Source organism: Sminthopsis crassicaudata, chromosome 3 (genome assembly GCF_048593235.1).
Source record: "Sminthopsis crassicaudata isolate SCR6 chromosome 3, ASM4859323v1, whole genome shotgun sequence".
Lineage (NCBI taxonomy): Eukaryota > Metazoa > Chordata > Mammalia > Dasyuromorphia > Dasyuridae > Sminthopsis > Sminthopsis crassicaudata.
In genome coordinates this window covers 468,031,942-468,104,030 of record NC_133619.1, presented here as the reverse complement: position 1 = coordinate 468,104,030, position 72,089 = coordinate 468,031,942, and the positions used below count along the sequence as shown (strand labels likewise).

The 72,089-nt window shown below is 33.8% G+C and overlaps 1 long non-coding RNA gene and 1 pseudogene across 1 annotated transcript; both read left to right on the top strand.

The window, feature by feature from the left end:
• The first annotated feature begins 21,701 nt into the window (after nucleotides 1-21,701).
• Nucleotides 21,702-36,354, top strand: LOC141559691 (uncharacterized). Its single transcript, XR_012487526.1, has 3 exons — nucleotides 21,702-21,781; nucleotides 22,949-23,018; nucleotides 36,243-36,354. It is a non-coding gene; the product is annotated as an uncharacterized LOC141559691 (long non-coding RNA).
• Nucleotides 36,355-43,232: 6,878 nt separating this feature from the next.
• On the top strand, nucleotides 43,233-45,154 carry LOC141562992 (5-formyltetrahydrofolate cyclo-ligase pseudogene; annotated as a pseudogene).
• The last annotated feature ends 26,935 nt before the right edge of the window (nucleotides 45,155-72,089 follow it).

The window sequence follows — 72,089 nt, the reverse complement described above, 5'->3', positions numbered from 1 at the left end:
TTTTTTTTTTTCTCTCCTTTTCCCTTTTTCTGACATTAACCCCTTTCCATTTCTACTTCTTATTTATGTTATATCTGTAAAATCAAATTATACAGATGGTATTTATGTACATCCATAACAGAAATACCGTTATCAAGAGTTCCTTTTACCTTTTTCTGCTTCTCTTGAGTCCTATGGCTGAAGATCAAATTTTTTGTTTAGATCTGTTTTTTTTCCTTAGAAACAAATGGAATTCATCTATTTCATTAAATCTTCTTTCATAGAAGAAAATGCTCAGCTTAGCTGTGTAGTTTATTCTTAGCTGCGTTCCAAGTTCTTTTGTCTTTTGGAATATCAGATTCCAGGCCCTTTGATCCTTTAATGTGGAGGCAGCCAGATCTTGAGTGAATTTTTAAAAAATATTCATGATATTACCTACAGGCAGATAGATGGTGAAGTAGCTAGAAAGTTTTTTTCCTAGAATCAGAAAGGCCTAATTTGAAATTTGATCCCAGACATCAACTAATAGTATGATCCTAGCTATTAGAATTCTTACAAAGTGCTAAGTCAGTGGAATTGATAGAGACAATGGTTGTTTAACAGGGTACTTAACAGTTCTCTAGATGTACTTAGTACTTACTACAGTTCCACAAGATTCACATCTTTAAGAGAGCATATATAAGCTAGGAGCTTTAACCAAGATTGACTTTGAGAGATTCACAAGCCAGAGATGACAGTCGGGCCGAACTGAGGAAGACAGAGAAGTGGTGGCAGGCTGTCCTGTGGAGAACACTGAAACCAAGATCCAGAATGCCTCCAAAAAACTAGCAAAGCCCCAAGTGAAGGAGATAAGATTTCGGAAGAGACAACAAAGGATATGGACTTTTAACTCCTGAGTGAATTTGGGATGATTACTCATCCCAAAACGAAGGCTGCCTTCAGAAGGCCCCCAAGAAACCTGCTCCCAGAGAAAATTATACTTTAGAGAAGAGAACATTACATCAAACCAAGTTATTTAACTGCTTCTTCTTCAGTTCCTTAACTATAAAATGGGTTAATAACAACACCTATTCTCTCAGGATTGTTGTAAGAACTAGGTATTTGTAAAGTCTGTAGCACATAGAAGTCACTAAATAAATGCTTATTCTCTTCCTCTCTCTTATATTCAGTATTCCATGTTCACAATTTTCTACCTTTGCAAAGAATCAGAAAGGTATGTTTTCCCATATCTCTTCTCTGGGGCCAAGTTTGATTATTATAATTGCAAAAAATTCAGCTTCAATTGGTTCTTTTTTTTAAATAATTATTTCCATTTATATTGATATATTCATTATGATATAAATAATTTTCCTAATTCTTTTTACTTTGTGTGAGATCAAATATATGATCTTTTTTTATTTGAAACATTAATATTTCCTAAAATATAGTGATATTACATTTATAATAACCTCTGCTAAGGTACTAGCTGGACACAAAGACCCTGGGATTTATAGTTGTGAAGAGATGAAAATAATGAGAGAATAGCCCTCGGACAAAAAGACAATGGCCATGTAGATGACAAAGGAGGGAAGAAAATGGGTAAAAATAATGGAGAGGTTGGTGGTCTTCCCATGGTAGTAACACATGTTAGAGCAATGTCATATCTGCACTTCATAAGAGTTGACTTTTAAATAGATACATGAAGAGATGGCATTTTGTTTGTTTTAAATCATGGTAGCTTACTCTAGCAACAGGAATTGTGAAAAAAATTGGATGGTCTCTACCTTGTAGAATTGCTTATTTAACATATATTGGATTACTTGCTGTCTAAGGGAGAGGATGAGGTGAAAAGAGGGAGAAAAAAAATCGAACACAAGGCTTTGCAAGGATGAATGTTAGAAACTATCTATGCATGGATTTTGAAAATAAAAAAGTTAATTAAAAAACTGTGCATACTCTTTGATCCAGCAGTGGCACTACCAGGTCTGTATTGCAAGGAAATTATAAAAGAGGGAAAAAAGACCCACATATGCAAAAATGTGCTGGTAACAAAGAATAGGAAAATGAGATGTCCATCAGTTGGTGGATATTTGAATAACTTGTGGTTTATGAAGTTAATGGAATATTATTGTTCTATAAAAATGATGAACAAGCTTATTTTAGAAAGGTCTGGAAAGATTTACACGCATTGATGCTGAGTGAAATAAACAGAACCAGAAATACATTGTACACAGTAACAGGAATGTGCAATTATCAAACTAGTTTTTTTTTTTTAGTGATTCAGTCAACCAAGAAAATCCCAATAAACTTTGGATAGAAAACACCATCTGCATACAGAAAGAGAACTATGGAGATTGAAAGTAAATCAACACATGGTATGTTCACTTCTTTCTTCTGTTTTTTTTTTTCTCACCAGTGTTTTTTTCCCCCTTTTGTTTTGATTTTTCTCTCTCAACATGATTCATAAAGAAATGTGTATTTTCAAAGTAGTATAGATTTATAACCACAAAAAATAAATTAACAAAAAGATAGTTATCCTTACTGTGCCTTTTTGACAATACTATCAATAACTAATCCAAAAGTTTGTGTATACTCTGGTAGATACTGGTACTAATTCTATACTTCTCTAAATTCTAATTTGGGCATGTTAAGAATTTGGATTGAACTCATTTCAAAGAAAAGAAATTTGTGATGTTCTGCATTATTTTGAGCTAGAGAATAAGTACCAAATTGCCTAAGGAGAAACATAAACTGTGGGGAGTTTCTATGGGCAATTAACTTTTGGCAAAACCATTCCTACCACCATTTTAAAGCATCTTTTCTGAAGAGAGAAATGACATGATATCCAAAGATATTAGTCTAAAAGGCTAAGGAACTTTTTTTCCAAATTGCTGGAATAAATACATCATGCATGCAGTATGAGTAGAATTGCTCTTACAAACACAGACATCTGCTGTGTATAGGGATGCATTGGTATGAAACTCAAAAAACAAACAATACAAATGAAATGTGTAATAAATGCTTTTAGGCAGAAATGGTCATACACTCTAAAATGCCTTTCATTTATAATGTAAGTTATGTAAGTTACTGTGAAGTACTATGGCATATCCAAAATTTTGATTTTTAATTGTTACAATTGTTCTTCTAGGGGCATCTAAATGGCACAACAGATAGAGTGCTGGCCCTGGAATCAGGAGGGCCTGAGTTCCAATCTAGCCTTAAACACTTAATATTTTCTAGTTATATGACCCTTGGCAAGTCACCTAACAGCAATTGCTTCATGAAAAAAAGATATAAAAAATAAATAAAATGAATATCCTTTAAAAAAAAATAATACTAAGTATCCCACATAAATTGTGTGTCCTCATTCCAATTCACATTCAAACTCAAATTTTTAGGGATGCCCCTGAAAAGTTGTGGTGTTCTAATGTTATTGGCTCAAACTGCTATTCCAGCATGTTCCCTCCAATATCATTTTGTAAATTAATATTTCTACCACAAAATACCATTGATTACCATGTTATTTCTTCTCAATATCAATTAATTTTGATGAACTTTTATAAAGTGTTATTTATTGACAAGTTATAATGAGAAGTATGAATACATCTATTTGAACCAGCCATATTCTTACTTCTATCACCTCTGTCTTTAGAGATACTTCTTTAAAATTAAAATGGCCACCACAAAGTATTTTACTCATTAATCTAATGCCATACATAGTGTGACCTAACCAATGAACAAATTCCCTTCTTGCTTGCCAGATATAGGCCTTCAGTTGCAGGACAGAATCATCACTTGACTTAAGCAAACATTTCTGTAGTGTAACAAATGACTGCTGGATCTTCTGACCTTTCAAAGCTAACAAGGTCATTCTATCTCTAATCCTCTTTTCCCTATGAACAAGAAAGCAGGATCAGAAGGAATGCTGGTGACATATGTTCCAGGTTACAAAGTTCCCTGGAAGGGTGGAGAATCTGGGGCCCCTATTAAGAGAATGAGTTGCTTAATTCACCAGAAAAGAGAAATTAATTAAAGAGTTAATGCTCTTTGTATGAACACTTACGCAAAATGAAGTCATATCTGTAAAACACTTTACAAACTTTTTAAATAAACCTTAAAACCTAAAAAACTTTAAAGCTAGCTATTATGATAGCTTGATGGCTAACGATAAAGCTTTTTTTACCCTTTGGTAAAGACTATCTGTGCATACTCTGAAAAGGAGAATAGGTTCCTCCATTCCAGCCATCAAACACTTTGAGGAGCAGGTTAGGTCCCTAACAAATTGCCTCAGAATTGAGAACACAATGGTAGTACCCCAATTACATTTATATTTACAAAATATTTTCTTTTTCAAAAGGTTTCTCATATATTATTTTAGTAGAAGGAAAAAAGAATAGTAAATAGAGTACTGGATTCAGAATCAAAGTTCATATTCCATCTGGGATAGTTGTTTGATCCTGAGCAAGTCACTTAAAGATTTTGTATCTCAGATACAAATTAACTAAGATGCTACTTTTCTGATATCATTGGCCCTCTTCAAGAATGAAGGATGATCAACAATAACAATGATAAGACAAAAATACAAGGACAAGAAAACTAAAATAATAATGATGATGATGTTGGTAATAATGAGAAAAACAATAGCTTTGATTCCGTTTAATGCTAAAAATAGCACTGACATAAGTGTTTAAATATTTACAAAGTGCTTTACATATGTTAACTAATTTGCTTCTTGCCCATTAAATCTAAACATTAAGCATGAATGTGCTGTGAAGCTTCATTGGTGGAGGAAGTAGTTGATGATACTATATTTAGTGAATGATGATATAATAGTGTGAAAAGTTTAATGTTGAGTATACTTTATGGGATCACAGATTTACAGCAGAAAGGGATTTCAGAAGCCACTTAGTGCAACCTCTCATTTTATTGAGGAAGAAACTGAAGTCCATGAAGTGAAATGGCTTAAAATTAAATGAGATCACACAAAAGGTCCAAAGCATGAGGTGAGTCAGTCTCCTTACTCCAGAGTACATTCTAGCAATGGGAATAAAACAATTTAAAATGTCTAGATTATGGGCAGATTTTTGGAGCATCATGCTATTCTTTGCAATCAAAGTTTTGTAGAATCATTTTTCTCATCATGCATGAAAAAATAGACATCACAATGCTCAAAGAAAAAAAATCATTATCCTTAGTACAATAAAATCTAAAGGCTACCACTATTTGTTGAGTATTTTTCTTTGCCAAGATTAGTTACTGGATGCCAGAAGCACAGACAGTATGCTTGGCATACTAGAGCATCTGGCTACAACTTTTGTGTTGGGGGTTGGGGGTGAAGCTGGTTCAGAAATTTTTTGGAGATTTAAATTTTTGAATATCCTTGTCAGTCAATGTAGATAGTGAAGAACATTGTGCACTGAATCACACTAATTGCCTTAATTGCTTTGTAATTATCAAGAAGACATCATTGTTTTCTTACAGGCATGGTACTATGGGCTTGCCCAGAAATTTTAGCCCCTTAGTGCTTAGCAACTATTAGGTAACTTTCTGCAGAGTGAATATGGATCACTTATTTAGAAAGGGTGGTAAGGTGCTAGATATAATGCTGGACTTGGGGTTAGAAAAGAACTGGATTTGGACTTTACCTACCAGACTGATGGGTAATAATAGGGAAGCCATATAAGCATGAACCTCTGTTTCCCCATTTATAGTTAGAACTACCTCATAAAGTTATTTTATGGATAAAATGAGAAAATGAGTCTTCCCAAAGGATTGAGAATGGGTAGAAGGAGGGAGAAATTCTGGAACTGAAAATTATATTTTAAAATTAATAATGAATTTATATTTTGTACCTTTTGTACCTTTAATACTCCATGAGCTATATAAATGTCACTACTATTAGAAATCAAATCATAATTTTAGCTGAATGACAACCTGGGAATAACTTGAAAACAACCATTTAACTGAACTAGAATCTACATTGTGCAAAAAGACCATTGGCTTAGGGTGCCACTGTAGTGCAGGTGAGGAAATATATACATCTCTAGAATGTACCTTTTCTACTCCCACCACTGACCCCACTATCCACTGACCATTATGTATAAAAAAGGACTATAGAGGATTGGCTTTCCCCTTCCTAATTCAACCTCTCATCCTCCCCCAAACACACATACACACACACACACACACACACACACACACTTCTTAGGACCCTTTTCCATGCTCCATAGGTCCCTCATTCACTCAGTAATACTTCCTATCCTCCAAATGAGTACTCACTTAATATTCAATTTTCTCCAGGCATAATTTGGGCTAATTACTTCTCCATTATTCATTATTTAGGTAGACAAACAATAATTTAATTTAATTATACTAGCTGTTATTGTACATAGAATTCTCCAATGTCAGACAAATGGAAACTAATCTGTATAGTGTTAGAAGACCATTATGAAAACTGGAAATTCCTATTTCTTACTTCTCTCTCCTTGACTTTAGCTACACAGAGATGATGATTCCCTTGATCTTGCCATAATCCATGTGTTCTATTTCTAGTATTACTGACTGAGTTTCAATCCATTCCCTCTGAGTTTTCTTGTGTTCATCCAAATTTTGAAAATAATGTTCACTTTTCAGTGTTTATAATTATAAAAAAGTCTTTAGCTTCTGTATTCTAACTTTCTGCCCCTCTAGTCTCCATCTATGTTCTCCCATCATGCTATACTCCCAGAGAAGTTTTTATTTTTTATTTTGTAAGGGGGCAATTCATTTCTTGTCTATAGTTCTTTAAATTTTTTTTAACTTTTTGGGTGGAGGAAAGATGGCAGAGAGGACACACATTTCTTTCTGAGCTCTCCTACTACCCTCTGAAATTTAGCCTCTGAAATAGTGCTGGACTGGCAGAATCTACTAATATTGGGAGTGGAGAAAATTACCAGTAAAAAAATAATTCCAAATATCACCAGAAAAGGTCTGTTTTGATTGGGCACTGGAGGAGGCCAAGTGCAGGCAGGCAAGCACAGCACCAATCAAACTCCCAAGAAACCATTTTACTGACCTAGAAAAACATAACAACAAAATTAATCTGGAAGAAAAAAAGGTCAAGAATTTCAATGGAACTAATGAAAAAAAAAATCAAATGAAGGTGGCCTAATTGCACCACATCTGAAACTATATTATAAAGCAGCAGTCATCAAAACCATTTGGTACTGGCCAAGAAATAGACTAATTGATGAGTGAAATATGTTAGTTTCACTGGACAAAATAGTCAACAACTATAGCAATCTAGTGTTTGAGAAACCCAAAAATCTCAGCTTTGGGATAAGAATTCACTATTTGACAAATATTGCTGGGAAAATTGGAAACTAGTATGGCAGAAACTAGGCATTGACCCACACTTAACACTGTATACCAAGATAAGGTCAAAAGGGGTTCATGATCTAGGCATAAAGAATGAGAATATAAATAAATTAGAAGAACATAGGATATTTTACCTCTCAGACCTGTGGAGGAGGAAGGAATTTGTGACCAAAGAAGTACTAGAGATCATTACTGATCACAAAACAAATAATGTTGATTATATCACGTTAAAAAAGTTTTTGTACAAACAAAACTAATGCAGACAAGTTTAGAAAGGAAGCAATAAACTGGCAAAACATTTTTTACATTCAAAAGGTTCTGATTTCCAAATTATATAGAGAACTGACTCAAATTTATTAAAAAAATCAAGCCATTTTCCAACTGATAAATGGTCAAAGGATATAAACAGATAATTTTAAGATGAAGAAATTGAAACTATTTCTAGTGATATGAAAAGGTGCTTCAAATCACTATTGACCAGAGAAAAGCAAATTAAGACAACTCTGAGATACCACTACACACCTCTCAGATTGGCTAAGATGACAGCAAAAGATAATGATGAATGTTGGAGGGGACGTGGGAAAACTGGGACACTGAGACTTGTTGGTGGAACTATGAATGGATCCAGCCATTCTGGAGAGCAATCTGGAATTATGCCCAAAAAGTTATCAGACTGTGCATACCCTTTGATCCAGGAGTGTTACTGCTAGGTTTATATCCCAAAGAGATCTTAAAGAAGGGGAAAGGGACCTGTATGTGCCAAAATGTTTGTAGCATCCCTTTTTGTAGTGACAAGAAACTGGAAAATGAATGGAATCCCATGAGTTGGAGAATGGCTGAATAAATTTATGGTATATGAAAGAAATAATCAACAGGATGATTTCAGAGAGGCATGGAGAGACTTATTTGAATTGATGCTAAGTGAAATGAGTAGAACCAGGAGATTGTTGTACATGGCAGCAAGAAGACTATATGATGATCAACTCTAATGGATGTAGCTCTTTTCAACAATGAGATGATTCAAACTGGTTCCAATTGTTCAGTAAAGAAGAGAATCCGCTACACCCAGAGAGAGAACTATGGGAAATGAGTGTGGATCACAACATAGTATTTCCACTCTTTCTGTTATTGTTTGCTTGCATTTTTGTTTTCTTCTCAGTTTTTTTTTTGTTCAAGATAATTGTATAAATATGTATACATATATTGTTTTTAACATATATTTTAATATATTTAACATGTATTGGACTACCTGCCATCTAGGGGAGGGAGTGGGGGAAAGAGGGGGAAAGTTGGAACACAATGTTTTGCAATAGTCAGTGTTGAAAAATTACCCATGCATATGTTTTGTAAATAAAAAGCTATAATAATAAAAAATAAAATTCTTAACTTTCAGTTAAATTGTTTTCTGAAAGAACAGTGATGCTGGGTCTATGTTAAAGAAAGCCCTCTCCCTCATTTATGGCATCACTTTCAATCCCAAATCATGGTCTTTCTGATATTTTAAGTAGATCTCCAGAAAGAGCCAGGAACTCAGTCTGGTTTGCTGCTGGTAAATAATAATGAGACTTTTTTTCAACTTGGGAATATTTTTTTAAAGGAATGGAGGTCATATATAAAGGCAGATGTTAATTTTTTTTGTCTTGTGACTGATCTTGATGAATAAAACAGCAACTCATCTTTAAGGAAAAACAAAACAAATCAAAACAAAGATGGAGTGAAATCACATGTATCTTTTATAATATCTTATACCCATTTTGATATTATTTTAGTATGTGGTGTTAAGTGTGGGTCCATGCCTAGTTTCTGCCATACTAATTTCCAGTTTTCCCAACAGTTTTTGTCAAATAATGAATTCTTATCCCAAAAGTTGGGATCTTTGAGTTTGTCAAACACTAGATTGCTATTTTTATTCACTATCTTGTCCTGTGAACCTAACCTATTCCACTGATCAACTAGTCTATTTCTTAACCAATACCAAATGGTAGTGGAGACCGCTGCTTTATAATATAGTTCTAGATCAGGTTCAGCTAGGCCACCTTCATTTGATTTTTTTTTCATTACTTCCCTTGAAATTCTCAGTATTTTGTTCTTCCATATAAATTTTGTTGTTATTTTTTCTAGGTCATTAAAATAGTTTTTTGGGAGTCTGATTTGTATAGAACTAAATAAATAGATTAGTTTAGGGAGTATTGTCATCTTGATTATATTTGCTCACCCTATCCAAGAGCACTTAATGTCTTTCCAATTATTTAAATCTGACTGTATTTTTGTGGCAACTGTTTTGTAATTTTGCTCATATAATTCCTGACTTTCCTTTCATAAATATATTCCCAAATATTTTATACTATCGACTGTTATTTTGAATGGAATTTCTCTTTGTATCTCTTGCTGTTGAATTCTGTTGGTAATCTATAAAAATGCTGAGGATTTATGTGGATTTATTTTGTATCCTGCAACTTTGCTAAAGTTCTGAATTATTTCTAGTAGCTTTTTAGCAGAGTCTTTCGTAGAATTCACATTTAAATCCATCTGGTCCTGGGGATTTTTTCTTAGGGAGTTGGTTAATAGCTTGTTCTATTTCTTTTTCTGAAATGGGGCTATTTAGACTATTTGTTTCTTCCTCTGTTAATCTGGGCAAGCTATATTTTTGAAGGTATTCTTCCATTTCATTTAAGTTATCGAATTTATTGGCATAAAGTTGGGCAAAGTAGCTCCTGACTATTGTTCTAATTTCCTCTTCATTAGTGATGAGTTCTCCCTTTTCATTTTTAAGACTATCAATTTGCTTTTCCTCTTTCCTTTTTTAAATCAGATTTACTAAGGGTTTGTCTATTTTGTTGGTTTTTTCATAGAACCAACTCTTAGTTTTATTAATTAATTCAATAGTTTTTTTACTTTCAATTTTATTAATCTCACCTTTTATTTTTAGAATTTCAAGTTTCATGTTTGTCTGGGGGTTTTTTAATTTGTTCCTTTTCTAGCATTTTTAGTTGTAAGCCCAATTCGTTGAATTCTCTTTCTCTATTTTATGCAAGTAGGCCTGTAGAGATATAAAACTTCCCCTTATTACAGTTTTGGCTGTATCCCACACATTTTGGTGTGATGTCTCATTATTGTCATTTGTCATTTTCTTGGGTGAAGTTATTAATTATGTCTATAATTTGCTATTTCACCCAATCATCCTTTAGTATGAGATTATTTAATTTCCAATTATTTTTAGTCTATTTTCCCCTGGCTTTTTATTGAATATAATTTTCATTGCATTGTGGTCTGAAAAGGATGCATTTACTATTTCTGCCTTACTGCATTTGATTTTAAGGTTTTTATATCCTAGTATATGATCAATTTTGTATAAGTTCCATGAACTACTGAGAAGAAAGTGTACTGATTTCTGTCTCCATTTAGCTTTCGCCAAAGATTTATCATATCAAACTTTTCTAGTATTCTTTTTATCTCTTTGACTTCTTTCTTATTTATTTTGTGGTTTGTTTTATCTAATTCTGAGAGTGCAAAGTTGAGATCTCCCAATATTATAGTTTTGCTGTCTATTTCTTTTTGCAGCTCTCTTAATTTTTCTTTTAAGAATTTAGATGCTGCACCACTTGGTGTGTATATGTTTAATATTGATACTGCTTCATTATCTATGCTACCCTTTAGCAAGATATAATGCCCTTCCTTATCTCTTTTAATTAGATCACTTTTTGTTTTTGCTTGATCTGAGATGAGGATGGCTACCCCTGTTTTTTTGGCTTCACCTAAAGCATAATAGATTCTGCTCCACCCTTTTATTTTTATTTTGAATGTGTCACCCTGTTTCAGGTGTGTTTCCTGTAAACAACATATAGTAGGATTCTAGCTTTTAATCCAGTCTGCTAACTATTTCTTCTTTATGGGGGAGTTTACCCCATTCACATTTATGGTTAGAATGACTAATTCGATATTGCTTGTCATCCTGTTAACCTCTGCTTATGTTTTTCTCCTTTCCTTCCCTCTTACCCCCCTCCCTGGTATTAAACTTGTGAGCACCACTTGTTTTTCACAGCCCTCCCTTTTTAGTATCCCTCTCCCACCTTAAAGTGTCTCTTCCTATTTTCCCCCTTTTCCTCATAATTTCTGTATTCCCTTCCCCTTAGCTTACTCCTTCCCTCTCACTTTTCAATGAAGTGGAAGAAGTTTCACCATAAATCAAATATGTCTATTGATACACTCCATGTTCATCCCCCTCCTTTCTTTCTCTCAGATATAATAGGCTACCTTTGCCTCTTCATGAGATGTAGTACCACCACTTTACCCTTTTTTATGATATAATTTCCTTTCCACCTCTAGTTTCTAAGACAAATTATACCTGTGTTCTTTACATATCTTTATGGAAGAAATATAGTTCTCAAGATTTCTTTTTACCTTTTTAGAAATCTCTTGAGTTCTGTATTTGAAGATCAAACATTTTGTGTAGATTTGGTTTTTTCATCAAGAATAGATGGAATTCAGTTATTTTGTTAAATGTCCATCTTCTTCCCTGGAAAAGGATGCTCATTTTTACTGGGTAAGTTATTCTTGGCTGCATACCAAGTTCCTTAGCCTTTTGTAGTATCATATTCCAGGCTCTTTGTTCCTTTAATGGGGATGCTGCTAGATCCTGGGTTATCCTTATTGTGGCTCCTCCATATATGAATTGCTTTTTCTAACAGTTTCCAGTATTTTTCCTTCATCTTATGGTCCTTGAACTTGGCCAGTATGTTTCTTGGCGTTTTGATTTTAGGGTCCCTTTCAGTAGGTGACCGATGAATTTTTTCAATGTCTATTTTACCCTCTATTTCCAAAACATCTGGGCAGTTCTCTTTGATAATTTCCTGGAAAATAGTGTCCCAGAAACAGCAGAGATCACACCCCTTCCCCTCTGGTCTGAGCAGTGTAAGCTGCCTGCCTTGCTCTAGCTGCGTGCCCTTAGTCTGTGCCCAGTCTGTTCGTCCCCTCCCCTGAGCAAACACAGACCTTTTCTGGTGAATTTCAAGGATGTCTTCTGTTGGTGATTATTTGTGGGTTTTTTCCCCAGTCAAGCATTAATTCTGAGGCTTGTCATGAGGCTTGTATGAGAGAAAACATGGAGCTCAAGCAGCTGTCTGCCTCCACACCGCCATCTTGGCCCAGAAGTCCGAAAATATATTAATTAATAAAAGCATTGAAAAGCAACTCATTATTTCATTCTTTTCACTAGCTTTCTTTTGAACTTCTCAAACTCAACCTTTCATAGGCATTGGAGGCTTATGATGTCCCCTCCAAAAAAAGCCACTTCATTATTATTCCACTCACCTACCGCTCTTTTGAATACTCCTGTTGCTCTAAAATGCACCATCATTTTCCCAGTCATGAAATCTTGCAACCTTAGTGTTATCTTTGAATTCCTACTTGAATTCAACCCATATATTTTATTTGCCCCCAGTTCTTATCATTTCTGACATATCTCTCATCTCCTTCTCACCAAAGAGTTATCACCTGATACAAGAATAATGGGGGCAGATAGGTAGAATATTGAAAAGAGTAAAGCACCTAGAATCAGGGAGACAAGTTCAAATTTTACCTCAGATACACAATTTGTATGAGCCTGTGCAAGTCACTTAATATTTAGTGATAATAACACCTACTTTCCAAAATTGTTGTGAGGATAAAATGAGATACCTATGTGGCACTTTACAAACATTAAAGCCCTATACAAATGCTAGCTATAGTGTCATTATCATTATCATCCTTATCATCATTAATTACAAAGCCCTTCATCACCTCATGCCTTAGCTATTATTTAGAACCTTTTATTGGTCTTCCTGCCTCACTCCAATCCACCTTCCATTCAACTTCCAAAGTAATTTTCCTAAACAGTAAGTCAGACTGCCTTACTCAACAAACAGTGAGTCCTTATTATCTCCAGTATCAAATATGGAATCTATTGTTTGGCTTCAAATCCTCCACAAACTGGTTCCTTCTGCTCTAACAATCATTTTATTAGGTTTGGGCTAGATACAAGACTCTATCGTGGGAATTTCATTTTTTTTCCCAATTTGAGAAGAGAGGAAGTTAATACAAGATCAGACAATTGTAATAATTGTAGGATGTCTTGAGAAGCAAGAGAGTAGGACATGAAGAGAAGAAAAAAGGGAGGTGACAGGGTCTTCCTTCCCCTCATCTCCCAACACAGGAAGCAGCAGGCCTGACTCAAATGATGGGTAGCAGCATCTGAATTTTTTTTCCCTCAAACCAAAGATTCTAAGTAAAGGCATGAAGGTAAAAATTAAAGAAGAGAGTGGGAGGCACAAGCCTTGGTATTTGAAATTGCAGCCAACTGTGCAGGTGGCTGAATCACCGAGAGAAAACATGAACTGGCAGTCCCACCCACCCTCTGTCTCATTTTAGAGGGGTGAGATGGATACCTGAGCTAAAATTATATCTTGTTCTGGTCCCCATGACCAGCCATGCCTTTTTTGATCATTAGAGTAAATTTGAGCAAGAAAAAAGATTGCACAGGGGAAGCTGGAAATCACATACAAGTTTCCAAAGATCAAAGGAAGATAATTTTCTAATTATATCATATATTAGCTAAAACTCACAACTTAGTATTATTTGCAGAATCAGGAGGAAAAACATCAGTTCTACTTGTCATGGGTCTGGTCCTAAATATGTAAATTCCAGACAGAACCCAGATCTCCACAAAACCAAACTAGTAGGAAATCCAAACCAGTAGGAAATCCAAACCATGCTAATGTGTTTGAAATGATGAGTTAAAAGGTTTAACAATAACTTTGAAATGATTTGGATTGTTAATAATTTGATGCTGAGATAGCACGGATAGGAGTTGGCCAGTTTTCCCTATCCCCTTTTGAAAACAAAAACAAAAACAAAAGAAAAGAAAAAAACAAGCCTCTAACAAAAATGAGACCTGAAGCACCTGCCTCCCAAGTACTCTTTCATTTTATCAAGGCCATGCTGCTGCCTAGTACTTCCCACTCTAATCCACTATTATGTGAAATGTAATCTTTGTGCTGTCTCTTTCTCATCCTCTTCCCCTTCACTAGCTGCTTCCATTCACCATACCACCATCTTCCTTTGTACCACTTTGTGCTTATTGTCTCTGCCTTTTTGGACTTTTCCCCTCACACCTTCTGTGTCTAATTAAAATATAATTGCCAGTGTTTCCCACTGCCGATTGTGTTCTGTCCCTAATCAAAAACTGGGCAGGCCTGCCCAGATTTCATAATTTTATAAATTAATTATCAATGTGTACCCTTCCTGCTGGCATTTTATTCTGATAAAGATTATATTTAATTGCTCTAAATTTTATTTCTTATAGTGCCTTACTCTGTCCTTATAAGCCATAGTACCAACTCTTGTTTTAGGCACAAGGACTTAAAAGTCTCACAGTAGATGGTGACCTTTTCTAGGGGATCTCAAGCCCTCAGGCCAATTTAAGAGAGTTTTTGTGCTCTGACTGAGGATATAATCATGAATTCATGTTTTTCATAACTCTTTTTCAAGGCAGAATTACTAAGAACTTGGGACTTTAAAAAAAAATCACCCTCATCAGTCACCAGCCTAACAATGACCTCTACAGTTAGATTATTTTTTTAGTTTTACATCGTTCCTCCTCTGTTGATGCTTTTTGATGCTTCTCTCATGCCTTTTCACTGGCTGTCCTCCATGTTTGGTATGCCTTCAGCAATAGCTACTGCCTACTAGCTTCTCTGGCTTCTTTCAAAACTTGATCAAATCTTATATTCTCCAGAAGGTTTTTTTCCAGTCTTCTTCCCCCCAAGAAAAAGGGTGAAGCCTCTACCTTGAGATTATTTCCCTTGTATACTTAAATTTATGTGTACAATTATATTTTGGATGTTGTTTCTTTCATTAGAGCATCTACTCCTTTAGAGCAGGGATTGTTTTTGCCTTTCTTTGTATCTTTATAGCTTAGCACAGTGCCTAGAGCATAAATGCTTAATAAATTTTCATTGACTGACAATGGAAACTTACATTAATATGAGGATGAAATATAACTATTAAAAATAACTTAGAACCATAATTATATTGGATCCTTTTAAAGCAGTGTCCCTTTAATGGATATTATGTGCCCCTGTGAATCCCTTCCATAAGTTATTTGGTATCTTTCTATTTCCATAACTATTTCTACCGTGTTTCCCCGATAATAAGACACTGTCTTATTATTTTTTTGGGACTAAAAAACACCAGAGGGCTTATTTTCAGGGGAGGGCTTATTTTATCCTCCATCATGCCCCTTTTATCCTCCATCATGCCCATTTTAGCCTCCATCATGCCCCTTTTAGCCTCCATCATGCCCCCTGAGTGCTTATTTTATTCTCCATCGCTTACTGAACTTACCGAGTTTTTAGATGGTCCTGTCTCAGCTCTACTCCGGGGCGCTGCTCTCAGTAGCGCCAGCAAGCAAATCACCAGGGAAGAAGAGGATGACGCGCTCACTGCTGCAGCTCTGATTGGATGCAGCTCGGAGCGCGACGTGCGTTTCACCCGGGAGGGGAGGGCGGCGCTGCTTACTGAAGGTACTGCTACGCAGCATATAGCGCAGGGGATCACCATGATGACCGTTTTCATAGTAAGTTCGATAGGGCTTATTTTCAGGGGAGGGCTTATTTTAGCGGAATATTAAAGAGTATGTGGGTGTCTTATTTTCAGGATAGGTCTTATTATCGGGGAAACACGGTAAGTGATATGGGAGCAGTACAATCTCTATAGAGCTGAGTCAAGATAACTCAACTCATACTGTAGACCACAGTTGGGGAGTAGCTTCACAGTTTAAGAAAGTTGAAGGGAATGGCTAGGGTTCCAATTCTCAAAAGTGAAAGAACCAAATGTTGTGTGATATCTGAAGGCCATGGTAATTTCAATAGTCAGAGTAACTAGTATAAACAGATTAGAGACAATTAGCGTTTCTTCCAAAGAGGAATCCAAGTTAAAACCAAGAATGTAATCATGTTTAATAGAGTAAGTGGAAGGTAAGACATATCCTACCTTGCTTCAGAAAGCAAAGACTTAGTACCAAGTGAGCAACAGAGGATTGATATACATAAGGAGAATTCCAACCTGCAGTATTTACTAATATATGGGGATATAGATATAGTTATAAATATAGATATATTCATATATATATATACACACACAAACATATGTATATGTAAGTATTTCTTATGCCTTATTTATACGCTATTATTTTATGTCCATTGGTGTATTGCACAAGGAAGATGTCTGGAGTAGGGTCTAAAACAAAGATTGATTCTCTATGATTTATAGGGTCACTGATTAGAGTTAAAAGAGATCTTAGAGGTCATTGAGTTTAATTCTTTCATATCATAGAGGAGGAAACTGAGGCCCAGAAAGATTATGTCTTCCAGAATTCAATGAGTTCCTCAAATTATTCCTGTCAATGGTTAAAACTGCAACAGGTCTCAGAACACTGACCCCTCCTAAATGAGATCCATAAAAAAGTTCATTTCAATTATACATGTAGGGAACAAAAATAAACTCTTAATCTATAGACTATGATATAATTAGATGGACAGTCTCTGAATATCAGAGCAAATTACTTAAACAACATTCTTTCAAACAGTCCTAAGAAAATTTAATGTAGAAATATCTTCACTTAGAATACATTTCAATCAGATGAAATACAAAAATAATTCTCTTCAAAATAGGACTCAAAAATAGCAAATTTTCTGAATAGTAAGTTTCCTAGTAGTTTAATTTATTGAAAAAATCAATATAACTGAAGGAATGTATTCATTGTGATGGATTATGTTAAAGTTATAATTTTTTTTTTTGCAAAGCATAATAGACCTTTATATCCAAAAATCCAAGAATCAAATTACAAATCTTTTATCTATCCTGGCATTTTCTTTCAGCACTGCCTTAGGTGATTTCAAGTAATTTCCCAGATATCCCAAAGAACTGAGTACTCAAAGAAAAACTAAAAGCCTAGAGACTACAATAGGAAATGAAGCAATGGATAGTCAATGCAGAATGTTGGACTTGGAATCAGAAATTTGGATTCAAATCCCACTTAATATTCTTACTATCTATCTCATTATCTATGACCCTGAGCAACTTATAGTAAGTTATGGTAAGTTTCCTAATTCATTTTAAATGGTTTAATCTATTGAAAAATCAATATAACTGAAGGAATATATTCATTGTGATGAATTATGTTAGTTATAATAGTTTTTGCAAAGCATAATAGACCTTTACATCCAGGAATCCAAGAATTTAATTACAATTCTTTTATCTATCCTAGGATTTTTCTTTCGCACTGCCTTTGATGATTTCAAATTATTTCCCATATATCCCAAAGAACTGATTACTCAAAGAAAAATCAAAAGCCTGGAGGCTACAATGGGAAGTGAGGTGATGGATGGTCAATGTATTGGTCAATGCAGAATGCTAGACTTGGAATCAGAAAGATTTGGATTCAAATCTCACTTCATATTCTTACTATCTATCTCATTATCTATGACCCTTGGCAACTTATTTATTGGCTTCAAACTGACAATACAGTTTTAAAAGTACTACACAATTCTAAATATGTGCTCAGAAGATTTTAAGATAACAATATATGTTCACAGTATCTCAATAAATAAATATAAATGTCACAAATTTGTGATTATTTTTCACTTTTTTTTAACCAATGTGAGGACATGATCAAATAACACCAAGTACTGATTCACATAGTCATAGAGAGCATTACCTATATCAATTGAAGAAATGCTCCAATATGTCTTCCTATGAAATCATGACATTTTGAAATATTAAAGAAATGAACATGAAAGTTAAAATTGCTAAACAAATACCAGGGGTATTAGTAAAATCAATAAATATTTGAAGAATAAATCATTGAAGAAATTCATGACTTTTCTAAACAATGGATGTGTGGACTTGTGATTGCCAATTAATATAGCTTCGTTCAACAAATATTTGAGTCCCTACTGTATAAAGAAAGTTCTCAGGGAAATACCAAGTTTATATAAGATGTGTTCACTATCTTCATGAAATTTAGCATCTAGTGAGGATTAAGATACACAAAACTAGCCTAAGTCAAGAAGACCTGGGTGCAATTCCTGGTACATACTGTTTATGTAATCCTAGGCAAGTCACTCTAGATAGATGTCTAATACTATTTGTTGAAGAACAGTTGAGAGTTTGTCTTTATAGAATAAAAATTGTGCCTGGAAATTTGATATACCAATGAAATTATAGCTGAATACACAAATAAACCATATGTATATGACAGAAGTAGAGACAAAGTTATATGTGAAGAGGATCTTCCAGGCAATAAGCTGCACTCAAAGAAAATGCTTCACAATCTAATTTGAATTCAACAATAATCTTCTAAAATATCCAGTAAAAAGCTTACTGAAATACATTTCTTGGAATGACCAATATTCCTGTTAAACACAATTGTACAGTTTTCAGTGAGTTGCCTCTAGTGAATGTACATGAAAGAATTATTTTTTTTCTTTCAATTATTCAGCATTCTGCTCAAGAAAGATACCTAACTTCCACATTTTCAGCTTGGACCTAGAAAAATACTAAATTATATATATATATATATATATATATATATATATATATATATATATATATATATATATATATATATATATATATATATATGTGTGTGTGTGTGTGTGTGTGTGTGTGTGTGTGTGTGTGTATCCTTAAAAATTTAACCAATTCTTTACATTCTCTTTAGATTGCTAACTTTCTGCTAAGTAACTCTGCAAAACAGAAAGAAGCTCCTCCCAGGATGTAGTTAATAATAATAATAATGATTCTGAAGAGCTATAAAAAAAAGATAAAATTTTAAATTTGAATTTATTATTCCATCAAAAAAAATAACGGGGGCAAAGTAAAAGCTATACAAGCTTACAATGACCAATACAACTAGGGCTAAATGACAAAATTTCTAGCAGATTGTCTCTAAAAAGCTGATTTGCTTCCTGTAATCAAAGAAAGTGAGGCTTGAATTACAGAAATCTATTCAATGCTGCCTGAAATTCTATTACAAGTCAATTTTTTTTCCTTTCCCAGCTGTAATATCACATATTGTCCACATGTACTGTATTTCTGAATCATTTTCTTTTAAAGGTTACCATTACAAATAATGAAGATAAGTCCTTATGGTATAATATTGCAATGAATTTTCTGGTGGAAATTAATTAGATGTGTGAATGGTAACATTTATTTAAATCTTAGGCTAAATGTTCAAAGGAGTGTATTTTAACCACACAATTAGAAGCAATGATGCGTTAAATTGGTCTTACAAAGAAATGGGATTAATTTCTGGATTGCAACTGGTAAAACCCAAAAGAAGGCATTTCTGTGGTCAGTTGTTTGTCTTCCATGGTTCCAAAGGTGCCATATTTCTCTGTAAAGGTTTAAAATTATTTTAGAATGATGCAGGTATCCCAACTCACACTTTATGCTGATTAATGTACTAATTATCATATTCCCCTTTTCCTTGCTGGTCTCTGGTTTGTATTATGTGTCATTTCTAACAGCTCCTTCCGCAAACATGAAGGGAACTATTCACAGGTTGGGACCTTTCATTATAAAATAAATCTTTAAACTGTTCTTTTATAAAAACTCTTCTCCAGATCCCACTTGTTAGTTATAAGTTCTCATTAATATTCACCACTATCAAGCCACAATACAAGTTTTAAGAATTGTTACATAGAAACAAGCATGGATCAGATGAGATTATTTTGAATAATGTTCAGGAAATAAACTTGGAAACAGCAAACTTTTTTAGCATTTTCTGCAGCTGGAAGATACATTCTATATATTCAGGAATACATAGAGTACAGATTATCTAAGAGTTGATTGTCTAAAAGTAAACTGTCAGTCTCTTACTATCAGAGACAGTGTTTTAGCAAAATATTTTAAATGTTGAATGATACTATGAAGTTGTGATGATTAAATAAAATTTCCTTTGTTGGTTTTATAATTGTGAACTGTTATTTAGGCAGGATTAATAGTAACATGTGAAAAGGAACAGGGGGGAGGGTGGAAAGTAGTAGTTCAGATTCATTGAATAAATGGTATGACATGGCAGCCAAAAATGCTAATGTTATCTTAGATTGCATTAATAAAAATACAGTATGTGAAATAACGGTTCTTGTTATTTTCTAGTACCTTTCTTTGGTAGCTTATACTTAATGTACTAAATTTAATTCCAGACAATTCATCTCAGGCAAATAGCCATCTTGTGGAAAAGTCATTGCATTGGTTCTACTGGCTCCTGGAAGACTGAAATAGAAAAAAATGGGTGAAAATTCCAAATATGGAAATTCATTTCTGGTATGAGGGAAAGATTCTGAACAATAAGAACAGTACAAAAGTAAAATGGATTGACTCAGGATCCCAGAAGACTTCAAGCAAAACTTGAATGATCCCCTAGAAATTTTTTGGGAAAGGATATATATTGGAGCAGATAAGCTTAGAATTTTGGTCCCTTCTAGTTCTGAAGTTTTATGATTCAATGAATTGGAACCATAAGATGGTTGAGCAGGAAAGTCATGGGATTTTAGTGCAATATCCTTACTTTACTCACAAGAAAAATGAGGGACAAGTAAATGAAGTGATTTGTCCAAATTGTTGTTGGAATTAGGTATAAACCAGATTTCTTGATGCCAAATCTAAGACATTTTGCACTGCTCTTCTTTAATTTCTTATAATATTCTCTACCAAGACATATAATTTTAGGGATTCTATTAAGGTAAATTTTCATCAACTTAAGATATAGAATTCTGGAAAGATTTCTCTCCCCCACTCCCATTGAGTCAGCTAGATAGTACAGTGGATAGAGTGCTGGCTCAGGAATGAAGATCTGAGTTTAAGTTTCAATCACTTGCTAGAGGACATTACTCTAAGCTTTGGCTATCTCAGGTTCCTCAGCTATAAAATGGGAGCAATAATATCACCTATCTCCTAGAATTGTTACGAGGCTCAAATGAGATCATGTTTGTAGAGCACTTGGCATACAGAGTATCTGGCACATAGAAAGAGCTATAATCAATATTTTTTTTCTTTCCTCATAGGATTTTTTTAATGAATACTTATAAACATGACAACAATTCTGAAAAATCATATAGCCTTGAAGCAAATTCTAAATCAGCTGCAAAATTAGTTTCAATATGTTTTTAATATTCAGTAATTCTTAGAATATCAAAAATCCAAAGAAGATAACTACAAGTTAACCACAAGAATCATAGAAGATCCTATTACCAATTCTTCTGGACAAGTGGGAATTTTCTTTGCATAAAAATAATAGGCTATCTTTTTTTTTTTGTGATTTCTTCCTGGCATGGAACTCTCTGTAAGGAAACTCCCCTGATTAGGGGCAAGTCCAACATCACTTCTGCAAGTTAATGTCTTGGAGAGCTGCCTAGAGCACTGAAAGGTAAAGTAACATTTCCAAGATCATCCAGTCAGCCAGTTAATTAACATTTGTTGAGGACCTACTGTGGGCTAGCCACTGTGCTAAGCTCTTGCCAATATGTGTGTAGAGGGACTTGATACTTGAACACTTTGTGGCTCTGAGCACTGCTCTAGTCATTGAGGTCATGGTTACTTCTCCAGGGGACTTTAGGATAGTTTATTATCAAATTTATGATTGGGGTAAGGTACATCAAGAAGGCAATATGTTGCAAAAGATAGAAAATTGGCCTTAGAGACACAAAAATCATGGTGCAATATCTTTTGAAAGTCTTTTAATCTTTCAGTATCCCAGACTATCCTTTAATATGTAAGTTTCAGAACAGATCTGTTTTAGCAAAGGAAATTTCTTCATTTGAAGTCTCATCCTTACATGAAATCATACGGAGCAAAACATTGTTGGGTATGGAGAGGGGAGATGTGGAAGAATGATGATTTTACTTGTAATGACACAAAGTAAATTGGCAGCTGTGGTTTCAAGCAGCTCAAAATTCCAATAAATTCCCTCTTGCTGCCCTTTTGAAAACGGTACTTATAATTAAACATGTCAAATTAAAAATGATACCAACATATACCACAGTTAAAAGGAAAACCCTGATGTGATCAACACTGTTGTCAGGAGCACACACCTAACAGTTTTCTGGCTTCTTTTAGGACAACAGAGATCTCCTTGTTTTCAAAAGGCAAGTATGCTGGTATGAATGGGCAAAGCACTTGCCACAGAAGATCTGGTTTTAAACCAGGCTTCGCCATTAATTTGTGAATTTGAGTAAATCATTTTATTCTTTAGCTTATATATTGCATAGGCATCTAGGTAGCACAATAGATAAAACTGGTCCTAAAGTCAAAAACACCTGAGTTCAGCCTCAGACATGTAGAAGCTGGATGACCTTGGGCAAATATGATAGCATTTATTTCCCAGCATTCTTGTGAGGATGAAAACATATACTATTTATAAAGAATTTAGCATAGAGCCTGGCACATACGAGGTACTATATTAATATCATCATCACTATGATTATTATATTGTTATCCAATCATTTCTTGGCTCTTTCTTTCTATTAGAAAATATCATCATTTCAAATTTTCTTCATGATTTCATTCTTTTTTATATTTCTTTTTTCTTTTACAGATTTAAGTTCGCTACCTCTACCACTCATCTACTCATTTAGAAAACAGGTATTATTATACCCATTATACATGTAAGTAAAATATATTTCATATTATACATGTTGTAAATAAAAATAAAAATATGCTTTAATATGCACTTATATTTCATCACCTCTCTGTAAATGTTCATACATTTTTCATTATGAGTCCTTGAAATTCTCATTATTTCAATCTTGAGAACAACTGAGGTAACACAGGTTCATTATACCTTACTTGTATCAAATTATTCTTTTTTTTTTTTTTTTGCTGAGTCAATTGGGGTTAAGTGACTTGCTCAGGGTCACACAGCTAGGAAGTGTTAAGTGTCTGAGACCAGATTTGAACTCAGGTCCTCCTGACTTCAGGGTTGCTGCTCTATCCACTGTGCCACCTAGCTGCCCCCAAATTATTTTTAATACAATATTTAAGCCTTTTAAATAAGTTATTAAGAAAATGAAGCAAGATGTTTCCTGTCAATTTATATATTTTATTTTAGTAGAGAAATCCAATTAAGTTTAATTCAACAAATATGTATCAAAATATGTATAGTTTGTAAATAGTCAAAGTACAATATACAGTATTTAGATAATGCATAGTTGATGTACATAGGAGTTTAAAATTGAATATTTGGGAATAGAGAGTATGGTATGACATACACATATAACATTAAGACAAAATGAGGGGTTAGTGACTATATCTGAAATTTCAATGGTACAAAGAACTCTTGCATGAGGAAAATATTAGTGCAGAGAAAAATCTTTGGCACTTTTGGTCAGAAATAGTACTTAGAACATTGAGAAGTTAAGTGATTTGCTCAATATCATATAGCCAAAATGTTTCAGAGGCAGGACTTTATATTCTTTCTTCCTGATGTTGAAGATAGCTATCTATTATCTCATGTTATTTTCAGGAAAGAAACAAACATATCAAAGATGTTAGTAATGTGCTTTGTAAGGGCCTTAGAAGAAAAGGATCATTATCAACTGAAGGAAGCAGCTTCCTGAAAGAAGCATAATTAAGTTGAATGTTATTCTAAAGGTTGAAGTGGATGGTGATAATATTTGAGGACAGTAAACAGAAGAGTAAATGTGAGAATGTGGAAGAATATTGGAGGAAAGAGAAAGGAATGTAGGGAAAAAATGTTAAGTATTTCTATTTGAAAGAAGCATAAAAGAGCACTGGAATGGCACCAAATAATTTTGCTAGAAAAGAACTGGGAAAAAAGTGGTTACTGATCATTTGAGAAACATTAATAGAAATAATCACATATAACATAAAACATTTATTTAGTGTTTATCAGTTGTCTATCAGTCTCATTTGTTCTTCATAATAATTTGGGAGGTAGATACTATTATTATTTCTATTTTACAGATGAGGAAACTGAAGCAAACAGAAGTTATATAAATTATCCAAGGTCACACAGCTAAAATTCAAAGCTGGATTTATAAAGGATCTCCTTAACTCCCAGTATGGCATTCTACACTACGTAGGCTGTCCACAAACAAAGAGTGGTATATTATATGATAGAACAATTGTGCCATAATTAAGAAAATGAAAAATTCAGAGAAACATTAGCAAACTTTATAATCGAATACAGAGCAAGATAAAAATAATTAGAATATGAAGTAACATGTTCCTCACATAATGTGAAAGAAAACAGCACTCAAGAACTTAAAAATCTTGCTGACTACAGTTTCCCATTGAGATTGAAGGCTTGATGGTGAAATATGCTTCATATTACTTGGCAGGGAAGTTATACTATTTGCAGAATGAGGGATCCTTTTTTGGACATTACAAATGTGTCCATTTGTTTCATTTGACTGAAATAGAGGCTTCTCTTTGGTGTAAAAAACATTAGAAAGTGCTAGTTATGTATAAAGAGGAGGGAATTAGCATCAATACAATATTTTAGCAGGAAAAAATAAAGAAATAGATTTATGAATATGGATGATTTATCTTGATGCAGGATGAAATATAGATTGAAGAAAGATGAAGGTGGGAGTTCATTATGAAGGTTGTTGCAGAATCAAGAAAGGTAGTGATGAATTGGTAGCAGTGAGAATGAAAAGAAATGAGGGGAATACCACTGACAGAAAGAGCAAAGTCATTAGGAGTTGGATTTGGGGCAACTGGGAGAAGACCCATTTTGGATATAATGAATTTGACTGCTACGAAGATGTTCAGGAGGAGATTGTAGGAAACAGTTGGAAATATGTTTCTAGGGCTCATGACAGAGGCCAGTTTAGAATCTGGATTTCAAAGCTTCAAAATTACTGAAAGGGATTTTATAGAGTAATCCCATAATTTTGCAGTTTAAGAAAAATACAACTGAGAAAAATTAAGGAACTTGTCCAATGTCATATAATAAATAATAGAGACTGATTTTAAGCTAGGTGGGTCCTCTGACTTTCACTGTAGCAGTCTCCACTATATCATGTTGTTTCCTCAGAGCAATAATAGTTGAAGCCCTAGGAGTAGTTAAGTTGGTAAAGGGAAAATACAAAGAGGGGAAGAGAACAGAGCTGAGAATATTGTCTTGGGGGATATCACACAAAAGGGCTAATATGGTTAGTGAGAAGGCATAGAAAGAAAGAGCAGTGAGAAGCCAGGTGGTATCTCAGAAGCTGAGAGTATCAAACATTTATTAGTTTGAAATGCTACAAAAATTCTTAGGGAACGATGACAAAGAAGAGCATGTTATCATTGATCGCTGGTATCACCTTTGAGAAAGTAGCTTCCATAATGTGAAGTGGGGATGGGGCATTAGAAGCCAAAATTCATGGAGGAGATCATATCAGTTAATTCCTTGAATCAAGAGCAACTTAATTAGATGATTTGGTCTGTTCATAAAGCTCTCAAAGAATTCTGTAAAGACTTGTCCGGGAAATCTTCATTTCCATAGCTAGAAGACTATTGTCTACATAGAGAAACTTTCTGACTGTATTTTGTTCTTTGTTTTTCTTTTGTTGCAATATAAAAGGGAATGAACAACTAAAACTGGAAAATAGTCTAACAGGTTTAATTTGAAGCAAAACTTGAGACAAGTTAGAGAAGAATGGGCAAAATCTAGGAGCAGAGATTAAAGAAATTAGGATTATTGATATGGAGAAGATAAGTGAGAGATTGTATAAATTATTGAATTTGTACATTTTTGCTAGATTCTGTATAAAATTTAAAATGAACATAATAGAAAGAAGTAAATGGCAAAGGTGAATTTTAAATGAATAAAAATTTAATGATTTAAAGGATATTGTCTAATTTCCATTCCTCATCCTTAGGGAACGGCATCACCAATCATTTGCCATGGCTACTTTGAGAGAGGTAGAACAAGAGACCCAAGGAAGTAGTTTTAGCAGGGGACAGTGATTTTTTTGTTTCTTTCCCACTTCTCTCTAATATTTCAGTCATCCATTCCTACATCAGAAATATGGATATCCTGCCAGCTACCTAAATTCAACATATGCCAAAGCAGGATCATCAGTTTATTCCCCAAACTGACATCTCCTCCCAAATTTCCTGTTTCTATCAATGGCACCACCATGCTGGCAGTTACCCAAGCTCAAAAAAATGGGTGGCAGTTACCCAAGCTCAAAAAAAATGGGTATCATGTTTGATTCCTTCTTTCTTACCCCACACATTTAATTAGTTGCCAAATCCTGTCTATTCTATCTTGGCAGTATCTTTTGTATCTATTCTTCCTTTCTTCTTATGCTGACACCACCTTATTCAGGTCCTCATTATCTCTTGTTTGGATTAATATAATGGATTTCTTTCTAACTGCTCTCCCAACCACATCCCAACTCATTCTTCACACAACTGCCAAAATAATCTTCCTTACACAAGTATGATCATGTTACTTTCCTGCTCCCAAAGAATTTCTATGGCACCCATCCTTAGTAGAATAAAAAAATTAAAAAAAATGTTCCACCTAGCATTTCAGATAGCTCAAGTAGGGCTACAACTTATTTTTGCAAACTTGTTTCACTAGCATTTGTTTTAGTGCAAGTAATTCAGCTTATAGAAAACTGGATCTGGAGTCAGGAAGATCTGAATGCAAATCCAACCTTGCTAGCTTTATCACCATGAATAGGTTCTTTAATCTCTACTGGTCTGTTTTCTCTACCATAGAACAATAACATTAGCACCTACTTCCTCAAATTGCTGGGAGGATCAACTGAGATAATATTTGTAAATAATTTAACATAGAACTTGGCACATGGTGGTTGTTCTATAAATGCTAGAAAACTATTAGCTGTTTTTATTTCTTGCCAGATTGAACTAGTAACTGCTCCTTGAATTTGACATTCTATCTTTTATCCACTTCACATTTACACACAAAGATCATTTGATGTACCTGTAATGTACTCTTTCCATATCTCTATTAAAATTAATTTTCAATTAAAATCCTTTGCCTTCCAGGTCTAACTTAGTAAGAACTTCCTCATGAAAATTTTTTCTGAAATTTCAGCCTTTGCTGAAACTAATTTCCCTCTTTTCCAATTTGATATAGTATATTATCTGAACTTTCCTGTTTACTCTCATTATAATCTTTTATGGCGCACTTTATTATATTTTTTCTTTTTATTATAAATTTAACAATCAGCAACAAATGAGAACATTCCAAAGTTTTTTGTATTTTCATTTTATTGTTTCTTTTTACTTTGCTTAAAAAAAAACACAAACAAACCTGTTGCTTCCACTCACTCATCTTCCTCTCAAACTACATAATAGATGTGTAAAAAATGCTTGTTGGATGAGGTTTAAGCATTGCCTGTTCTCCAACATTTTCTCCTCCACTATAAACTCTTTCTTACATTGTTCTTTGATGTGAAATAATTTTCCTACTCTCTCTCTCCTTTCCCCTCCCTCCTATTGCATATTTCTTTTTTGTCTATTCATTTTTAATTTCATTCCAACAAAATTGACTTACTCCTGAAACCTTTTTCTATAGAATCCTTCTAACTGCCCTAAAGATGGTAGAGTTAGGACACATTTATTTATGTTCACACTTACTACCTCTACTTACTTTATTAGCTCTTTGAAGAGTAAGACTTTCCCATTCTCTTATCCTCAGAAGAGCTCAATGACTTGCATACAGTAGGTATATCATAAATGAATGGTGAACTGAATTCTGCTGAATTGAAACATTTCAGTTTCTTTCCTCTCAGTTCACAGAACAGGTTTGGGTCCCTCAGGGTTTGATGTCTGACACTTTTCAGGGCCATCAAAAAGGAGTGAGCACAAAAGACATTTAAATGAATGAGCCTTTTCTTTAATCAGATGTGTCACCTGGCTCCAGACAGAAGACAGTTACACCTTATTGGGACTTGTGAAATAGACCTATAAAATTAGAGGAAATTGTATAATATGCTATTATATGTCATTTCTTTTAAGAATTCACTCCTTGATAATTATTCTTATTATGTAGGTGGACAGTCTCTTAATATAGATAAAGACCTTTGCAGCTGCTCTCATCACAGGCCTCATGTTTAATATGCACTTTGTAATTAGCTTGGATGTAAAGCCCCACATTTGCAGTCAGCCTCCCTTTCTGTCAGATCATTTTTAATCTAAGCTGTGTTCAGCTGCGAAGGGCTGATAAGCATTTCTGAAATCTCAGTACATGACAAACAGCATTTTAATCTCATCTTCCAATTTCCAGTGCACTCATTACACAAATTCATCTCAGAAAACCTTGGTGTCTGAAAAGTAGCTGCCTTCCTGGATGTTAGACAATTTCTTCTAAACTCTCTTAGGGCACTAGGTCAGCTTCTCCAGACCAGCCATCCTGGAGGAAGGCTGGCAGAAGCTCCATAAAAAACAGACAAACATTGTCTCACAAGGACTACACACTCAGATGATGAGCTTAAGCACTGCTGTTTGTTTTAGCTGGGGCTGTGAGAAATGATTTCTTCAATTTCAAACTAATTTTCAGAGAATAAACATCATCACATAAAGGTAAATTATATTTCCATGTATTAAGTTCCTACGCAGCATCTTAAGACTATCCCAGCTGTCAGGTTTCACTTGCTCATTTAAACCTCAAGCCAATTAGCAGCAATTTTCAATCAATTATGCAAGTATTAACCTGTTCCTCCCTATTGACTATCAGGGAACTTCCAGAGAGAATATGAAAATTTGAAAGCGTCAAATGGTTTTCCTTAATATGTGCTTGGGTTTTATTTGCACAGCACCCTAAACTATGCCTACAAGTATACCAAGCTAAAAATGTGTGAAATAGCTTCTGGCATGTGCTGCTCCACAAAGAAGGGGGCTGAGGAAGTCTGGTTGTTACCTGTTACTGAGATTCACACCCATAAAAGGTGGGGAGTTTTTTTTACAAAGAAGCAGGAACCAATTTACCTGCTCATTTGGCACTGCACACACACTATCCCATGAAACACAAATCATTTGTTGCAGAGGACAAAAGATTCCCAGCATATTTAACCCTGTTTGGATTATTAAAAGTGAATAGTGCTTCAGAATTGCTATGAGGAAAATGACAGTTTATTGTCTCGGCAAATTAATGCTTTAACACAAGCTTCAAACACATGTGATGAGAATGTCTTGGGGAATGACTGAAGGGCTTTTTCTTCAGTTTTTATGAGGATGCTGAACAAAGGGAAAGACACAAAGCATCTCTCTCAGTGGCAGGGATCCTCCCAGAGCCCCCCTGCTAGAAGGCTGCCTCTTCCACGCCATCAGGCACACCTCCTCCAGTGAGCTAATAATGGGAGATGGGAAAGGAGTAGAGGGAGCCTCCTCAATGCAAACAGTAACTCGGAATAACAATGTGTTATGTTCAGAGAGTGCCTTGAGCTACTCAGAGGCAAGGTGTCTCTTCAGAACAAAAGAATACTAATATTTATATGATGACTTGTGCTTCTGAGAGGGTACCCAGAAATTGAGCTGAAGTCTCCTCTAAATGCAGAGTATTAATGGGTCTGCTTATAATCAATTCTTATTGCTGAAGATTAAGTTATACTTGAAGATTGAATTAAAAGTGTATTTGCCTTATATTACATGTTTAGACAGTTAAGAAGTTTTCCTGGAACAGCTAGATGGCACAGTGGGTAGAACACCTGGCTCTGGAGTCAGGAGAACCTGAGTTCAAATCTTGTGTGAAACATTTAATACTTTCTAGTTGTGTTATCCTGTCACTTAACTCCAATTGCCTCACCAATAAAAACCAAAAAAACCAAAACAAAACAAAACAAAAAAACAAAAACAAAAAATCAAAAAAACTTTTAAAAATTTCCCCCTTATATTAGGAAGGAAACAAATAAGCATTTATTAAATATCTACTAAAGTGCTAAGCACTTTATACCACAGACCCTAGAAGACTTTATGGGGCAGAGAAACGAGTGCTAGATTTAGAATCAAAGGAGCTGGGTTTAAATCCAGAAACTGACAATCAATGCCAGTGAGACTTTGGAAAAGTCACTGTACTATGGCCTCTGTCTCCTCATGTAAAAAAGAAGAGATATGGTCCAGGTGAACATTAAGAACCCTGCCAATGCTAAACCTTGATAAAACTTTCCCTGAAGATCTTCTTTAGTCCTATACAAGAGATATAATATGTTTTGAGGGACCACAGAGGCCATAAGTCCAAGCCTCTCCTTTTATAGATGAGGAATTAGGGTATAAGCTTAGAAGATATTCCCCAAGCTCACCCAGAATATCAGCAAGATCTGAACCTGGATCCTCTGGACTCAGAGCTTTGTGGTCTACCATGTTCAGTCCTGGCCTTTGATTCTCAGAGCACTTTTTATGGTGCATAGAATCAGAGAATCTCAAGCCAAACTTTAAATGAACAACAATCTCCTCTATGATAGCCCTGGGAAATGGTTATTTATCACCTTCTTGGAGATATCCAGTGATGAAATAATTGACAATGATCAATAAAATGAAATGTAAATATTCTGTTTGGTATTTAATACTTGCATTCCCAGGTGGCCTGTTATATTTTGGAGCAGCTATTAGGAAATTTTTTATACTTGTATAATGAAAGAAGCAAATAAGCATTTATTAAACACCTAGTACATGCTGAGACTTTACAAATATTATATCATCTGATTTTTATAACAATCCTGGAGCTTAGATACTATTATTATAGACATTTTATTGTTTGCAGAAACTGAGGTAAACAGAAATTAAATTATTTAACCAGGGTCAACTTATAATTTTCTGAAATCGTATTTGAACTTACATTTTTATTCCAGTCTCTAGAATTCTAACCACTATGCCACTAACTGCCTAAAATATACTTCTCCACATATTTAGAGTTTCTCTTACATGTGATTTTTTTTAACAATCTTGAAGTCAACTAACATGTTTTAAGTCTTTGCTTCTTCAGTCTGAATATTCTGATTCTTCAAAAAATCCCTATATGTCATGTCCCAAAAGTCACTTTAACATACTGATAGTACTTCTTTGAATATGCTCCAGTTCATCACTAGAATTAGAACTTGTCATATCTAGGTGCTCTAGAATGTGGCACCTAAAACTAAACTCAATATTCAAGACAAATAGGTCTTCTAGGGTGGGTATATGAATATCTATGAATCTAGTGTGGTATTCTAGATACTCTTTTCCTTCATTATACTCAATTTTTTTACTCTAATAATGCAGGAGAATTGCATTTTTCTCTAATAAGTGTAATCTTCTTAGAATCAGTCCAAGTACTATATAATCGTTCTTTTTTGCATCCTGATTATATTTTTAAAAATCATATTAGTTAGTCCTTCCAACTTGATATTCTCCACAAATTGTATAAATACATCATCTCTTCCTTAACTTAAATCATTAATGAGCACAGTGAATAAAGTAGGGCCAGTTTTTAAGATCTAAGATATAATATATTCCTCCAGGTTGACTTTAATACATTAATCAGAAAACTCAACTAGGTAAAATTCCTTCTAATAATGTAATTATTTAGTCCAAAGTTATTACATACTATATGTGGTCCAACTGAGACCCAAACCAAAATGTAACTGAAAAATATTTACAAATTAAATAAAACTTCTATAGAACATGTATACTGGTGATGATGTGATTTTACATCAATATGTGGTCTTGTGGAATCCTTCCATATGGTTTAGTAGTCCCTGTTTCTTTATCGCTGATTTAATATGTCTATATGTCTCATTCACAAGTACGTCCTGAGAGACTTATTAGGAAGTACTAAAATCCAAATATTAGGGCATTCTTCTGACATATGACTAGTCCAATAACCATGACAAAAATAAAAACTGTGTGATTCTGGCAGGACGTGCTCTTGATCAACTCATACTGGATTCATAGCTCTTCTTCCCTTTCATGAAACTGTTATAATGACTTTCTGCCTGACTTACACCCTGCAATGCTTCTTTTGTAGTTCCTGAATGTTCAAAGATTGTTGATTACAGTTCAGCAATTGCATCTTCATGTTCTTTCAGTCCCCAGGATGTAGTTTATCTTGGCCTGGTGTTTTATGTGAAGACAAGCTCATTAGTTTAATATCATTCCATTTGTCTTGGGCTTCATTTCCCTTTTAATTATTTTGTTCCATACTTGCAAGGCTGAAGATTATTTTAATAGAAAATATTATATGAAAGAAAAATTTTGCATTGATTGATCTACTGATTTCAGTCATATAGTATTCTCATTCTATTTATTCATTAAAGTGGTCCTTTCTCTTGTCTTCCTTTTGATGGCAACATAAATAACATTCTGTTTTTTTTTTCCTTACAGCTACTTATAAAACACTCTCCCAAGGCTCTGTTCTGAGATCCCTTCATTTTTTTTCATCTTTTCTTTTTATTATCTCACTTGGTGATCTTATCAGATCCATGAATTCAGTTATCATCTCTATGGATGGTTCCTACATCTATATATCTGGGCCAACATTCTCACTTGAAGTGGACTGGTGTTAAGGATATCAATCATCCTGCCATTCCACTTGTATATGTTCCCTTTTCCCTGTAGCTTTAATTCATCACTTAGAATCTCCTAGTAATCTTCTAACAGGATGCTATGCCTATGGTCTTTTCCCAGTCAATTCCATCTTCCACTCAACTGGAAAAGTAATTTTTCTAAAAGAAAGGCCTGAAAATGTTGCCCCAAATCCTCTCCCATCCTTTCTGAAGAAGCTTCAGTGGCACCCTTCTTATAGCCAGATCAAAAAGATCTTTATTTGGCATTAAAAACTGTTCATAATTTGTCCCCTTTCTACATTTCTAATATTGTATTTTTTACTCTACTCTATATACTCCTTGATCATATACACTGGACTACCTGAAGTTAGTCATACATAACACTCCATCCAGCCATCTTCCATCTATGATTTTGTGATGAATTGTCTTAAATGTTGAATGTTTTCCCTCTGTCCTCAGCCTTTGGATTTCCCTGGCTTCCTTCAGAAATTATCTAAAATTCTTTCATCTACAGGAGGTCTTTCCCAATTCTTCTATTTGTTAATATTTTTCCTTTTCAGATGACCCAAAACAGCAAGAAATCTGATATAGGTTAAATATATATACAATTCTTTTAAACTCATTTCCACATTTGTCATGTTGTATAAGAAAAATCAGACCAAAAGGGAAAAAAAACAATGAGAAAGAAAAAACAAGCAAACAAAAAAGATGAAAATCCTATGCTTCAATACATATTCAGTCTCCATAGTTCTCTGTGGATGCAGATGGCATTTTCTATTCCAAGTCTATTGGAATTACCTTGATTCACCTCACTGTTGAGAAGCACACAATTACAATTAATCATCATATAATCTTGTTATTGTGTACAATGTTCTTTTGGTTCTTTTCACTTCACTCAGCACCAGTTTAAGTCTTCCCAGACATTTCTGAAATCAGCCTGCTCATCATTTTTATAGAATAATAATATTCCATGATATTCATATGCCATAACTTATTCAGCCATTTCCCAACTGATGGGTATCTATTCAATTTCAATTTCCTTGCTATGACAAAAAAAAAAAGGCTGCTACGAACATTTTTGTATGTGTGGGTCCTTTTCCCTCTTTTATGATTTCTTTTGGATACAAACCCAGCAATGAGACTGCAGGATGAAAGTATATGCATGGTTTTATAACCTTTGGAGCATAATTCCAAATTTCTCTCCAGAATGGTTGAATCATTTTACAACTTCATCAACAATGCCTTAATGTCCCAGTTTTCCCACATTCCTTCTAACATTTATCATAATCTTTTTCTGTCATTTTAGCCAATCTGAGAGGTGTAAAATGGTACTTCAGAAGACAAACATTTTTTTCAAAGGACTTAAAAACTATTAATGATTATATAAAATTTTGACTAGATATTAATGACTATATGTAGGTACATATATATTCCATATCACTGATCATAAAAATAATGTAAATTTTAAAACTCTGATGTTTCACCTCATATATAGCAAGCTGGCAAAAATGACAAAGATGGGAATGATGGGAAGACAATCCAATCATTTTGGAAAGCAATTTGAAGTTGCACTAAAAAAATGACTAAAATATTCATACCCAGAGGATCCAGAGATCTTAATACCACACTATAAACTCTTGTCTTTTGGGATATCATACTTTATACTCTCCACTAATTTAGTGAAGTAGTTGACAAATTTTGTGTAATCCAGACTATGGTTTCTCAGCAATTGAACTCATTCATTCTGATTGCTTTAACCTAGATGTTATGGGTTTTCTTCATAATGTTTCTGAAAATGTTTATTTTAGAGGTTATGATACAAGGTCACCAGGGGATATTTTTTCTGTTTCATTGGTTCTTTTAATGTATCTGGGAAGGGCTTTTTGTTTTGTTTTCTGCTAAGAATTTAATTTTACTTGTCATATTTTTTTTTCTTAAAAATACCCAAATACCTCTTGCTTCTTTTTTTTTTAATTCTTATTGATCTTTTCAGTATGCTGTGAGTCTCTTTCATGCTTTGCTCATAGACCCCTTTGTAATTATTTTCTTTTGGGTTTTTGTCTTATGCATCTTAGAATATTATTTTGTTTACTCATTTGTCCAGCTTCACTGCCTATTGTGAGGTTTGTTGTGTTAAGGTTAGGTCCTATGCACTTCTAGGGGGATTAACATGACTTTGCAATGTCTATATTATTTGGTGTCCTGCCAATATGTTTTCTGGGCAATATACTATATGTTCTTCAGGCATCATCATGGGGTGTCTCAGGTTAAGATGCTGCAAATTTTCAATGGGCCTACAAAATTGAATCAATAGAATAATCTGATAACTGTCCTGCCCTGATTTAAGTCTACCCAATAGAACTATAGACTTGACTCTAGATGGAATTGCAGTAGCTAATTATAGAGTTCAGTAGCTTCTGTCACCTGTGGATACAAGATGTTAAAGCTTGAACAGTGGCTACGTTTACTAAAATTATCTGAACACAGTAGCTAAATCAGGATGGCCATAACCAACAACTTTGAAGCCTTGTGATAGCAGGGGAGCACTTCGTCCAGTGTGACTTCCAACACCCCTGAAAGTGCCTGAAAGCAGGGGCTGTGAATCAGGTAGAACTTGGAATGGCATTGAAGACTCCAAGTTCACCCACTGCATCCTGGACCATTTTTGGAAGAGATAATGAGACTAACAACTCTGGGCACTTTCATGAGATCCACAAATAGATAGAATTTAGTGGGCACATATTTCTTTACAAGTTTGATGCCCCTGGTTTAAAAGATAGTCATCAAAGAACTAGATGATAATGAAGATGGGTTGGCCATGTGACAAGATTGATAACCCATGGACAGCACAGATGCTTCATTCATATCCTCTCAATGTCAACATAAAGCTAGGAGTTTCCTGGTATCCCCTGCACTGAGCTTAGGAGAAGATACAGAAAAGTAAGGGCACTGAGGTGGTATAGTGGATAAAGAGCCAGGCCTAGAGGCAGGAAATCTGACCTCAGACACTTACAAGCTGTGGGATCAAGCCAAAACAAGTAACTCTGTTTGCCCCCTTTTCTCATCTGTAAAATGAGCTAAAGAAAGAAATGACAAACCCACTCCAGTATCTTTGCCAAGAAAACACCAAATGGGATCATGAAGAGACAAACATAACTGAAACAACTGAAAAACAGCAACTATGTGGGAGAATCAGTCAGGATGGATGGGTTGTGTTATCAAAGGGAATATCTACTTCAATGTGTAAGCCAATGCATTTCATGTAGAACAGCTAGCATTTATTTATCTCATCAATAAACTATTATTTTGATTATAAATGGGACAGACTTTGCATTTGCACAACTTATAAGATTATAATTTCAGATTTCACTATCAGTAAAATATCAGTGTCTATACACAAGAGAAGCAGAGGGAAGAGTGATGGTGTGGAATTGAGGAAGATTTGGATTCAAGGGATGTCCTTTATATGTGCTTGGTATGTGTCTAAGAATAAGTCACTATATCTCTCATTATCTTAAGTAATCATCTCTCTATGATTACATATTATTTAAATCATGATTTATATTAGTGAGTAAAGTTTCAACAAAGGAAGTTCCCAAGGAATGTGTTGGTATACTAGTAAATTTCTTAACAACTAATTCTGGAAAAAAATTATACGTGACACACTTTTAATTTTAATCTGAATTAACATTTTTCTTAAGTCTAAATAATAAATAAAATAATAAAACAAATAATCAATCCCTGATTTGTAGTATTTCTACTTTTCAAAGCATAATGTTTATGCCAAATATTTAAATGGCACTCAAAAGACAGTTTGAAATATTTCTATAATACTCTTGAAAGTTCCCAAACTGAAGAGATTAGAAGCCCAGAAAGATTTTGTAGATTAATAGAAAAATAGATACAAAGATAGATAGAGATAGATAAATAGGCAGAAAGGAAAAAAGGTAGGTAGGTGACACAGACCTTCATGTACATGCACTGCATGGTACCAAAGTTTACTTCTATACATATAACCCTTTTTAAAAAATGACAATAATTTTGTAATGTTTTAAGATGCCTATCACCCATTTGGTAAATTTTATATTCCATATGCTTTTACTTCTGACTATATTTGACTATTGCAATTCTCAGTGGTTCCTTGAAGAGAAGAAAATGAAGAAGAAGAAGAAGAAGAAGAAGAAGAAGAAGAAGAAGAAGAAGAAGAAGAAGAAGAAGAAGAAGAAGAAGAAGAAGAAGAAGAAGAACAACAACAACAACAACAACAACAACAACAACAACAACAACAACAAGAAATAAAAGCTAGAACTCAATTTTGTTATTTTATCTGTAAGGAGGGATGGCAAAAATATATGGACTTATGTAAAAGTCATGTTATAAAAACTGATTTTTATTAGTTTCTTTCTCGTGTAAAGGTCACGATATAGAAATTCTGCATTTTTGAAAATCAGTAGCTCTTCAGCAATTCATAGTCTTCCAGAACTAGTGAGGGAATTGCTAGGTTAAATAAATTGGCCACAGTCACACAAACGTTATATTTCAGAACCAAGCCTTGAGTCTCAGTCTTCCTGGCTCCAAGGCTAGCCCTCTCATTCCACTGTTCTCCCTTGCCTCTCTGTTAGCACTTCCACAAAAACAAAATTTAAAAAGTAGAATAAAACCGCTAGCCAAAATATTTTACACTAGCTACAGACTCAATTTATTACTGCATTTTGCCCTTCTTTACTATGGATAATGTTAATTTTATGTATGTCCAATTTTATATATTTTTCACTCTTAGGTTTTGTCTACATAATGGCAAGACAACAATTTTAATTGATTTTTTTTTCTTTCTGAGTTGACTTATCTGACCTTTTGCTTTGGCAGAAAGAAAAAGTCTGAATATTTCAGCAGAGTCAAAGAGGCAGGTGATGAAGTATACCATGAGATTTTTTTATTGTTTGTATTATAACTAAATAATATCTACATCTCATAGGTTCTTGAAAATCAATTGACCAGTCAATATATATTGATTGAGCACTTACTATGTACAAAATGTCGGAAGTTAGATGGCTCAGTGGATAGAGTGCTATGCCTGGAATCAGGAATAATGGGGATTCAGATCCAGCCATAGACACTTAGAAGTATGACTTAGGAAAATTGCTTAACCTCTATTTACCTTAATCCACTTAATGCTAAACTACTCAAGTTTTCTTTGCCAAGAAAACATCCAATGACTCATGAAGAATTGGATGCTATTTAGGATAACTCCTCTAAGTTGCAAACCTAAGGACTAGAAGGATGCTGTTGCTCTCTAGTAATGGGGAAGGTAGCAAGGGGGCAAAGATAGTTTTGTTTTGGACATACTGAGTTTACAATATCGAGTTGACATCCAATTTGAGATAGCTGAATGGCAAATCAAGTATCTAGATTGGATGTCAGCAGAGAAACTGGAGTAAGAAAGGGAGATTTGAGAAATATCAATGTAGTGATGGTAATTAAATCCATGGTAGTCGATGAGATTAAAAAGTGAAATAGTATAAAAGGAGAAAAGAAGGCCGAAGTTGGAAGACTGATAAATATTGATGATTAGAAGGCATGAGCTGTAGGAGAAACTAGAAAAGGAGACATTGAAGTAGAAATCAGATAAACAAGAGGAAATTCAAGAGATAGTAGATTCCTGTGCTCAATCTGGAAGCTCCTACATGCCCAAAGTCAAAAAGATTCAGGAAGTGCCAGCTTCTATGTGATTCTCAGAGAATAGACAATTTTCTATCCCATAGGCTATTCCTAGTCTGTGAAGATTCATTGTCAAGAAGAATTATGAATTTACAGATTTACCCACACAGGATACACATCTTGAGACGCAATCACTGGCAAAGATTTCTTGATTCCTCTATAATTCAGCTTCTATCATATGACCTTTGTAAAATGGAGCCTACTTCTCACTGATGCATTTCATAGTTTTTTTATGTAATTAAAATATTTCTTGCTCAAATAGAATTGATAAGCAAATAAACAATGCATGATACCAAGAGAACAATGCATAATAAACATTTCCAAAGAAGCTACAAGCTTGCTGCTCTTTAGGACATGTGTCAAACATGTAGCATGACATGTGGCTCCCAGCACCTTTATTTTGAGTGTATCCCAAACTAGATTAAAATGTAATTGGGAAATATTTAACAAAATAAATAAAAATACAATAAAATAAGGATAATATTACATTTTAAAACTAAGTCAATATTTGACCCATTAGACTCTTTATGTATAATTTAGCTGAGCGAAATGATTATTTCTCCTTCATATTAATAGCAAATTAAAATTGGGGAGACCTTAGATTATTTCCCCTGTTTTATTTCTTTGTCCAGTCTCTCAAAGACAGATGAAGAAGTATGATGTTTGAGTTAATTTAATTCCATACTGCTTCTCCAGTTTGAGCAGGCAAAGGAAAAGCTATTCAGTACTCCACTCACACTTCTAATAGGGCTAGTCTTTTGATAAAAAGACAGAAACTCAATTTTCTGTTTATTCCCATGACCCTTTTATACTCTTAAGAGTTATTGAGGATTCTAAAGAGCTTTTGTTTGCCTGTGTTATTGATCATATTGGATATTTACCATATTAGAAATAAAAATTACAGTATTATTATGAAAATAATTTTGATATCACAGATCCCATCAATTGAATTTCGTGGAGGCCTGGAAGTATTTAGGCTTTACTAAATCATTGCTACAAAGGAACTGTAAACCTGGGACTCCTGGCATGAGGAAATGAAGTTTGATATGGATAGGCTTAGGAGAAGAAGAAAAAAAATTCTTACACATGGTTATATTTTCACATTGCTACTCATATCCATGTGTATATGCATACATGATCACCAGCAAGTTATGTAGTACAAATGTACTCAAAATTAAATAGTTGTCTACCATTAAAATATTATTATATATCACCAAAAATAGCTTTTGTGCAAAAAGTGATATAAAATATATACTACAGGACATTTATGGATAGGAAAAGTAAATGAAGGAGTCATATATTAAGAATGAGCAATAATAGACATATAGTCTAGGCCCAAGGGAAGCTTTCAACATGTCGGCTATAGAATATTTGCAGAAATTCACAGAAGAAAACCCCCTAAAATGGAAAGGTTTATAGGGATTGTGATTGATACCACTGGAAGCAGAAACTCAAGAAATAGAATCACAGATTTAGACCTCTATATTTCATCTAAGCAAGGATCAAGTCACAGACATACACATATTGTATGTATATTCACACAGAATATGTCTATGTATACACTCATACAAAAGAATTATAAATAAATGTAAAACATGTGCATATCTATGTACATGAATGCAATTATGCATATGTGAATATGTGCATATAAACACACAAATACATTCATCCCAAAGATCTAACTATTCTGATTCCAAGGCCATATTCTAACACTGTGCCCTAATGTTTCTTTTTAATTTTTTAAAATTAACTTAATATACTTTATATACCATGAGCTATCTTGGTCTACTGAAAGTTCCTTCAATACCATACTGAATTTTCTGATTCTGGGTTTTGACAGTGGCTGTGTCCCATGCTTAGCCAACTTTCATTTCTTCAAGGCAAAAGTTTCTGGACTTGATGACTTTGTTTAAAAGTCTGCTCAAATTCCATAATTTGTAGGAATCCATCCTTGGTCCCCCCAAAATACTAGTAAGATTTCTTTCCATTTGCACTCTATATCTTGTATCTACATATTATTTGCATGTTGTCTTATATGCTCTGATATGTTTTCTTCCCTATTGTAATGTTAGATTCTTGAGTACTTTAAGAAGATAAAGTATTCTCTTTTATATTTATAATCAATGAATTAAGACTAGGAAATTTTTCAGAAACTTGTAGTTGTTTGTCTCTAAAGGATATTGTTGATATATGAAATTGTCCGAATTCTCAAGACACATGCTTTTCTTTATTGTGTAGAAGAGTTCACCTAACTAGAGAATCTTACAAAGAATTGAATCTAAGGAAAAATCTGGCCCATTGTGTTTTAGTTAGCCAGGTCTGAGTAGAGGTGGCCCCCCTTTTGACTAGATTGCTCTGGGGAGAATAGTTTGGATAACAGATAAGTCTATTTGTTTAAGACTGAGTGATCTGAGTCATGGCCTCACAGCTCCTCATTAGAATAAGCCCATCTATCTTTATGATATTCATTCTTCTCATTATTTGCTATCCAATCAGAATTGATTGCTATCCCCAGGAATACTAACGCTTCCAATGGCAAACAAGCATTGTTGGAAGATTCCACAAGGGATCTTTGGCATTCAAAGTGTCATTGCCCCATTTTGTTAATTATCAATTATCAATAATTAATAAAATGCTTAATTATTCAGAAACTATGTCTTTCAGACTTTTTATGTCACAGATGGAACCATGTTTTAGCATTTCTTTGTGTAATGGGAATTGATATATGGCCATACTACTTAAAATGTAATCACCTATATGGGAGATGCTGGAGACCCACTCCTAGAAAATAGGAGAATTGGAACCAGTTAACATTTTGTATTAACCAACCACATGATGGGGAGCAGCATCCCCTTTGACCTCCCCACCATTGATTACATAGCTTGAACTAAGATTTTAAATCTATCTAAGCACAGTCATGACAGCTAGGTACTACAGGAGATAGAATTCTAAGCCTAAAGTCAGGAAGACTTATCTTACTGATTTTTAATATGGCCTGAGACCCTTAGTAACTGTGTGACTCTACATCAGTCACTTAACCCTATTTGCTTCAGTTTCCTCATCTGTAGAATGAGTTGGGGAAAGAAATTGCAAACCACTATAGTGGAGTCAGAATAGGAAGAAAGTGAGCAGACTTCATCCCAGATCCCATCCCTTTGGGAACTTTATCTCACTTATCCTCAAGACAAATTCTAGTGTAATATAATATTCAATATCACCAAAAAAGGTAGCAGAAGAACTCAAGAAGACAAAATTTCAGTCTCGATATTCCCTGCAGAAGTAAAGTACAAATTCAAAAAATAAGTTTGAAGAATGAACAAACAATAAAAGAATCCCAACATATAGAGCTATTATGGCAACAGAGATGTCAAATTATAAAGTATTAAAAGTAGAATAAAAGATTGAATTTGAAATATCTATCTGAAAAGATTTAAAATATCCATGTTGGGAATATATATACATATATATATATATATATATATATATATATATATAACATAGTTCTTAGAAGAGATAAATGAAAAAGAAATTAGACCTTTAGAAGAAAATTAGAGAAAGAGAATGAATATACTAAGACAAGAAGTTCAAAATCCTTACTGTTATCATCACCCCCTCCAAAAAAAAAAATAATAGAAAATAATGCTTCAATTACTAGAATTGACTAAATGGAAGCTAATGATTTCAAAAGACATCAAGAAATGTTAAAACAAAATTAAGATATTTTAAAATGAAAGATATTTGATTACAAAACAACTGACCCAGAAAACATATTAAGAAGGGACAATTCAAGAATTATTAGACTACCTGAAAGCCATGGTAATGATAATAATAATAATAATAATAATAATAATAATAATAATAATAATAATAAAATCAAACAAGAAAAATTTCCATAATTATTAGAATCAGAGGTCAAAAAAGAGATAGCTAATCACTTTGTATGAAAAACCCCAAGATTAGAACTCCCAGTAGTGTTGTAGGCAAAACCTAAATTTCCCAAAGGTCAATAAAAAGATAATACAAATAGATAGAAAGAAATAATTCAAGTACTAAGGAGACAAAATCAGTATCAAACAAAATTTAGTAGTCATCACCATAAATGAAAAATAAACTTGGAATATATTATTCCAGAAGGCAAAAGACCTATATAACTAAAAATAACTTACTCAGAAAAGCAGTAAAATATTACAGGGAAAAAATGAATTTTTAATGAAATAGAACTTCCAGACATTCTTGGTGGAAAAAAAAATCAGAATGGTGTGAAAGCTTTTACACAGAAACACAAATATCAATAGAAGCATAAAAACATGGGCAAGCAATCAAAAGAGAAAAACAAGAATAAATTGTTCATGTTCATATATAGGGAGGTGATACATGTATCCTTCTGAACTGTACTATCAGAAATAATAGAGGGAGTTTAATAGGTCAGAAGTTATGGAGGTAGTTTCATTATGTTTTGATGACATTAAAAGATAAATGGAATTTTAGAAAAAGAATTTTCCAGAAGGGGAGGGAAAGAAGGTAAAAAAAAAAATGAGTAGAATTATCTCACATAGTTGGGTTGCACAAGTAGAAAACTGTAATTAGGATGAGGGACTGGGAAAGTCCAAAAGATACTTGACCTTAGCTCCTTCTCCCCGCGTCAGGTTGGTGGCTCGGCGGGGCGGGCCTGGTCTGCGCTCCAACATGGCGGCTGCGGCGGCTCTAAATGGATTTAAGCGCAACTTGCGGGCCGAGATGAAGCAGCGGCTGCGGGCGCTGAGCGCCGAGGAACGGCTCCGTCAGTCCCGTCTGCTGACAGAGAAGGTGATTGCTCACAGTAAATATCAAGAGTCTCAGAGAATTTCAATCTTTCTAAGCATGCAGGATGAAATTGAGACAGAAGAAATTATCAAGGATATTTTTAAACAAGGCAAAACATGTTTTATCTCTCGATACAAATTCAAGAGTAACTACATGGATATGGTCAAGTTATTTTCAGCTGAAGAAATTTTTTCACTTCCCAAAACTTCCTGGAACATACATCAACCTGATGATGATGAAGAACGGGAAGAGGCTTTGTCTACAGGGGGTCTGGATCTCATCTTCATGCCGGGGCTTGGATTTGACCAAGAGGGAAACCGCCTGGGAAGGGGGAAGGGATACTATGACACGTACCTGAAGCGATGCTTCCAACACCAAGAAAGAAGACCTTACACAATTGCTTTGGCTTTCAAAGAGCAGATCTGTGATGCAGTGCCAGTGGGAGAAAATGATATGAGAATAGATGAAGTGCTCTATGAGGACAAATAAACGAATGATCTGGGTTTTGTACCTGAGTCAAGTCAAATGTGTTTCTTTTCTCCTATCCAGAAATCATTTGCAACTCTACCATGGTAGTACCAAGAACTGGGCTAGCTTTGGTGTAATTAGAATATAGTATGAAATATTAGTTAAAAATCTTGTGAATGATAGAATAATAGTTAAAAGTGAACATTTCATTTAGTGATTTTTATTTCTAATTTCCTGGTGTTAAAATGATAATTTTATATCTTCTTTGAAATGTAAATTATGAATGTGATTCTGTGGTCTGCCTTGCATAATGAAGAGAATTTAAATTCATTTAGAGCAAGAATTGTATTGTCTTATAACATGTCCCTTAATGGCTTTGCTTCAAATCCTAGGACACATAGGAAGTTTTGATAAATATTAATTGCTTTGTTGATGTTTATTTTTGGTTCAAATTTTAGGGAGGGCAAATAATACTCATCATGACTCTATTAATCCTCTTCTTTGTTTACCCGACTTGAAATTTTGTGTTAAACACTTCATAGCTTTTGTGGGCTAAAGTGATGAAGTACATAACAGAAATTGCTCATTGGTTTGCAGTTTAACACCATAATTCACCATGATTAGCCCCTAAATGCCTCATTATAAGAAAGCTACATGTTAGTATCCCAGATTCTAATGTCAAGTTCTGATGTTACATTGATTATAAACTCAGCTTCATTTATTTGGGGTTTCTGACTTAAAATTAAAATTTGTCTTAGGTTGAAAGTTGACCAATGACTTTTCCTGTGGAGAACATCTTTTTTGTTTGTGGTAACAACTTAAAAGTGGCATTATTTGAATAATTTGTTCATAATAGCTTAGAGGATTATGTGTATTTTGAGATTTCAAGTAGGCTATAGAGTATAAAGAAAGCAAGGTAGAAATAACAATGCTAGGAACAAGGAAGGTGTGGGATAAGAGGGGAATTATCTAAGATCTATAAGAACAAATATTATGTTTGTTAAAAAAAAGTGACCAAACTAATACTTTGAATCACTTTGACTATAAATATCCACATTAAATATATGTAATTGTAAAGTTTCAATAATGATGCTTTTTTATAATTAAAACACTTATATTGTCAGATAAACTTTTTGCTATAGATTTTGATCTGGATTTTTCATTGTTGGAAGGTTTTTTCTTTTTTTATATGAAATCATGAATCTATTACTTATAACTTGCACTAAAAAAATATAATAAATTAAATACATTCATTTCAAAGTAAAAAAAAAAAAAAAAAAAAAAAAGATACTTGACCTTACACTCAAGTAAATTGATCAAAAAAAAAAGAATATATATGGAAAAATAAAGTTGGGTACAGAAATATTTTCACCCAAAAAGTAATAGAAAGAAAAGGAGTTGAGAGAATAGAGAGAAATAAATGGTAGATTAAAAAAAGAATCAGAAGTAAAACAAAGCTTAAAAAGAGGGTAAAATAACAAAGAAAAGGAAAAGTATGAGATAATAAGATGGAGAGAAATAAACATTCATTTAATATTCTTTTAATATGAATGAGATGGATTCATTTATAAAACGAAAAAGAATAGCCAAATGGAACAGAAAACAGAATCCTAATAATATATTGTTTGTAAGGCAGCAATCATGACACAGCAACAGTAAAAATAGACTTAATAAAAGGGTTAGGCTACATTTCTCTGATGGGTACCACTGACACTGAAATAACATCAATACTAAACATGTTCCAAATTGCTAGCATATCAATTCTTAAAATAAAAGTTAAACAATATAGAGGGAAAAAATAGATTTTTAAAAACTGCAATAGTGGTAATCCTAATTTACCTCCTAGGATCTAGAAAAATATAACAAAAAAAACAAAACAAAAAAAAAAAAGACAGAAATGAAGAATCTGAACAAAATTTTTAAAAAGTTAGTGACAGACTTTTGAAAAATATTGAAAGTGGAAGAGAAAGCAGTATACACCTATGTCTGTTATGTACAACATCTTTGCAAAAATTAACTTTGCATTAGGATTAAACTTCACTAACAAATGCAGAAAAGCAAAAATACCAGACTTTTCTTTTATGGACCATACTGAAACTGAATTTCATTCATAAGAGCTTTTGAAGCAAAGATTAAAATTAATTTGATAGTAATTTAATCCTAAAAAGATGTCGGGTCAAATAATAAATCATACAAATAAGAATACTCTTTTGCTCATAAATTCTGTTAATAGAAATACTATCAAAAGTAATAGAATCTTTAGGTATACCCTAAAAATATCAAAAGAAGAAAAAATATCCATATATACAAAAATATTTATAACAGCTCTTTTCATTGTGGCAAAGAATTGGAAACTAAGAGAAGTCCTATCAATTGAGGAATGGTTGGGCAAATTATGATATATAAATATGAAATACTGTTGTGCTAGAAGAAATGATTTAGAGTATGGGTTCAGAAAATCATTAGAAGATTTAGATTAGCTGATGCAAAGTGAAATGAAGAGAATCAAGAAGATAATTTGTCCAATAAAACTACATTACAAATATAAACAATTGTGAAAGTCTGAAAAACTCTGATCAACACAATGACCAACCATAATTCTAGTGGACTTATGATGAAACATGTTACCCATCTTTAGACAGAGGTAATGGACTCTGCAGATTAAAAAAAAGCACACACAGAAATATATATTCAACATGGATATATGTGTCAAACATGTTACATAGCCAACACTTTTTTTTTTGTTTGATCATACATGTTTTAACAGGTTCTGTTTTTCTTGCTTTCTTAATGAAGAAAAAAAAAGGAAATAGATAATGTAAGCTTAGTAATAAAATAAAACTGATTTTAAAAAGTGTAAATACTTGGTATATGCTAGGACCATAGACATGGGGATTTCAAAATCAATATCAAGGTTAGAATATTCATGTTTTAATGGAATCTTTCCTTTTCTTTTCATTAAAAAACTAGTATCTAGATTCTAAAAATGGAAAGGGACCTTGTCACCCAAAACCTACACCTTTATCATTGGGATAATATGACCTGAAATCTTTCCCAAATGGAATGGAGATATACTTAAGGCTGACAAGATGGCAGCCAACTGGAAATTCTTACATAGACACTTTAAAGATGTAATTTTAGCACATGGTAGTAAATATGATAGCCAAGACTAAGTTTCTCTTAAAGAACCTATTAGAACATATAATCCAGAGAGTTAATGGCATAGAGAAGTCTGAGACAAACAAAACCTGGAAGCAGGATAAACAGCAAATCAGGTTCGAACTAGGAGTTCTAAAAGTTAAAATTTTGCAATTCAATTATGACCAAATACTAAATGCATCTGAAATGTTCATGTTAAGTGGCTCATAAGACTGTGTAATTTCTGCTTTTTAGGAGTAAATTGGGCTTTCTTTGTGTATAGAAGGGGACTGGATGTATGTGGGTATGTATGGGAGGGTAAGAGGAGAATGGTGAAGTTGTGCTGTTACTTAGCTAGACAATACCCAATGCAGGAATCCCTCCTCCAACACAGATGAAAGTCATATAGCTTCTTTCCTTTGAGTATTTCCAGTGGCTAAATATCAATTTGTCATTTAAAAAAATGTTTTTCTATTTTTTGACTTTTCCACATCCTGATCACTTTCCTCTAAATATATTGTAATTTCATTAAATTTTATCTTAAAATATAGTAGACATAACTGCTTATATCCTTAGATTGCACTAATTTCTTTTTGGCAACTTTATAGTACTGTTTGGTAATATCATATATAATTACAACACTCAGGCATATTAGAAAGTGTTCTAGTTTTAGAGTCAACGGTCAGGAGAAATCTAGATTTCATTCCCTCTATTGATACGTATTAGCTGTGACTATGGGCAAGACCCTTAAATTTTCTGAAGTTTATTTTTGCATCTGTAAAATGGGGTTGTTGATACACATCTTGCCTAGCTACCAGGATATTTGCTTCTTTATTTCTAGGATTAAATGGGAGAATAAATGAAAAATATTCTGCAAATTTTAGAACACAATATACATTGTTGCCAATGTTATTTTTAAATGAATACATTACATTTCCTTCCCAATCATTCAGATTACTCTAGACTATTGTTACCCTATAATAGATGATTCTGGCAAGCAGGATCAGTGCTATCTTAGGAATCAATTCTGACATTGCAGAAGGTACTTTCTTCTTTGACTTAGTTTCACCATATAGAAAACATGGAAAAAAAGAATCATTTTCGAAAAGATTTTATTCAGACTACAAGATCTAATGGATATTAGATGACAGTAATTATTTGTTTAGCCATACTATCTGTGCATGAATTTTTCTTCTGTTGATTCACAAAAGAACATATGAATTTTACTCACTTCCAATTGATCAATGATGGACAGAAACAACTACACCCAGAGAAGGAACACTGGGAAGTGAATGTAAATTGTTAGCACTACTGTCTATCTACCTAGGTTACTTATACCTTCGGAAGCTAATACTTAATGTGCAGCAAGAAAATTGGATTTACACACATATATTGTATCTAGGTTTTATTGTAACACATGTAAAATGTATGGGATTGCCTGTCATCTAGGGGAGGGAGTAGAGGGAGAGAGGGGATAATTTGGAAAAATGAATACAAGGGATAATGTTATAAAAAAATTACTCAAGCATATATACTGTCAAAAAAAAACATAAATAAAATGTAAAAAATAAAAAATATGAATTTTAACATTTTCCTTATACCTAATGAGATTGAGTCCTTAATTAGATTTCCTATAGCTGATTTTTTTACATTTCCCCCCATTTCAATTAGAAACTTGTTATTTGAAAAAGAAAGACTCATTCAGCAGTATTAACAGAAGAGAGAAAGAAAAAAAGATAAATGCTAAAAGAAAAACCTACCAGAAGTTGGTATCTGTACTTAATATAGACAAATGGTTTCAATTTTATCCGTGAATACTGGCTCAAGTAACATTGGAAATCCATTCTTCACCCTCTAAAACACTTTGTTTCTTCTGGAAATAGCAAATACCTTGTAAGATTTGTCTCCTGTCAATGGTGCCATAGGGAAGTCTATTTTGATTTTTTAAAAAAGACACAAAAAGATAATAAATAAAAACTCTATAGATCACTGTGATTGGCAGTCAGTCCATTCCATTCTCGTGTTTTAGGAAGTGAAGCTGAATAAGCTAAGGCTAAGAATGAGCTTAGCTTTTTGTAGCTGCTAACATAAGATAATTCTGTTTCAGGCGGTTAGAGGGCATCATGCTCTCCCAGGGATGGTACTGTAGCACCATTGAGCCCTAATCGTATGGCCAGGGCCCTTTAGGAATGACACTTAGGGAAAATTTCTGCCATCCCACACAGAAATATTCTGGAAAAATAGTGAGTCATTGAGGCAGGAGCAAGATACAGTAAATCTGAGTCTGGGGTGGGGCAATTTGCTCAGAGGAAGACCATTGCATACATCAATCAAAATGTATTCTGTAAGTACTTCTTATGTTGTCCACATTGAAATCCATTACTCAATCATTGACTCACACATATCATGCATTTAATACTGACTAATCACCTACTATGTGCACTAGAGAAATATAATTAAACTAGTATGCCTGACAACAAGGAGCTTGCAACCTAGTAAGATCTGATGCACATAGTAAAAACATACATCATTAAAGGAAACTGGCCTACTTGTCTTCTGGACCCCTCATTACTCAGTGCTGATGGGAAATTATTCAATCACCCATTGATTAATTCATTCATTTTATCTTCATTCATTAGTCTTATCCTCATCTCTCATTCAAAGAACACAGGTGTGATACTACAATGCCTTTACATTGTCTCTAAAGCCCTCTTGGTGTCATCTTAAATCCCTTTCTCTGACCCTCTCTTGAGTGAAAATGGAGAAGAGTTTATGACCATCTTTAATTAAGCCAAGCTCCTTAAGCTTCACTCTCCCACACAGATGCAGCAACAGAGACAGCATTCGGACTGAATGATAAGATTTATCCCAGAGTGGTAATGGTGTGCTCTCTCAACTACAGTGATTAGTTCCAGGGAAAATAATTACAAGCTACAGAATAGTCAGGATGGAAGGTGCAATATTGGAGCTTTGCAGGAATCAGCAGAATAATGAAAGGAATCATCTGTATTTCTGTGATGGGTATATTAGTTGGATTTACATTTTCCTTTTGAAAGGGACAACTGTATCCACCTAAGACTCTAGTTGAAAAAACTCAATTACACAATGGATAAATAAGGCAAAGAGAAATTATATGCATGGAGGAAAAAAATGAAATCATACCAAATAATTCTGCCCTTAACAAGGACTGTCTTTGTTTTCAGCACACACATTTTCATGGTTTTCACATTCTGTATTTTTTTTTCAAATAGGGCAACTGTCAATTTGAATTACTGTACCCTGTTTTGCATAAAAATTTACATATCTATCCTCCAAGAACACTCTGATAAAGAAAACTATCCCATGAGAGATGAAAAGAAGTCTGGATTCTGAAATGCATTTTTGAATTCTTGAATAGCAAACTTTCCTTTCCAATCTTCCTTTCCAATAATGGAACTATAATATTAGGAAACATAATAGACTGGATCAAGGGTGTGTAGTGAACTTTCTTCTCTGGAACTCTCTTGTGTATAATTACCATTGGCTGTAGTTTTTTTTTTCCTCCTTCCTCCCTATTAAGGACAGTTTTTGATGATTAAATGCATAATCCAATACTCCAGATGACCTTTGATCTTATCAATGAGGGAATTTCCTCCAAAGATGTAGGTTGAATCTCATCCTATCCCACTCTGGTCTGCATCCTCCCACACAAATGTTTTGTCCACCCAATATACTAGGAATCTTGTTTCTGTTCTCTTGACAACTGAAAGATATCAAATAAAACTATATTAAAACATTTCTCTTAAGACAAATTTCAACAGATTATAGGCAATAAAGCTAAGCTACACCATATACTCACTTATATGCCTACTTAAGACACATTGACATACTTTAAGTTGGTACTCTTTTTACACTGAACAAGTTGAAGGTCAATCTATACCTGACTTTTTTTATTATAAAGAATTTGTGTTTTTGGAGAGAGGGCATCCTGTGGTGTTAATTTTGTATATAGAACTCAGTTTCACATTAGCAACTTTAAAGAGAAGTTCTTAGACTTTCATTATTTCCTCAATGATGAAATTAATTAAAGAAACTGAGAGGATGAATGACTTAGCAGAAAAAAACAATGGGCTTTGAGTCAGTAAGACATGCATTCAAATCTTACCTCAGGATCACTAGCTGTGATCCTAGGAGAATCACTTTATTTTTCTCTGCCTAAATTTCCTCAACCATAAAATGAGGCATGGAATAGCTTCCCACTCTCTGGGTGTGTGTCATATCCTCCCCGGAAACACATACACACTCAATAGCCTGTTATGTCCTTTCCAATTGTAGATCTATGATTCTATAAATCCTTCTGTAGATCCTACTTCTATTTTCATCCTATTCAGAACCATCTTGTGCTTTCTGGTTTTCCAGAGTTTTACTTTAATATTACTTATCCTCTCTGGCATCTACTCATGCTTGAAATTTTTTTGTCATTTACCTTCATTAGAGATACCAGCCTTGTCCTCTAGTCTCTTAGAGTGTGGCTCTGTTCTTTAATCAAGAAACTTATGAAAACAGGCTAATGGTAAACTAATATAGAACCCTCACAAATAAGATACATATACAAGGTTATAAGAGAGTGATTATAGGGCAGATTATCTTTTCAAACTTCCACCACTGGCTATTCTACTTCTGAGGGGAATTGTCATCCTGGGACATAGGAACAAATCTAAATCTTTCCTTAAAATAAATAAATAAATAAATACATGAGAGAAAGAGAGAGAGAGAAAGACAGAAAGAGGCAGAGAGAGACACAACAGAGATAGAAAAACAGAAAGACAGAGAGAGAGGAGAGACAGAGAGACAGAGAGAGAGAGGGAGAGAAGGAGAGACAGAGAGAGATAAAGTCTAAATTTTCAGATCAGGAATCTCAGAATTTTCTTTGATGGAAGAGGTGAAGGTGAAATTGTTTCAATAATTTATTGCAAATTCTATTTTTCAGACTTAAATTTGGCATTACCCCAAACATACCCTATGGTATTATCATCATCTGCCTTTGTCTCAGCTATCCTGTATGCCTTGAATGTCCTCTTAGTTCCCTTTCTTACATGACAATTTTTCATCTTTTTATCTTATAACTCAAAAGTTGCCCCTTCCAGAAATCTGACCCCATAAGAACCCCTCCCCTGCAAAAAAAACAAACAAACAAAAAAAAACACTCTGTATCCAGATTTTTTTTTTCTTTTTTACTTATTATATAATACTTTGCATTATGGTTATCTGGCATATCCCTCCAATAGTAACTTATATTTAGGACTTGTAGGATGCATTTCTCACAATGACTCTAGGAGTAGGCAGTAGATTAATTATTGTTCATTTTTTAATATATGATCAAATTAAAGCTCCAAAAGATAAAATGATTTATTTATTCACAATTTGGAAAAGTTGGAAGCAGGACTTCAAATTAACCCCTCTGACAGAATATCTTCTGTTTTTCCTCTCAATGCCATTCAGGGATAAATATTAAACCAACTGGCTCTCTAAAAACCAAACAACATAATTTCAAGTTTTATTGGCATTGTTACTATCTTGTTCATCATCTTATTAAATCTAGAAGTCAACAAAAAAATCTCTAGATTGTAGTATTTGATGATTTCTGAAGTATAAATGTTGTTTCTGAAAATTTAACAACCAGCTCTTTAGAGCCAGTAAAAGCTGCCTCTAAGATACTCTTGATACTACCCCATCTCCCATGTTTTTCCTTCAATCATTATTTATTATCTAAATTTTAACTCCTTCAATATTTAGAATCATATTTTGGACACTGAATATTCATTGTATTTAAATTTGGAACATTTAGCATTCAAATGCCAAGAGAGTGAGACTGATGACTCTGTGCAGCTCTGTCTCACTTAAATTCAATTCACTGGAAAGTCAAGACAACATTCTCAAAGAATGAACAACAACAACAATCCCTTCATTATCCACTGTGAACTAAAAACTCATTCAAGAAAAAGCTTAAGCTTCTTCTGGGTAAGAAATTGTTAACCTATAAGCATCATTTCAATCTAGGAATTTTCATGGGTTAATTATGTCATAGTCTGAAATGCAAAAACTTCTCTCCTCTGCTTCATCATGGTTAAATTTGCCTCTATGATAGTGTAAATCAAGTCAGTTAACCCAAGACCAAAATGTATAGGGGGAGAGCAGGAGTTGAGGGAAAAGGAGGAAGGCTTTTTGGAAGCTGGGCAATGATTCAGAGAGAAGGAGATCATAGTGACCCCACTAAGCTGATGATTAAAAAAGCACTTCAGACTTTTACACAGGCATACAGGCTTATTTAGATACACTTTTATCCTAACTATTCAGGCAAGATAAAGCAGCCTCAAATGCACTTTCTTCTTTCTATACAATCAACTGTTCTTTATAATTTCTTTTCACTTTCAGGATGGTTTTGAGATAGATTGAGAGCTAGAGAGATAGATAAGTGGGAAGGAAAGAAAAAAGGAAGAAAGGATGAAAAAGAAAAAAGAAAGAGGGAGGAAGGAAGGAAAGAAGGAAGGAAGGAAGAAACAGCAAGGAAAGAAAGGCAGGCAGGAAGGAAGGAAGGAAGGAAGGCAGGCAGGAAGGAAGGAAGGAAGGAAGGAAGGAAGGAAGGAAGGAAGGAAGGAAGGAAGGAAGGAAGGAGGAGGGAATGAAGGAAGGAAAGAAGGAAAGAAGAAAAGAAGAAAAGAAGGAAGGAAGGAAGGAAAGAAGAAAGAGCAAGGAAAGAAAGGAAGGAAGGAAAAAAGAAAGAAAGGAAGGAAGGAGAGAAGGAAGAGAAAGAAAAAGAAATGAAGGAAGGAAGGAAGAAAGAAAAAAGAAAGAAAAACAGATAGATAAATAGAGCTACAAATACATAGATAGATAATCAGAGTTAAATATGCAAAGCAATTTCCCCCAGTCAGCACTCTGCAGGTATAGTGTGTTTCTGTGTCCTTTCCAAGGTGGACAATGCCTGTAGTTGATCTCACATAGATTTTATGTAATTAAAATAGACAAACTATAATTATGAAGGAATACGTTGCCCTTTTGTAAGGAAGAGTTATTCTATTGATCTTTATGGGAAACCCAGTGCTGGCTGACATGTTCTAGGGGAGGAAGCCAAGAGGCCTGTTTTTCCTGACTTTCCTAATAACCATGTCTAAAGAAGGCTGGACCCTGGAGCCTACCAGCTCTGTGAAGATTTGCATGTCGTTCTTCCCTGACGAGGCTTTTAGACCGTTGAGTATGTGTTGTAAAACTGAGGAAATCATCCAAGGGGCTGTAATTAGGGTGACTCATTGACACAACCGCCGAGAGGCAGATGTGGCATAAGTAATGACAGGACACAAAAAAGGCCCTTTCTTGTCCCGCTCAGGCTCCGTCTTCCCAAAGCTGCAGGCTGTCAGTTAGCCAAGTTCACAGAAGCCAGCAGCAAAACCTCTGTTTCCCCTATGTCCCTCTGGGAGATTGTTCCCAAGCCTTAGAACTGCAGGCAAATATCAGAGACCCTACCTCAACTCTCAGGGAAAAGCCGAAAGCAAACATCAGCTGTTCTCTAAGATTGCTAACTGTGTGGCGTCAAACACAATGAGAACTACCATATGGATCGAGTAAATAGGGCATGGTAAGGGAATGTGCCAAAACCGCAATAGCAAAAAAGAAACTGGGCCCAAATCATGACTCAAAGAAATGTGAGAGTCTGAGCTCTGCAGAGAGAGGAAAAACGTGGTCAATTTGATTCTCCCCTTCGAGCTCCTGGGAGGCAGCCTGCTCTCCCTCTGCCCCCAGCTCCACTGGAGGTGGAGACAACTCAAGAAGCATCTAGACAGTCTTATCTTCTCTCACTTCTGTCCCTTAGCTCTGCTCCCCCTCTCTCCTCCTCCATCTCCCACATCATAGATTTGGCTCAGGGGATTTGGGGTTAAATCTCAGCTCTGCCACTATCTGCCCCACATGACCTTGGGAAAAGTCACTTGTCCTTTGTGTATAGCAGTTTCTTCATCTTTAAAATGAGGCAGCTGAACTAAATGATATCTAAGAATGTGTTGAAAAATTATTAAAATGATTAATGTATTTTGCTTGTACATTACAAATTTTTAGATATCTCTCCACTCTGGGAGGTTTCTTGTAATCAAATAACACAACTAGGCAAAATTAACAAAATTTTGGCCATTCCACATCTATAGTGCCTCCCTGCCTCTCTATTTTTAAGTAGTTTAAAAAATGAAAATAAATTTATTTTCTATTCTTCTCATCTCTACTTGACTGATGAAAAAAAGAAAAGTAAAATAAATTCCTTGTAACAAATATTTCTGATCAGGAAGGAAGGAAGGAAGGAAGGAAGGAAGGAAGGAAGGAGGGAGGGAAGGAAGAAAGGAAAGAAGGAAGGAAGGAAGAAAGGAAGGAAGGAAGGAAGGAAGGAAGGAAGGAAGGAAGGAAGGAAGGAAGGAAGGAAGGAAGGAAGGAAGGAAGGAAGGAAGGAAGGAAGGAAGGAAGGAAGGAAGGAAGGAAGGAAGGAAAAATTTTCTTTGTGGTTCTCTATTTTTTATTATTTTTGTTTTTATAATATAAGACCATGGATAAAGAAGTGATATCATTCAAATGTAGTGAAGGCAAATTTATTTTCTTTCTTTTGAATATTTTTTTCTTTCAAAGTGTGATATAAAAGAACCATGACTTTTCTAAATAGCTCAAACCTTGTTATGAAGGCTAGCGATCACATATTCCTAATGCCAGAACTGATTTCAATTCTAAAATTGAGTCTCCAAAGCCTGAACAGCAGCCATGACTGATGTGAATAGGGAGTATTAAATCAGTTAGGAAAACATTGAATATATGAATATAGATATGAATGTAGAAATGAGCATATCAGGCTTTGCTGCAGAGTTTGGTCATATATGCAATTGGTACATTAATGTATGAAATTGTAAGGTGCCAGCTCCTTTTTCAGGTTTCCATCTCTCCCTCTGGCTGCAAATATACATTTGGGATTCCTTGCCTGTCAGCCCACATGAAGAAAGGATTGAGGATTCCTCAGACCTGGGGTCAGAACTCATTCTGCTGTCTCTTTATTTGTTAAGTGACATTATTGTTAACTCTCACTTTTCTGACTCTGGATCCTGACTGTCTACACTCACGTACCTACTTGACCCTTTCTGCCTAAGCCAACTGCTTTACATAAAGACTCTTGTCTGTCTAGACCAATAGTACCCACCAAAATCTATTCAGGGCTGTGCTCTCCTTCGAAATACAAACAAATGTTTTTTTGTTTGTTTGTTTTTGATCTATAGTTGAATCCTCCTTTGGAGGTTTTTATTTCTTTGCTTGAAAAATAAGTGGGTTGTACTTGTCTGCCACTAAATATCCTGTCAATTCATGCTTCAGAGGAGCTCAGCCACTTGACTGAGACCATGCAAACTCATCTTCAACCCAACCATTTATTTCCCTGCATCTGCATTTATATCCCGCCATCCTCCAATTTCATACTCCCCAGTGTCCCTTTCTCAGTGTTTCACAACCTACTCTGAGAAATGTATTGATAACAAAATCACCACTACCTCTGGATACATTGTGCCAGGGGACAAAATCCCCAAGCGAAAATCCCCTTTCCTGGACATCACCCCTTGTTCAGGGAGTATTTGTATTGCTGTATTTGTATTGTCAGCATTTGATTTAGGACTTGGCATATAGCAAACATTTCATAAGTCCTTTTACATTCATTCATTCCCTGCTTTGATTTTAAGAGTGGAAAATGATGTTTTAAAAGATGCATTGCTCTCCATTTAACGTGCAACTGGAAGTTTGTTGTATATGATGTTTCTTGCATTAGAGTGTGAACTCATTGAGAGCAGACTGTCTTACCTTCTATTTTTATCCTCTGTACTTTAGTAAAAGTGTTAAATAAACTCAATAATTTTTCATCCATTCATTTCTAAATCTATGATCATATAGTCTTCAAAGACAGACTCACTGAATTCTCTCTTCAAACTTCTTTCTTTCCCTATGAAAGGACTCTTGGACAAGACTAGTTTTTTTATTTCCTATGTCTTTAATCATGGTGAACAACTGCTAATCCACTTCACAGAATGCTAGCTCACATTCTTTTTCCAAACATCCTTGTCCCTTCACCACATGACTGGATTAGTCTCCACTGCCATGTCATTTAACAGTATCACTAAGAGTTAATATACTTCCTTAACAGCTAAGGGAATAACTGATAACTGTTAGTAGTTTGTCTGCTTCTGAGGCCTTGAGAACAGAATTTTTCAGTCATACTAGAAATTTTAGGGTCTAACACCTCCTGCCTAGTCAGACTTACAGCCATAGTAATAACAGCTGACATTTTTATAGTGCTTTACATATATCATCTCATCAAGACTCTCTACTATTCCAATATTTCTTGCTGTCACACTTGTTCCACAATAAATAGTACTCTGAAAAGGTTCTATATTTTTATGGTGTTATGTTTTTTAAAGCTGGAATTAAGGAAATGCCTTCATTTTCAAGATAGTGAATGATGCATTTGATCACAGCATTGCAAAAAATTCTAGAATTAATATTTAAGTCCAGGCTTCTATTCCAATTAGTAGGCCTAGACATTTCAGAGGATTTTAAACACATACAGAAATTCTTGATTTCAATTTTCATATTCAAATGTTGTGGACCACTATATTAGAAAGTGAGAGAAGCATTGCATCTAAGTATATGCCTATTAATATGAAGTGGACTCAGAATCTTTGCCTATAATATAATTATAGGTTTTTATTGTAATTATATCTTTTTATCTTCCCTTTTGTAATGTAAGCACTTCATCAGTATTATAGTTTCACCGCCAAGCACATAGTAGGTACTTCACACTGATTGGATATTCATTATGTGTACTATTAGTGTGTAAGGGGAGATATTTTAAAAAATGATTCTATTTCTTTTCTGCTAATGGAGGAAACATGGACAAAGAGATGTGAAAAATATTGTGTTCTTTGGACAAATTCCAAGATGAATATATACATTCCCCTTTCCAAAAAATAAAAAATAAAAATGACCAAGACCAATCATTTGAGGCACATCTGGCAAATTAGAATGAATCATCCGTAGAGAGATTCAACCAACTTGCATAAAACTAGACATTTTTATTAAAAATAATTGAATTTTGTGACAGTAGATGCTGAATAGAGCTGTAGAAGTAAAATTCTAAGTGTATTATGGTTGCCTAATATTTGTCACCAATGAATAGGACTGATTTTTGAGACAAGCTCCTACTTTCCCTCTCCCTTCAAGAACCTGACAAATTCCTCGGAAATACTTTGCCTTAAATCAAGATTACTGTAGCAAGAGGAAACCCTTGGTAAATTTAGGGGAACTCTTCCTCAATGGTTAGGTTCTATCCCTAAAGAGAGCACCTTTCCTAAATAATGGAGAATTACTTTATCAAGAAAAATTTGATGTGTGATTCACAAATCTGCATATTGTCATTAGCTGGTCACATACATTTTAAAAGATGCATTACTCTCTGTTTTGGTGTTAAACTCTAAGGACTATGGGAACTCACCATTTAACTTTCAACTGAAAGTTTTTTATATATGTTGTTTCCTGAATTAGAATGTGAACTCATTGAGAGCAGAGATTGTCTTATCTTTCTATTTGGCCTAGAATGTGATCTGCATTCAACACCTACCGAAATTCCAGATTTAAGGTGTTAGTAGGGGTGCAGAGAATCACAATACCATCTCCTGAATACTCTCCCAGAGGGTCAATATTCAAAGGCAAATAAAACAGAGGGAAATGGGAAAATATACCGACTCACTATAATGGAAGCTTCAGGCTTCTTAGACTTAACTGGATTTAATCCCATATTCTATCACACACATACACACACACACACACACACACACACACACACACACACACACACACACACAATCACACACATATACAAGTAAAATGAATCTTAAAACTCATGAAAGAAGAGTTGTCTGATAATTTTACACTAGTGTTGAATACAGCTTGAATCTAGCTTAAACAGTGCATCTTTTTCAAACCAGCTGTGGGTAGAGATTTTAAATAATAACAATAGCAGCAATCATCATCCTCATCAAGCACCTACTATGTTTCAGGAATTGTAATAAAAATGTTATTCCTTTTGTGAAACTGATTCATAGTGTGTAGCCCAAGATGATATTTCTCTGCCCTTCACCTAACTTCTAGATATTGATGTTTGGATTGATTTTGTTTTTTCTTTTTAAAATATCAATATGCATTCTGACTTTAAATTGATTACCTTACATTTATATAACAAGATTAAGAGATCTTTTTGACAATATATTTTAAATAAATTTAATGCCAAATAATATTGGCACCTTTTAAAAAATATTTGTTTTATGCTTAAATTCAAAATGAAGACAAACACTCAAAAAACACTGCCATGTACATAGCATACCATAAGAAAGGATTCAATAAAAAATAATAAATTTTCATTTCAAGCAAACCTTTATAATGATATACATTGTTTTCAAAGCTGCCCAGCTTTTCTTTGCTTTTTTGTTGGTATTCTTTTGTTATCTGTTGTGCACTTTATACTTGATTGTTTTCTCCTCCTTTCCCCCTCATACTCTAAAGAAGGCTACAATTAAGTGTGGAGATATATATATATAGACACATATGTAAGACCACACTATGCTTATTTTCTCCTGTCATCTATTTCCCTGAAAGTAGATAGCTTTTATTTGTATAAGCCCAAGTATTTTCATTTTTTTTCTAAATCAACCAGCTTATAATTTCTTATACTATACAATATTCCTTTCAAATAGCATTTTCCTTCATAGTAGCTTTAAGTTTAATTTGGCTATTTATAAATCAGAATAGCTCAATTACTCAAAATTGTTGTTAAAATAATACAACTGTTATTGTACACAATGTTTTCTTGGTTTTGTTCACCTCATTCTTCATTATTTTATAAAGGTCTCTCCATATATATTTTCTAAAATCATTGAGTTCATCATTTCTTATAGCTGAGTAATAGTCCATCATGAACATGTACCACAATTTGTTTAGCCATTCTCGAACTGAAAGAGTTTCAATAGATAGCTGCTAGACTCAACCACTCTTAGCTCATCTGAGGGGCATCCCTATAATTTCCAGTTCTCTGTTATCACAAAGAAAACTACTATAAATATTTTAGAACAAGTAGGTTCTTTTCTGTTTTCTTTAATCATTTTGGGAAATATATCTGATAGTGATATTGCAGTTTAACAAATTTATAGGTACCATTCCATATTTCTTTATAAAAATGGTCAGATTCACTCACAGGTCCACCAACAATGAATTAAGGTTCCAATTTTTCTACATCATCTGAAACATTTATTACTTTTTCCTTCTTTCATTTTAGGTGTAAAGTGAAAGATAGAAAATTATATTTCAAGGTAATTTGAATTTGAATTTCTCTAATCAATAATGCCTTAGAATCTTTTTAAATGTTACTATAAATTGTTTTAGTGCATCTTCTTTATAATTTTAATCAATTTTAAACTAATGAAATTTGGGCTTATATCACAATTTTGCTTTTTTACTAAAAATGTAAATTTTCTCACTTAAATTGCTTTGAAATGTAATCATCTCACAAGGAAGGAAAACTGGTTGCCTTTTTTTTTTAAATTTCAATTCCTCAGTTTCCACCTATCAAAGTAGACAAAGAATAACCATTGATGTCATATTCTTATTCTATATCATTTTACTTTCCTCACTTCAGAAATAGCTTGTTTCAAATAATATCTCAAAATGTGCCTTTACCCTTATTCAGTATTTCTAATCCAGGTCCAAATTAGAAAAGGTATTAAATAATCATTTGATTTTTTCCCCTTTTTTCTATGTTTTTAATTAATTATTTTTAATACATGTGGTTTAATGAATCATGTTGAAAGAAAAAGTCAGGGCAAAAAGGAAAAACCATGGGAGAGAGAAGAAACAAAAAAAAAAAGAAGTGAATATAGCATGTGTTGCTTTATATTAAATCTTCACAGTTCTTTTTCTGGATGCAGATGGAATTTTTTGTCCAAAGTTTATTAATATTGCTTTTTATCATTGTACCACTGAGAAGAGCCAAATCTTTCATGGTTGATCATCACACATTCTTGCTGTTATTGCGTACAATGCATTCCTGGTTCTGCATCAGTTCATGTAAATCTTTCCAGGCCTTTCTATAATCAGCTTGTTCATCATTTTTAATAGGACAATAATATTCATGTACTACAACTTATTCAGCCATTCTCTAATTCAGCCATTCTCTAATTTATGGACCTCTACTCATTTTCCAGTTCTTTGCCACCAAAAAGAGACCTGCTACAAACATTTTTGCACATGTGGGTTCTTTTTTCTCGGGGTTCAGACCCAGTAATTGCACTGCTGGGTCAAAGGGCATACATAGTTTAATAGTCCTTTCAGCATAGTTCCAAATTGCACAATTCTAGCAACCAATGCATTAGTGTCCTAGTTTTCCCCACATTTCCTACAACATTTACATTATTTTTTCCTGTCATCTTAATCAATGTGAGAGATATGAGGTGGTATCTCAGAGTTGTTTTAATTTGCATTTCTCTGATCAACAGTGATTTTATATGACTATAAATGGCTTTAATTTTGTTATCAGAAAATTGTCTGTTCATATTCTTTGATCATTTATCATTTGGGAAATGACTTGTATTCTTATAAATCTGACACAGTTCTTGATATATTTTAGAAATGAGACCTTCATTGATTTTTTAATCCTTAATTGTATTAGCCTTTGTTATGTCTTTCTTCTAATTAGGACATGACCATCTAGGTCATAAATTTATGAATGTAGTGAGGTTCTATTCTTTATTTCTATTTCTTTCATCTTTTATTTTTTAATGAACAAGTGAAATTTGCAGAACCTATCTTTTTAAATTTGCATAGCCCTCTGCTTGAAATACACATTAAAAAAAAACTTTTGAATCTTTTAAGCATATTTTGAACAAAGAAAATAAAAATTTTTGAACTTAATTATATAATTGTTTATTTACAAATAGGATTGTTAACCCTGTACAGAAATAGCTTATACAGTGAAAGGGCTTAGACATTGCTTCTTATATCAATAATTTCTTTTGATATGTGAAAGAAGGGGAATTTAGAAAAGATCATTCTAGAAAGTCAAGAGGCCTTTTTCAAATTCCTTTTGTCATAAATTCTTTTTTTCTTTGTTAATTGAAAAAATTATCATCTCTTGCCTTTATATTACTTAAATTTCCCAAAATGTCATTTTTCCCTCCCCTTCCTGAGAACTAGAAACAGAATAGAAAAAAAAAAAAGAAAAACAAAACAACTCAGTAAAACTTAGCAATACTTCAACCAAAGTCAAAGTATAGGTAGTTTTATACTTTTATCTCCAGCCATCTCTGAAAAGAAAGAAGAAAAAGATATTTTAAAATTATCCTTTAGAACCAAGCTTGATCATATGATTAAGTAACATTCAGTTTCTATCATTCTGTTTTTACATTCATGTATATCATCATGACATTGTTGGCCTGGTTCTGTCTACTTCATTCCACACAACTTTGTATATGTCTTCCTGTGTATCTCTGAATTTATCATAATCATCTATTCTTATAGCACAGTAGTATTCAATTATATTCATGTACCAAAGCATCATTAGCCATTTTATCACTGACAGACCTTTCTTTGTTTCTAGTTCTTTTCTGCTTCAAAAAAAATGCTACTCTAAATATTTTAGTGTGTATAAGAACTCCCTTATTATCATTGATTTCCATAGAATATAAGCATAGGTTTGGAAGTTCTGAGTCAAAGAATATTAACATTTTAATTCATTTATTTATATAATTCCAACTAGCTTTCCAGAATGGTGAAATCCATTCAATATTTCACCAACTATGTTAGGAACATTTTTTTAAATTTATTTATATTTCACATAATACCTACCTAGAGTGCTGAGTTTTGAGTACATATATACAATAAGTAAATGATTGGTTAAAGATTGAGCACAGCAAGGAAAAGTTGGGAACTATATGAGCAAAAATATAAAACATTTTCCACACAAATGAAGTCAGATCAAAACAACTGGAAAAATATCAAGTGCTCTTGGAGAGGTCAAGTGAATATAATAAAGATGTCAATAATACCTAAACTAATCTATCTATTTAGTGCTATACCAATCAAACTCCCAAGAATCTATTTTACTGACCTAGAAAAATTAACAACAAAATTCATCTGGAAGAATAAAAGGTTAAGAATTTCAAAGGAATTAATGAGGAAAAAAAGCAAATGAAGATGGCCTAGCTATACCAGATCTAAAACTAAATTATAAAGCAGTGGTTACCAAAACCATTTAGAAAACAGAGTAATTGATCAGTGGAACAAATTAGGTTCACAGAACAAAATAGTCAATGACTATAGCAATCTAGTGTTTAACAAACTGAAGGACCCCAACTTTTGGAATAAGAATTTACAATTTGACAAAAACTGCTAGGAAAATTGGAAATTAGTATGTCAGAATCTAAATATTGACCCATACTTAACCCATACACCAAGATAAGGTCAAAATGGGTTCATGATCTAGACATAAAAAATGATATTATAAATAAATTAGAAGAACATAGGATAGTTTACCACTCAAACCTGTAGAGAAGGAAAGAATTTGTGACCAAAAAGAACTAGAGATCATTGTTGATCACAAAATAGATAATTTTGATTATATTAAGTTAAAAAGTTTCTGTACAAACAAAACTAATGCAGACAAGATTAAAAGGGAAGCAATAAACTGGGAAAACATTTTTACATTCAAAGGGTCTGATAAAGGCCTCATTTCCAAAATATATAGAGAAGTGACTCAAATTTATAAGAAATCAAGACATTTTCCAATTGATAAATGGTCAAAATATATGAAAAGACAATTTTCAAATGAAAAAAAATTGAAATATTTCTAGTCATAGGAACAGGTGCTCCAAATTACTATTGATCAGAGAAATGCAAATTAAGAGAACTCTGAGATACCACTACACACCTGTCAGATTAGCTAGGATGACAGGAAAAAATAATGCTGAATGTTGGAGGGGATGTGGGAAAATTGGGACACTGATACATTGTTAGTGGAACTGTGACTGGATCCAATCATTCTGGAGAGCGATTTGGAACTATGCTCAAAAAGTTATCAAACTGTGCATACCCCTTTGATCCAGAAGTGCTACTACTGGACTTATATCCCAAAGAGATCTTAAAGGAGACAAAGGGACCTGTATGTGCCAAAATGTTTGTGGCAGCCTTTTTTGTAGTGGCAAGAAATTGTAACCTGAATGGATGCCCATCAATTGGATAATGGCTGAATAAATTATGGTATATGAATGTTATGGAACATTGTTGTTCTGTAAGAAATGACCAGCAGGATGAATACAGAGAGGCTTGGAGAGTCTGATGCTAAGTGAAATGAGCAGAACCAGGACATCATTATACATGGCAAAAAGACTATATAATGATCAATTCTGATAGACATGACTCTCTTCAACAATGATTCAAACCAGTCCCAATTGTTCGGTAATGAAGAGCTATCAACACCCAGAAAGAGTGGGAACATGAACCACAATATAGCATTTTTTACTCTTTCTGTTATTTTTTATTTGCATTTTTGTTTTCCTTCTCAGTTTTTTTTTTCATTTTGTATATGATTTTTCTTATGCAGCAAGATAACTGTATAAATATGTATACATATATTGGATTTAACATATATTTTAACATATTTAACATGTATTGAATTCCCTGCCATCTAGGGGAGGAAATGGGTGGAATGAGGGGAAAAGTTGGAACACAAGATTTTGCAAGGGTCAATGCTAAAAAAAAAATTGCCCATGCATATGTTTTGTAAATTAAAAGGTATAATAAGAAATAAAAAAAAAAAAAAAAGATTGAGGGCAGCATTTCAAAATGAAAATTACGGAATTAAAAATCAGGTGATATTTTAAACCTGTTATTACTACCATGACATGTTATGATTTCTATGTATTGACATAAATTTCTTTCTGTCTATTTTCCAATTATATTGTAAAAGTCTGTTCTTAACTTTATATCTCCACTAGCAAAATGCATTTTTGTACAATAGGCACCTAATAAAATCATTCAATCAATTTGACATTAGTCAAATCATTACATCTTTCCTTGGTCTCAGTTTCCTCATTTGTGATATGAAGGGATTAGAAAAATGATCTTTAAGGTAGTTTATACCTCAGATAATTTATATCTGCATTTTAAAAAATAAAGCCATAATTATTATTTCTGTATTTTCATAGTCTCAGTCTCCATGAATTTCCAAAGCAGCTGACAATTTTTATGAATCGTGTGGTATTTGGAAAATCATGAAGTAAGCAATTTCAAACAAGCTCTAGAAATTAATTCTTTAAAAGAACAATTTACTATAATGATATATGTTAATTTCAGGGTGATGTGTGCAATTAGTTTGGAAGAAATGTTTAATATTTTTAATTTCTTTCTTCGTAATGGAAGAGAATAATATTATAATGGAAGGAATGGAAAAAAAAAACTAATTATATTCAGCAGCTGTAAGTCTTCAATGACAGTTGCCATTCATTAGTTTTTGCTGTCCCACTAAGATAATTTCAGAGAAGTAAATGCATCTTGTTAATTGCCTAACTGCTTAAAATAAATAGGGTTGGGGGGAAGTATAGATTGAATTAATTTAACTTCTCTGAAGACAATTTTAATTGTCGTTGCTTTGTCCCCCAAAGGACAATAATGAAGGTCATAAAGTACGTTAGCTCAAAGATCCCTGTGAGCTATGTGGTAAATTTAGTTACTTCTAATTTCCCGTTCACTCAATCTTTGCTTTTGTTTAGTGTTATCAGTAGGATATACATTAAGTGTAAAGTTGCTACCATGTAAAAAGTTAAACATTTCCTATTATAAAAATTTATTAAATTATTTTTTGTGCAACATTGTCACCTCATCCATTATATTATTGATGTTTACAAATAGTAGAAAAGCCATCTTCTGGATGGTTTTCAATATGAACACTGCTTTACAAAGGGGAATTTCATGTTATTTAGAGCCATGTGATGTAGTTCAGGGATGTCTAAGATTGGAATTAGGAAGATGAAAATTCAAGCTTTAGCTTTTACATTTAATCTGTGTGATTGACCTGCTAAATTCCTAATGTGATTCTCTAAAATTATAAATAACACATATAACAGTGGAGTAAATTTTCACTATGGGAGTAAATGAACTTAATTTTAATTAAGTAATTTTTTTTAAAGTATGTATGTTTAAATTACATATTCTTTAAATCTACAAAATATCATAATTCAGATATTAAAAACCCAATGGCCACTAAAATTTTCTTTTATTCTCTAACTGGAATATGAAAATTAAAACCTCTATCAAGTATAAGAGATGATAGGCAGGGGTGAAAACTGATTTTATCCACTGAGACCTGAAAGACTTCTGGGCAAGGAATCAATTTCAGTTTTTTTAAAATTCATCTTGTCAACCAAATCACACCTTTTATTTAGCAATCATATATTATTAGACATTGTTGTTATATTCTTGTTTAAAATAATAGTGACAAATGTCAATGTGGTACCAGTATAGACCTCACCAGAGTTCTGACAAATTAAATTTTCAGTGGTCATCTCTCTTTTACCAAATCCATTTAACTTTTCTCTACAATTGAAAATCTGTGCTTGTAACTTTTGGGGGAATTGAATTAAATATATTCATGAGTTGTCAAGAATATGTCATATCAATTCAAGAAAATTTTTTAAGCTCTTACTTTAGAAGGCAAAGTTTTAAGGCATGTTGTATAGAATAATCAAGACGGGAAACCACAAGTAAGCAAAAAGAGGAAAACAAAATACATAATGATTATAACAATGCAAATGGAAATAACAATAACAACAAAACAGAGTAGTTTTTTTTATTTTAATTTTTATTTTTATTTTTAAGTAGTTTTTATTTACCAGATAGATGCATGGGTAATTTTACAACATTGACAATTGCCAAACCTTTTGTTCTAATTTTTCCCTTCCTTCCCCCCTCCCCAGATGGTAGGTTGACCAATACATGTTAAATATATTAAAGTATAAATTAAATACAATATATGTATACATGTCCAAACAATTGTTTTGCTGTACAAAAAGAATCGGACTTTGAAATAGTGCATAATTAGCCTGTGGAGGAAATCAAAAATGCCGGTGGACAAAAATAGAAGGATTGGGAATTCTATGTAGTGGTTCATAGTCATTTCCCAGAGTTCTTTCACTGGGTGTAGCTGGTTCAGTTCATTACTGCTCTATTGGAACAGATTTGGTTTATCTCATTGTTGAAGAGGGCCACGTCCATCAGAACTGATCATCATATAGTATTGTTGCTGAAGTATACAACGATCTCCTGGTTCTGCTCATTTCACTCAGCATCAGTTCATGTAAGTTTCTCCAGGCCTTTCTGAAATCATCCTGTTGGTCATTTCTTACAGAACAATAATATTCCATAATATTCATACACCACAATTTATTCAGCCATTCTCCAATTGATGGGCATCCATTCAGTTTTCAGTTTCTGGTCACTACAAAAAGGGTTGCCACAAACATTCTTGCACATATAGGTCTCTTTCCCTTCTTTAAAATCTGGGAATTTCTTAAAAATAAAATTCTGATGATACAAAGAGAAATTATTCTGCTGCAGAGGTCAAGAAAATGTTTCAAGCTACTGATATGGATCACAGAGAATCTTGTCTACCAATTTAGAAGTTAGGAGGACCTAAACTCAAATCTGGCTTCAGATACTTAACACTTCCTAGCTGTGTGACCCTGGGCAAATCACTTAACCCCAATTGCCTCAACAAAAAAGAAAAAAAAAGAAGAAAAAAAAGAAAATGTTGGTTGAGGGAAAACTGGTTCACTAATTCAGTATTGGAAGTATTGGAGGAGTTGTGAACTGATTAACCATTCTGGAAAACAATTTGGAACTATTCCCAAAGGTCTATAAAACTGTGCATACTCTTTGATTCAGCAATACCACTGGTAGTCCTATATCCCAAAGACATCCTTATAAAAAGGGAAGCAGGGAAGCTGTCTTTACAAAAAATATTTATAGTGTCTCTTTTGTGATACCTAAGTATTGGAGAACAAAGGGTTGCCCATCAATTGGGAAATAGCTAAATAAGCTGTGTTATATGTAATGGAATAATTACTATGTTTAAAAATTGGCAAGCATGGTGATTTCTGAAAAGCCCAAAAAGACATACATGAACTGAAGTATAGTAAAGTTAACAGAACCAGAAGAATGTTGTATACAGTAACAATAATATTGATTAATGAAGAACAGTGAATTATTTAACTATTCTTAGCAGTACAATGATCTAAGATAAATCCAAAGGACTAATGATAAAGCATACTATCCATCTCTAGAGAAAGAACTGATACTAATCAATTACAGAATGAAATTATTTTCTCTCTCTCTCTCTCTCTCTCTCTCTCTCTCTCTCTCTCTGTATCTATCTATCTATCTATCTATCTATCTATCTATCTATCTCTTTCTCTGTGTTTCCCTTTCTTCCTTCCTTCATTTCTTTTTCTTTCCCTCACTTTCTTTTATTCAAATTTTTTGTATAAAATAACAAATATAGAAATGTTTTACATAATTTCTCATGAACAAAGTATATCTGATTGCTCATCTCAGAGATGAGACAGGGCAGGGAGCCTGGGAAGTACGTATAGAATTTGGAAATCAAAATTTAAATAAAAATATTTTTAAAATTCAAAAATAAATGGGAGGGCAGCTAGGTGGCAGTAGATAGAGCACCAGCCCTGAAGTCAGGAGGAACTGAGTTCAAATATGGTCTCAAATACTCAAAATTCCTATCTGTGTGACCCTGGGCAAGTCACTTAACCCCAATTGCCTCATGGGAAAAATTCTAAAAATCATTAAAACCAGATGGGGAAAATCACTCCAAAATATCTGAAAGCAAAGTCTTGCACAAAGATTCAACTAGAATTCCTAGATGATATATCATCAGACTGAAAAAGGAAAAGGCTCCACACATGCAAAAAAAAGTTTATAGCAGCCCTCACATTAAGTTAGAAAAAAATTGAAAATGATGAGTTAGGGAGGACAAAAAGAGAGATCAATGCCAGAAAAGCCAAAAAAGGAGAGTATTCAAGAAAAGAAAGTAATTGAAAGTGACTAATCTGGAGGGAAGTCAAGAAAGATGACAACTGAGAGTAGTTCTTTATGTTTGACTCTTGGGAGACAATTGATAACTTCAGAAAGCTGCTTCACTTGAATTACAAAGTTAGAAATCATATTGCAAAAGATTAAAAGAGTAAAAAGAATAAGAAGGAAGTGGAGATATGCCATTTATATGATTAGTGGATTCTTTCCTTTTTATTTTATTTTCTGGTTCTAGAATATTAGGACAGTTTTTCTTGATAATTTCATGAAAAATAATGTTTAGGCTTTTTAAAATCATGACTTTCAGGTAATTTTATAATTTTAAAAATTCTCTCTCCTGGATCTATTTTCCAAGTTAGTTGTTTTCCCAATGAGATACTTCATATTGTTTTCTATTTTTAATTCTTTTAATTTTGTTTTATTGTTTCTTAATTTCTCATAAACTGTTAGCTTCTACTTGTTAAATTTTACTTTTTAAGAAATTATTTTTGTCAGTGAGATTTTTGTACCTCCTTTTCTATTTGGCCAATTCCATATTTTAGGGAGTTTTTTTTCAGTGAGTTTTTGTGTTGAATTTTTGTGTCTCTCCATTGCCTGATTGTGCTTTTTTAAGGTGTTCTCCTCTTCCTTGGCTTTTTGTACTTCCATTACCATTTAGCTTAATCTTGTTTTTTAAAATATTGTTTTCTGTTACCTAACTGGTGGTGAAATTTCCCTGATTCATTCTCATTTCTTTTGCCAATTTCCTTCTACCTCTCTTTCTACTTGATTTTCAAAAGCCTTTTTGAAATTTCCATGACCTGAGACCAAAACTTGTTTTTCATGGTTGCTATGGATGTACAAGTTATGATTTCATTATATTTTTGAATCTTCATTATATTTTGATCTTCCTTGTTTCCATAGTGTCCTTCTATGGTTAGATTTTTTTCCCCCTGTTTGCTCATTTTTTTTTTTTTTTTTTTTGCTTTTAACTCTTTATTAAAGTAGGCTCTGCTTCCAAGGTTGAAGGTGAATTGTCCAGGCTTCAGGGGTTTTATATGAAGCTGTTTTCAGAGATACTTCTAGGAACTTATAAGTTCCAGTTGTTACAAGGTGGTGTGTTTGCACTCTGCTGGATTGTGTTCTGCTCTGTGAGTGACCACAAGCACTCTTTTCTGCATTGGAATTCCAAGAAGGGGACTTCTGGCCAAGATGGCAGCATGGAGGCAGACAGCTGCTAGAGCTCTGTGTGTTTTCTCTCAGAATTTAGTTCATGACAAGCCTTGGAATTAATGCTTGACCGGAAAAGAAACCCACGAATAATCACCAACAGACTACATCCTTGAAATTCACCAGAGAAGGTCTGTGTTTGCTCGGGGGAGGGGACGAACAGACTGGGTGCAGACTAAGGGCAGGAAGCAAGAGTGAGGCATGCAGCTCATACAACTCAGACTGGAGGGGGGAGGGGTGCGATCTCTTCAATTTCTGTCAAAAGACTTTTATCCCAGTGTGGATGTTTCATCTTGGCAACAAGCCAGGAGCAGCAGAGAAGGTGTAAACACCAGAAGTGAAGAATAAAACCCCAGAAAGCTAGTGTCTCTCAGGACCTGGTCACCCCCACACCCACCCAGAGTGACTTAGCATGTTTTTAGAGCCTCAGAGCGCAGACACAGACAGCCATCACTGTCCTGTTAGTGCCTCGCTGCTGTCTCCTGCAGTCTGTAAAGAAAGCCAAGTAACATCATCCAGCCCCATCCCCCACAGAAGCAGACCAATTATTTCTCTTGTCAATTTGTTTTCTTCCATTCCCGCTTTGACAAAATGAACAAAAAATTCAAAAGGGCTCTAACCATTGACAACGTCTGTATCGAGAGAGAGCAGACTTCAAATACTGAGAAGACTAAAAACAGACTGTCCCCAGAGGAATCCCCTAAGGGGGATATGATCAGCTCCTCAATAGAGAATGTCAAAAAGTCTCTCACAAGAGAGATAGAAGAGAAATGGGAAAAGGAAAGGGAAGCTTGGCAAGAGAGTCTGGAGAAGTCATCCCACACATTTAAAGACAGAGTGGATAAAGAAATCAAATTATTGAAAAACAAAATTAGTGAATTAGAAAAGGTAAACAACTCCAAGGAAAACAGGAAACTAGAGGTGGAAAGGAAATTATATCATAAAAAAGGGTAAAGTGGTGGTACTCACATCTCATGAAGAGGCAAAGGTAGCCTATTATATCTGAGAGAAAGAAAGGAGGGGGATGAACATGGAGTGTATCAATAGACATATTTGATTTATGGGTGAAACTTCTTCCACTTCATTGAAAAGTGAGAGGGAAGGAGTAAGCTAAGGGGAAGGGAACACAGAAATTATGAGGAAAAGGGGGAAAATAGGAAGAGACACTTTAAGGTGGGAGAGGGATACTAAAAAGGGAGGGCTGTGAAAAGCAAGTGGTGTTCACAAGTTTAATACGGGGTAAGGGGGTAAGATGGAAGGAAAAGAGAAAAACATAAGCAGAGGTTAACAGGATGGCAAGCAATATAGAATTAGTCATTTTAACCATAAATGTGAATGGGGTAAACTCCCCTATAAAGAGGAAGCAGTTAGCAGACTGGATTAAAAGTCAGAATCCTACTATATGTTGTTTACAGGAAACACACCTGAAACAGGGTGATACATTCAAACTAAAAGTAAAAGGGTGGAGCAGAATCTACTATGCTTCAGGTGAAGCCAAAAAAGCAGGGGTAGCCATCCTCATCTCAGATTAAGCAAAAACAAAAAGTGATCTAATTAAAAGAGATAAGGAAGGGCATTATATCCTGCTAAAGGGTAGCATAGAAAATGAAGCAGTATCAATATTAAACATATATGCACCAAGTGGTGCAGCATCTAAATTCTTAAAATAGAAATTAAGAGAGC